At 38.0% G+C, this 71,079-nt stretch overlaps 6 protein-coding genes across 9 annotated transcripts; 4 read left to right on the top strand and 2 right to left on the bottom strand.

Moving 5' to 3' along the window:
• The first annotated feature begins 19,964 nt into the window (after positions 1-19,964).
• Positions 19,965-23,538, top strand: LOC117987439 (deoxynucleoside kinase-like). Its single transcript, XM_034974455.2, has 5 exons — positions 19,965-20,112; positions 21,292-21,461; positions 21,811-21,947; positions 22,083-22,177; positions 22,449-23,538. The coding sequence occupies exons 1-5, from the start codon at positions 19,969-19,971 to the stop codon at positions 22,593-22,595; spliced, it is 693 nt and encodes a 230-aa protein (XP_034830346.1). The 5' UTR covers positions 19,965-19,968; the 3' UTR covers positions 22,596-23,538.
• A 1,129-nt stretch (positions 23,539-24,667) lies between these two features.
• Positions 24,668-28,432, bottom strand: LOC117987471 (NADH-ubiquinone oxidoreductase subunit 8-like). The gene is made up of 5 exons (XM_034974487.2): positions 28,275-28,432; positions 27,764-27,984; positions 26,904-27,044; positions 26,038-26,136; positions 24,668-25,261 (listed from the first exon to the last, which is right to left on the bottom strand). The coding sequence occupies exons 1-5, from the start codon at positions 28,309-28,311 to the stop codon at positions 25,100-25,102; spliced, it is 660 nt and encodes a 219-aa protein (XP_034830378.1). The 5' UTR covers positions 28,312-28,432; the 3' UTR covers positions 24,668-25,099.
• Positions 28,433-28,893: 461 nt separating this feature from the next.
• LOC117987470 (pyridoxal-dependent decarboxylase domain-containing protein 1) lies at positions 28,894-49,306 on the top strand. The gene is made up of 15 exons (XM_034974486.2): positions 28,894-29,042; positions 29,120-29,493; positions 32,792-32,898; positions 33,290-33,421; positions 33,738-33,952; positions 34,736-34,807; positions 35,767-35,826; positions 36,344-36,535; positions 36,887-36,931; positions 37,249-37,377; positions 38,062-38,281; positions 38,765-38,915; positions 40,751-40,872; positions 42,313-42,484; positions 43,314-49,306. The coding sequence occupies exons 1-15, from the start codon at positions 28,971-28,973 to the stop codon at positions 43,390-43,392; spliced, it is 2,142 nt and encodes a 713-aa protein (XP_034830377.1). The 5' UTR covers positions 28,894-28,970; the 3' UTR covers positions 43,393-49,306.
• An 824-nt stretch (positions 49,307-50,130) lies between these two features.
• LOC117987779 (zinc finger protein Paris-like) lies at positions 50,131-57,472 on the top strand. 3 transcript variants are annotated; one of them, XM_034974835.2, is made up of 8 exons: positions 50,131-50,330; positions 50,860-50,998; positions 51,511-51,637; positions 52,454-52,572; positions 55,106-55,215; positions 55,713-55,944; positions 56,401-56,483; positions 57,322-57,472. In XM_034974835.2, the coding sequence occupies exons 1-8, from the start codon at positions 50,215-50,217 to the stop codon at positions 57,440-57,442; spliced, it is 1,047 nt and encodes a 348-aa protein (XP_034830726.2). In that variant the 5' UTR covers positions 50,131-50,214; the 3' UTR covers positions 57,443-57,472. The 3 variants fall into 3 exon arrangements, with proteins under 3 accessions (XP_034830726.2, XP_069358690.1, XP_069358689.1); XM_069502588.1 differs by having other exon boundaries at positions 50,132-50,330; positions 52,448-52,572; XM_069502589.1 differs by lacking the exon at positions 56,401-56,483 and having other exon boundaries at positions 52,448-52,572.
• A 514-nt stretch (positions 57,473-57,986) lies between these two features.
• Positions 57,987-58,641, bottom strand: RpS24 (ribosomal protein S24). The gene is made up of 2 exons (XM_034974836.2): positions 58,483-58,641; positions 57,987-58,373 (listed from the first exon to the last, which is right to left on the bottom strand). The coding sequence occupies exons 1-2, from the start codon at positions 58,530-58,532 to the stop codon at positions 58,025-58,027; spliced, it is 399 nt and encodes a 132-aa protein (XP_034830727.1). The 5' UTR covers positions 58,533-58,641; the 3' UTR covers positions 57,987-58,024.
• Positions 58,642-62,066: 3,425 nt separating this feature from the next.
• On the top strand, positions 62,067-70,626 carry LOC117987777 (monocarboxylate transporter 14-like). 2 transcript variants are annotated; one of them, XM_069502540.1, is made up of 7 exons: positions 62,089-62,203; positions 63,275-63,353; positions 64,476-66,047; positions 66,139-66,621; positions 67,250-67,471; positions 68,186-68,471; positions 68,882-70,626. In XM_069502540.1, the coding sequence occupies exons 3-7, from the start codon at positions 64,773-64,775 to the stop codon at positions 69,037-69,039; spliced, it is 2,424 nt and encodes an 807-aa protein (XP_069358641.1). In that variant the 5' UTR covers positions 62,089-62,203; positions 63,275-63,353; positions 64,476-64,772; the 3' UTR covers positions 69,040-70,626. The 2 variants fall into 2 exon arrangements, with proteins under 2 accessions (XP_034830722.1, XP_069358641.1); XM_034974831.2 differs by lacking the exon at positions 63,275-63,353 and having other exon boundaries at positions 62,067-62,203.
• Positions 70,627-71,079: the final 453 nt, after the last annotated feature.

The raw sequence follows: 71,079 nt of genomic DNA, 5'->3' as shown, positions 1-71,079 counted from the left end.
GTGGATAGTGATTCTATTTTAACCTCCTTTTAGTAAATTTTGTAAAGAAGATTTATAGAAGAACGTAAGTATAGTCTTATCTAAAGAATAGGTAAGCCCAGCTACGCAAGCTATTGTGCCAACATGAAATAGGCATAGTAATCCAACAACCGACCAACAAAAAGTGTAATTTATTATCTACTAGATGATGCCCGCGACTTCGTCCGCGTGGATTAAGGTTTTAAAAATCCTGTGGGATTTCTTTGTCTGGAAAGTCTTTGATTTTCCGGGATAAAAAGTCCTATGTCCTTCCCCGGGATGCAAGCTATCGCTGTATCAAATTTCGTCAAAATCGGTTGAACGGATGGGCCGTGAAAGGCTAGCAGACAGACAGATAGACATACTTTCGCATTTATAATATTAGTATGGATTTTGAATATTTTTTTTTGAATTTAGAATAAGAATTTTTGAATTTGAATATTGAGTCTGCAGTATTTAGTACTCATACTAGTGTATCATAAAGTAGCCGTATAGTGAATCGCACTCGTCGTTTCAATAATCCCGCGCGAGTCAATCAGCCGAATGGCTCACGGGCAATTTGGCGATGATCGCTTTATTCCGAGCGCTCGTTATTGCGCTTTGACTGCAAAGTGAGTGACGACACAAAGCGCGCACTCCATTACCCGTATCAATATTGAATATTTTTCTAAAGAAAAATATACTGTGTGTTAATGTAAAAGTGAAGCGGAAAACGCCATTTAAAGCATTAGCTGTTAGTAAATCAAATAAATTGGTTGTTCTATTCTAATCCTAATATTAATATTATAAATGTGAAAGTGTGGATGTTTGGATGTTTGTTACTCAATCACGCAAAAACGACTGGATGGATTTGGCTGAAATTCGGAATAGATAGATTATACGCTGGATTAACACATAGGCTACTTTTTATCCCAGAAAATCAAAGAGTTCCCGCGGGATTTTGAGAAACGTAAATCCACGCGGACGAAGTCGCAGGCATCAGCTAGTTAATAATAAACTGTTAAAAGGCTTTCGTATCGTGTCGTCATGGCCAGAGAAATGTCATTCTACTAAGTACTAGAGACGCAACGCAAAATAATGTGCATCGACCTTTAGAATGAGATTTCAGCTTTGTAGAGCGTTGTGTACTTCATACCTATATGGCGTTTTGTCGGTCTCAACGACAGAGACAATGCTCTACAAAACCGCTATCTTTTTTTAAAGGTTTTCACTATTTTCTGCCGCTTACTGTATTTAGATCTTGTCTGTCTGCCTACTAGTTTTTCACGGCTCATCCAGCTAACCAATTTTGACGAAATTTGGTACAGAGATAGCTTGCATCTCGGGAAAGAATATAGGTTACTATTGGTCCCACGGGATTTTTAAAAACCCTCAGTATACCCGATTTGACGAAATACAGCTTGCTTCCCGGAGATGGACATAGGATGCTCTTTATCCTGAAAAATCAAAGTTCTCACTTCCTAAATCCACTAAATCCACGTCCACTAAATCCACGCGGACGAAGAACTTTTATTAGATAGAAAAGATCGTTTAACAAGAATCGGATCCCAACAGTTAAAAGATCCGTGGTATAACACAATTTGGTCCGGTTTCACTGAGGGGTATTTACCGATATGACGGCCTCTATGTTAACAGGCTCTCAAATTTGATTACCCGGCTTTAGAGTTTCACTTTTAATCGCATAATGTCAGTGGATATATCGGATTTTATGGGGATTTACAATATGTGCCCATATTGTAAGTCCCTATTCATAAAAACCGGCCTAGTGCGAGGCGGGCCACGCGCACTGAGGGTTCCGTACTACAATCGTATTTTATCGACATTTTGCACGATAAAACAAAAACTACTTACTAGATCTCGTTCAAACCAATTTTCGGTGGAAGTTTGCATGATAATGTACATCATATATTTTTTTAAGTTTTATCATTCTCTTATTTTAGAAGTTACATGGGGGGGGGGGCACACATTTTACCACTTTGGAAGTGGCTCTCGCTCAAACTATTCAGTTTAGAAAAAACCCAGATATTAGATACCCCAAACCAAGATGGGTTTGATTTAAAAAAAATTTAGTTTCAGTTCTAACTATGGGGCACCCCCATTTATTGTTTTTTTCTATTTTTGTGTGAAAATCTTAATGCGGTTCAAAGTTTCGGAAAAAGTGGCTGTGACATACGGACGGACAGACAGACAGACAGACATGACGAATTTATAAGGGTTCCGTTTTTTGCCGTTTGGCTACGGAACCCTAACAACAAAGATACACAACAACAATACCAATTTGTGAAATAAGTTTGCGTTTACGGAACTTCTGTTTGCGATATGAAAGTTTTCTTCTGTAACTTACGAAACGTGATAAAACAACAGAGACCTCGTCTGAAAACTGTTACGTATGTTTTGATTTAGAAAACGATTGGCCGACTGGGGAGAATTCGTTCTGAAATGGAAAAAGATAAGATCCCTATTTTATTATACGAAAATATATTGTAATAATATTATGTATTAGCTATTCATGTTTTCATAACTTTAAAAGAACATTTTACCACATTTAATAGCGTCATCTGGTGACAGAAGGACTGGCTCATTTATTTTATTTTTTATTCAGATACAAGTTAGCCCTTGACTGCAATCTCACCTGGTGGTAAGTGATGATGCAGGCTAAGATGAAAGCGGGCTAACCTGGAAAGGGTATGGCAGTTTATTATTTTTATTAAACCCACACCCCTTTGGTTTCTATGCGGCATCGTACCGGAACGCTTTAGCGTTAAACGCGCAATTCAAACTACTGGACGGATCGGGCTGAAATTTGGCATGCAGATAGCTATTATGACGTAAGCATCCGCTTAGAAAGGATTTTTGAAATTTGTGTAGTCCACGCGGACGAAGTTGCGAGCATAAGCTAGTTGTTTTAAAAAACTTTATGTGTAGTTTTCTTTAAAAATATTATAATCAATTCGGTAGTAATAATTATTACTATCATAAAAGTAGGTACGGGCTTGGATATCATTTTAAAATCCCGTTTAAATGCATGAAAATTACCACGATTCAATATCAGACTTCACTTACGAGTATAACGCATAGACTATCGCTATCAAAATAAATTAAAATCACTGGATATTAATCAATAATATAACATTTGCAATGCAAATTCGAGTTCCATGTTTTCCAATAATTCAAAATAAGGTATGAAAACATTCTTATGGTGTCTCTTTTGTTTCATTTCATTTATTTCATTTATTATTCATGCATTCCAATATTGAATCAATTATATATATATTACTAGCTGATACCCGCGGCTTCGCCCGCGTGGATTTAGGTTTTTAAAGATCCCGTATATCGCCTATGTCACTCAGGAATAATGTAGCTTTCTACTGGTGAAAGAATTTTTAAAATCGGTTCAGTAGTTCCAAAGATTACCCCCTACAAACAAACTAAACGACATTACCTCTTTATATAATACAAGCTGATCCCCGCGGCTTCGCCCGCGTAGATTTAGGTTTTTAAAGATCCCGTATAGCCTATGTCACTCAGGAATAATGTAGCTTTCTACTGGTGAAAGAATTTTTAAAATCGGTTCAGTAGTTCTAAAGATTACCCCCTACAAACAAACTTAACGACATTACCTCTTTATATAATAACAACGGGCCGTGCAGCAGAAATCGTAATATTTTAATTTCGCCATAACTTCAAAACCAAACGTCCAATTTTAATCATTCAAAGACCAAATATTATCTCCATAAACTGTTCTTAGTGATGAAATCATTTATTTTGATAAGGATTAATAGCATGAGTAAAATAAACGCGTTTAAATGTAGTCCAAAAAAATTCAAGATTTTTAAATAAAAAAATGGTTGCTGTGCCTCACTCGACATAGATGGGTATAGTGTGTCGCGGACTTTTTTGTAGATATTTATAAGATCTACAATTAATTAGAACATTTTATGGTTCTATCTTTTATAGTTTAGGCAGCGTACGCAAAATAAGTAACTTTTCTGGTTGATTTTTTACACCTTGTGTCCGAAAAACCCAAATATCTTACGGAACCCTATTTTTTTCCAAAATAAAATATAGCCTATGTTACTCGTGGATAATGTAGCTTTCGAATGGTGAAAGAATTTTTAAAATCGGTCCAGTAGTTTTTGAGCCTATTCAGTACAAACAAACAAACAAACAAACAAACAAACAAACAAACAAACAAACAAACAAACAAACAAACAAACAAAGTTTTCCTCTTTATAATATTATATATTATATATATTATATATTATATATTATATATTATATATATAGTGTAGAAGTATAGAGTATAGATTACAATATTGAAGCCTCGTTGGGGCACAGCAATTTTAGTAGGGAGACGGCGTTATAGACAGTCATTAATCTTGTAATAGGCTTCTTCGATTAGGATTTTTTTTTATGTATTGATACGCACGCTACGCTATACTATTCTCAATTTTTTTATGTGGTTTGGAATTTTATTATAAATTTTCGAACACATGGAGTTGGGACCCGTACTGTGCATTTTTAGTTTAGAGCTTGGCGATCATAGTGGCACCATGATAGCAACTAGCAACCTAAACTTTAAACACTGCAGCCTTCGATGAAGAGTAAGAGTATGTGAGTCGACGGTCGAAGACTGCAGCTCTAAATATCTAAGGACCGGGTACTTTAGTAAACATATTTTTTGGTCTCGTGGGAGACTATAGCCGTGGTTACTTACCAACCTTCCGCTGAGCGATTAAGCGTTCCGGTACGATACCCTGTTGAAACCGATAAGGGGTATGGGTTTAATAAAACTGCCATACCCCTTCTAAGTTAGCCCGTTCCCCTCTAAAAAACTTTGATCAATATTAGTTCAATAGAATCCAAGATACAGCTTGTTCAACTCATATGTTTCAACCTTAAAAGTCTTAAAACCCTAGAGTAAAATTTAAAAACTCACAATTTACTCATGTGCTCACAGTAGTGATGTAACGAATGTCATATTTTGTGCGAATGCGAATATCTGCTGCCAACATTCACGAATGCGAATACGAATGCGAATATTCAGTTCGTGTTTAAATTTGGCGCCATTTGTCTATGGCTGACCTCGGCGGCAGTCCCGATACTAAATGATAAAGAGAAGGCTGATAATGTGATTACGAGGTTAAGATACTTTTTATAACTTACATTAAAAAACATAAGAAATTAATGGATTTTGTTTTATTAACCAACTACCTATTACACCAAAAAAAATTTTTATATTGCCCCTTTTATAGGAATGCGAATATTCGTTACATCACTAGCGCACAGTAAGAAATTTCACCATCAACTCTGCTACCATTATCATATACATAATATATTCTTGTATCTTTTATCCGCAAGTATTTTACACTATGAAACCTCTAGCCATCTGCTCGATAATAAAAATGTAGATCCAGGTTCTTTACGAAGCACATCCAAAATTAACTGTTATACTTATAGAAATAGAGTTTCAATTTCAATAACATTTTCAAAGCATTGCATGTACTCTATATATTACCTATTGCTATATAAATAGAGTTCAAAATGCATTGCTGTTTTAAGGCACTGTTTTGAAAAGGTATCCGATGGTATAGATCGTATGTTGCCGAGCTCTAAAGTATAATTTGATTATCTCGACTTTGGCTTTATATTTAATCCTATCATATGATTTTGTGCAGGTGATACCACGATATCATATTATCTTCTTCTTTTTCTATATACATGAAAGGAAAAGCTGACTGACTGACTGATCTATCAACGCACAACTTACTGGACGGATCGGACTAAAATTTGGCATGTAAGTACGTTAAATGTCAGTCAGTCAGTTTATATGTAATAATAATAATAATAAATATGCTTTATTGTTTTCATTATTGCTAGTAACTAGTATGTACAATGTTATATCTAATATACTATCTAAACTAAAAACTAATAATAAACAAAAGGTCGCAAACTCAGCATAGCCGAGCACTGCTCATAATGCTCGGCGCTGGTTTTCAGTTTGCGCCATAATTTATATTGATTAATAAAAAACGCACCGCGGCCGTTGCGTTATCTCTTCATTGATCAATAAAACTTTGTATAAACTAAACCAAAACAGTGACATAAAAGAACTAACTAAACCAAAACAGTGACATATAATAGAACAAAATCTAAAAAATAGCAGTAAAAATAAATCTAAATATAAAAATAAAATATATATAAAATATAAAATGTACCTTCCCAGCATGTAGGTGGTACAGCTTCCCAGGTGTATACATGAACCGTCATAAACTAGAACGATAACTTAGCTAGGTAAAACATTATCCACTACATGCAAGTATACTCTCCTGAATAGTCGAGTGCTGAAGACACGCGCCATTATCCACAAAATGGACCACCGAGCGCAGGCTCCGTACCTGTGCTTAGAACAAAAGCACTCCGATTCAAATTAGATTACATGAAACCGTATTGTTACGTTAAACGTTAGCGCTAGAATTCCTGACCAGTTCACATTATTCTAGTCTTTTTTTGGAGAAATTATCTGATTGACAAAGGACTGACATAATCAAAATACAGCTCAAACTTGAGCTTTTTCATGTTATTTATAACGTAGACCTACAAACAGTGGCGTGCACAGTGTTTGAAGCCAGGGTAAGCATTAGTTAGGCAGGAACCATTTACTGGCAGGTCATAATGAAAAATATGCATTGAGCCATTACAACTGGGGTAAGCAGTGCATTTATGCCTTTATGACCTGCACGCCACTGCCTACAAATGAAGCATTTTCAGTAATACCATAACTCACGAGGGAAACCCAGGCGGATCAGCTAGTTCGTGATAACTAACTAGTTGTATTTAGCTAGGACGTGTTCAATCGGATGGTGAAAATTCTTGCTAGTATGTAGACTTACAAATGAAATATTTTCGGTAATACCAGTGAAACCCTGGCAGATCAACTAAATACGCCCGTGTGCGTCCGGATAGAATTTGCAAATATTCTTGCTTCGTGGGATCTCCTTAAAGAGAGTTTTCAAACTAAATCTCAAGTATCTAAAAGGCTTAAAAGCTGTACGTGGAATGTCACTCAGTCAGATTATCTTTTATACGTATACCTGAACTGTCATAAACTAGAATGATGAACTTAGCTAGGGTAAATATTATCCACTACATGCGAGTATACTCTCCTGAATAGTCGAGTGCTGAAGACACGCGCCATTATCCACAAAATGGACGACCGAGCGCAGGCTCCGTACCTGTGCTTAGAACAAAAGCACTCCGACTCAAATTAGATTACTTTAAACCGTATTGTTACCTACGTTAAACATATTAGTTAGCGGCACAAATCCAATATAAAATTATGTGGCTGGTTCACATTATTCTAGTCTATTTTAGGGTTCCGTACCTCAAAAGGAAAAAAACGGCCAAGTGCGAGTCAGGCTCGCGCAACGGGGTTCCGTACTACAGTCGTATTTGTACGACATTTTGCACGATAATTCAAAAACTATGATGCATAAAAATAAATAAAAATCTGTTTTAGAATGCGCAGGTGAAGCCCTATCATAATATGATACCCCACTTGATATAGTTATCTTACTTCGAAAATTGAAAATACTACTTTTTAGTTCATGACCACAATTTTTTTTTTTTTTTTTTGTGTGATGTAACCACAAATTCACGGTTTTCAGATTTTTCCCTGAAGATTCAGAATGTCTGCTATAAGACCTACCTTTGTAATTAGTAAAGAGGCTTAGTATTAGGGTCCCGTTGGCACCCTTCGGATACGGAACTCTAAAAGGAGGACGAGATTCTCAAATTCAGCGCTTATTTTTCTATGGTCTAGATTTCGAACACAGGACACACACAAAGGTATAAACCCGACAAAGGCTCTAAACAATTTATCCGTCGTTAACCAAAAAAACGACATAGGTAGGTAATTTGTTTTTCTACAAAATTGTTTTCTGAAAGGCCGGTCCTTTAATTCCAATTTTCCACTTAATTCTGTACCACGCGCTGCGACGGCCGTATTTTTCGTTTGGAAACCGATTTATGTCGGCGTCGCTGGCCGTTTATTTGTTCGGAAATTGGTACGTGTGATTAAGTCGTAAAAAACCGGTAGATACCAATCTTTCGGTTATTTGTCCCTTAAATTTTCCATTTCGATTATATTTTTTTCTCTCTACAGGGTGCTTATTTTGGAGCGGTCAGTGACTGCATTATAAAGAAATAAAGTTTGTGCGTTTGGATCCGATTCTGAAAATTCTTTCACTGATAACTAGCTAAGTACATTGTTTCCAAGTGCTATAGGCTATGAATTATATCACACAGCTGAAGTCGCAGTAAAAAGCTAGTGTATATTTACACTAATATTAAGTATAAAGAGGAAATATTTGTCTTTTGTTTGTAATCGATAAACTCTGAAACTACTGAACCTATTTAATAATTCTTTGGCTTATTTTACCCTCTTAGGGGTCGAATTTTCAAAACTCCTTTCTAAGTGGATGGAATATATAAGTTTGAGCTATGCGTTGATAGGTCAGTCAGTCAGTTTTCCTTTTATAGATATAGACTAGGTTTCTTTACAAAATGTATTTCATTTACCGTACCTACTCTATCGATACTATATAGGTATATACTCGTACTTAATCACTTACAATTTTTTGTTAAAAACACCCTGTATTTAACACCCTCTTTTTATTGTTACCTACAGTTTCGATGTTGCTGTATATTGTTTGTTATTTTAGTGAATTGCCAGGATATAAAGTTTATAGTACCTATTGAATTGGATTTAATAAACAAATAAAAAATATTTATTTTGCCCAGCATATTTTTTTTACATTGAACGAATGATTGAATTTGAACTTAAGTAGCTGTGATAGCCTAGTGGTTAGGAGTTAGGACGTCCGCCTTTTAATCGGAGGTCGGGGGTTCGATCCCGGGCACGCACCTCTAACTTTCGGAGTTATGTGCGTTTTAAGTAATTAAATATCACTTGCTTTAACGTTGAAGGAAAACGTCATGAAGAAACCTGCATGCCTGAGAGTTCTCCATAATGTCCTCAAATGTGAGTGAAGTCTACTTACTAATCCGCACATGGCCAAAACACCTTCTCTCTGAGAGGAGACCCGTGCTCTGTAGTGAGCCGGCGATGGGTTGATCATGATGATGATTATAATTTGAAGTCGATTTTGAAAGATTTTCTTCAGATTTTATAAGCCTCAATAGCTCAACCGGTAAAGGAGTGGACTGAAAAACCGAAAGGTCGAACGCGGTTCAAACCCCGCCCGTTGCACTATTGTCGTACCTACTCCTAGCACAAGCTTGACGCTTAGTTGGAGAGGAAAGGGGAATATTCCTGGCTAATATTCTTTTTTTTTTAAAAAAAAAAGGTACCCATCGATGTTATTTAAAAAAAAAGTGTCAATCACGTACAGAAATCCCTGTAGTTAAGTATAGTCTGACGAAAATACATTAAAACTGATCCGTAGTTGTCCGCATATTAATGACGTGGCCATAACAACTATAGTCCGCGACTAGTTGAGATGGCAATCGGGGTATCAGGCGGGGGGACGCCCCACACACCCACACGTCACCCGCGCTCGCACGCACCTCGGTTAGCGCGGGGACTGTGCGGATGTGCGGGGCCTTACCTCCCCGATTGCCATTTCGACCTGTCGCGTACTATACCTACCCTCGTTATTTGCAATGCGAATCCATAATAAATCATCCCCACAGGTTCAATTAATTTTAAGAACGATAGTGAAGTGCTTGCGGATGTCATTAAAAGTGAATGATATCCGATTCGAAAGTCATAATATTATTTTGAATGTGGAACTTCATGACATTTCGCTGATTATGTTAATCATCAGTCCTTCGTATTAATCAATGCTGTTATACTTATCATCATCATCAATATCTTAGCTAAATAAGAATGGTTTAGGCCATAGTCCACGCTGGTCAATAATCTCTCTTCGGGGATTGTTGGCTATGGCTAATGACCTGACAGGGCCGAAGGGGGGAAGAAGAAGGGACCCGCACAACAGACGGAAACGTTTAAGTGCGGAAACCAGCCCAGAGTGAACAAGAAGAAGAAGAGGGGAAGTATTTCCGCGTGTCCCTCTGACTAACAGAGGGCACAGGCCGAGGCGAAGGATGGGACGCGGGTGACGTGCGCGAAATCGCGTTATCGCCCGTTAGGTCCCCGGGGGGGCATCGTTGGTACGCCTCGGACGTGTCGTGGGGGACCTCGTGACTGGGTCCTCGGTGGAGGATCTGCCTCGGCGGACGTCGTTGGCTGGGTCGCGGTTGATTGCTTCGGTGTTCCCGCGACCCAGTCCGCTGAGCTCCAGGAGCTCCGCTGGGTTTTAGTGGGTGTTCCGGTTGCCTCTCGGCCGGCGAGTCCCACATACCTCCATGGCCTCGGTAAAATGACAGCTACAATGTGACGATCGCACAACCAATCATAACAATTTTTTTTTTTTTTTTTTTCCGTTCGGGGAGGAGGAAAATCCTCATGGATGCCTCCGGCATGCCCGACTCCACAATGGCCTACGGACTAAAAACCTCCTCCCCCCTCCACTCTATCTTTCAGGTAAAACCTTTGCATTGCATCTGAAAGATGGCTGTCTTTAGAGTTTCGTCAACCAATCATAACAATTGCGATGGTAACAATGATTGACGCCATGTATTCCGGAATTAGCTTACAGGTTTCCTCAAGATGATTTCCTTCACCGTCAAAGCAAGTGCTATTATTGTCTCTGTCGTATTGCCCATTGTTGAGGGCCGTGTCCTTTTATTAATCACAAATGCATACTGGTTAGTTTCAAAACTCTTTACAGTAGGCTTTCTTGAAGTATTGGTAAAATTATTTTTTGTTCAGCCCAAAAGATACAGTTAGGAATTGAATCACAAAAACATAGATACTAGGCAGGGCGTAGAGAGCTCAAATCCAATATAATATTCAATATTTGGCAGTTCCGCGATGTCGAATCAACGGTCGGATGAGTAGACGCAGCACATGGCACATTTTGCTACGTTATGTACCTATAAACTGCAATAATATTATACAGTGTATTTTTTTAAACTGGGACAGTATGGGGAAATCCAAAACCATAGGAGATACAGGAAACTGTCTGAGGAACCTAACAAAACAAATAAAACACAAAATTACAAGTACAGGTAGGCTTAGATCTAAGTATTAGAATATTTACTTCTACATATTCTTATAAGCTAATTCTACATAATTCTACAGGATATATTTCGGAGAGTGTGCCCAAGAACTTTTCGACCTGGTTCCTCCTTCACCCTTCTACTACCGTACCGCAAGGCATCACTAATGTCTGCACCCGTACGTAGTCGAATTTCCACGGATACGTACGAAGCGATTGGCCTCCTCATTTCTAATTCGAACCGCTAGGATTTGGAACGCCCTTCCAGCATCAGTTTTCCCTTCCAAATTATTATATGGGCATCTTCAAGTCAAGAGTGAATCTTCGCAAGGCAAGCGCGCTCCATCATAGGCTGCATCACACTTGCCACCAGGTCTGATTGCAGCCAAGCGCTAGTCTATAAATTAAAAAAAAAGTTGCTATAATACTGAAATACTTACTTAAAGGAATGTGTTGTATTCAGTGGCGTGCAACTCATAGAGGCATAAAAGCGCTGCTTACCCAAGAAATAGTTAACTCGGTTGAAATTGCTCAATGCTCATTATTCTTTGACTTGCTTACCTAACTACTGCTTACCCTGGCTTAAAACCCTATGCACGCCACTGGTTGTATGTGTTAAATGTAAGTACAAAGAGAAGTTTGTTAGTGACATTAATTGTATTGTAACCACGTTCCTAAGTAACGACCCTGTCCCGAAGTTAAAGAGTGGGAGTTTTAAGTTCAATTTATTTCATCTACCTCTTTTCTCGCGTTGTTCGTCGTAATTTGACGGGAGAAAATTTAATTATGGCATGCTTCTGACACGGTAATTGTGACTTTGTGTAGAATCTTTTGTGCGCGCGCGATACGCCGCCGTTCGGAAATAAGGCATGGAAAATGGAATGTATAAGGGAAAGTTCGGGAATTCAATCATAACTCAAGGTGGAAACATATTCATGGCACCGGACGCGAATGGAAAAACGCGTCCCACGCCTTGTAACAGACTTCCACTGCTTGAGACAAAGGTCTCTTCTAGAGACTTCGACACGCTACGGTCTTGCGTTGAACCAATCTGGTGGTTCACTGCGAGTCGTTTGATGTCATCGGTCCTCCTAGTGGGGGGTCTGCAAACTGGAAAAATCACTTTGTTTGACCAGCAGTAACGACAGCAACGCGACAGCAATAGCAATGCGACAGTTCATTTGCTGTCTCTTCTCTTCTTCTTATTTTGCTTTGTGGCTATTGCTGTCTCTCTCTAGCCGGACGTGTGACAGCAATGATCGCGAGATTTACGCCTGTCGCAAGCCTGTCGCGAGATACGTAATCACCCCGCTGGACAACCTATAGTACGACGATTACGTCGTACGAAATGAGAAAAGTGCCTCTTGCTGCTTGACGGGCGCATCAAGCAAAACATTTAATCTACGTGCTTGACGTCAATCGGTTTGACCGTGTCGGAACCTCTTAACGGTGAAAGAACACATACCTAGTGAAGAAACCTGCATACTTGAGAGTTTTTTTTTAAAGAATATTAGCCATGTTAAATGACTAATATTCCCCTTTCCTCTCCAACTAAGCGTCAGGCTTGTGCTAGGAGTAGGTACGACAATAGTGCAATTGGCGGGGTTTGAACCGTCGACCTTTCGGTTTTCAGTCCACTCCTTTACCGGTTGAGCTATTGAGGTTCTAAATTGAATAATATACTTGAATGAAAATTAACTTGAGAGTTCTCCATAATGTTCCCAAGGGTGTGGGAATTTTGTCGAAATATATTCTGGTAATCCTAAACACCATATCCAGTCGCGTCGGATGGTGAGTTTGCTTTCGCCTTTATAATTTTCCACGAACTTGTTATTACGTTCCCATTTTAACTAATACTATTACCATATTCGATCTAATACATTTTCGATAATGAACCAGCTACGGTGCGCTATTCCTATCAGAAGAGTACAAAAATCTAACAGGTACTTTACTAATTTGAAAAAAATTAAGAATAGGACTGAAAATACAAAGAAAACACAACAGCGCCGTCGAGTGACGAGACCTGACGAGACAATAAAACACAAACAAACAAATCCCACCATTGTTTGTGACAAAATGTCAAAAGCCATCCAGCGCGGCGTAGCGTTTCGCTAGCACTGATCTCTACTAAAACAAGTACGCTGGATCTGCGCCTGCTGACCAGTAGGGCGATTGTCTAAAACCTGCATCGATCATTATTACAGTCTCAATTGTTCTGACTGGCTGAATTTGTGCGATTCTTGCTGCAACAATGCATTGTAGCCAATAGATTGACATAAAGTGTCAATTTTAATTCCGTACGCTCGGCGGCGCGCTTCGAACCGGCGCATACTGTCCTCTTGTATGGCACACCTATTCCAGCGTACTTGCAATATCCATTTCAGTGTTGGCTAGGCAGCCTCCGAGCGCTATTTTGGCTCGCGTTGAGAAAACTGGACAAATGAATTGTGTTTTTGTGACGGAAGTGGCCTAGAGCGGGCGAGGTGTAGGCCTATTGTGCCATTAAAGCCCTATTTAGGTACAATAGACTAGTGGACCCGCCCCAGCTTCCCTCGGGTAGAAATTCTGAAGAAAATGAGTTATAAGTTATTGTGATAACCTAAGTAATAAAACTTTTATTTTAAAAAAGCAGACAGCTGTTTGAAAACTGATGCTGGAAGGGTGTTCCAAATCTTAGCGATTCGGAATAGAAATGAGGAGGCAAATCGCTTCGTACGTATTCGTGGATTTTGACTACGTACGGATGCAGACCTTGGCGATGCCTTGCGGTACGATAGAAGAGTGAAGGAGGAATCAGATTGAAGTTTTTCGGCACACTCTCCGAATTATATCCTGCACTGTAATTATATACTGATCGAACTTTGCGCCTCTGTTATGGTTCTAGTCCGTTGATTTTAACAATTTGTATTATGGACTACTGCGTACTGACCGCTCATGATCGTGAACTGTGAAGTAGGTACTTTTTTATCGCTGGGAAATGCGTTATCGCGTGTACGCATCCCCCCCCCCATCCCTGGCAGCGAGCCAGCTACCTAACCAGCCAGCCAACTGGCAGGAAGGTATGTGGGACTCGCCGGCCGAGAGGTGACCGGAAAACCCAGCAGCGCCCCTATACGCGTCGCCTGGCGACTGGGTTACGGAAACATCGAAGCAATCAACCGCGACCCAGCCAGCGACGTCCGCCGATATATGGACCCTCCACCGGGGGATGCACCGGCCCGAATACTGCCCCTCCCCTCGGACGTATCCAAAAGGGCCCAGCAGCACCCTGGCACACTGGGAGGTTACCTGGCTGGCACCCTGTGAAGTAGGTACATACTTCTTGTGATTACTCTATCCTTTAGATTTAATACCTATCCATTTGTGCGAATACAAATTACAGCGAATGAATTTAGGGAAATGGGAAATTCAACCCAGCCAACCAGGAACAACATTTGACAGGTAGTTAAGTGGATTTTGGAACATCTCTCGAGGTATATAATATTATGTATAACCTATGTGAACAATATAGGTAGGTACATTGCGCATAATATTGTCATACGAAAAGCCGTGAGGTAGCTTGAAACATCCGACGTAGGTATATTCCATCAATTCCATTATCATGAACCATAGTGGAAAATGGAAATATCTGCTCTAGCTGAGTAAAATATATTCACACCCATTTTCTTAAAATTTTTGAATTTGAATTTACCTTTGTACCTACCCATTTTAAATGGATGAATTTTGGAAAATGGGAAATGCTAACCCCAAAACGAAAAAAATATTTAGCAGATAGTTTCGTGGATTTTGCGTAATCACTCTGATTCGAAAAATGTGTGCAAAACTCAAAACTCAAAACATACTCTCTCTCCCACACACAAACACACACCCACACACACACAGACACACATACACTCACACATACACACACACATACATATGTTGTGAATCACCTACTAGGTATTTTTACTAGTTAATTGACTTTTATATTTTCATATTATTATATTATTGTAAAGCTTGTTTAAATTATCAAACGTACTGTTATAAATTTATATTTAATATCTATTTAAGTAATCTGTAAAAATTGTAATCCTATTTGGCCTTATTTTCAGTCTGTTACTATGTAAAATTATATTGTATATATCGCTGTTGATTGCAAAAAACAAATAAAATAAAATAAAATAAAAACTGCAAATACGCGGCCGAAAGTAATGTACGTCGGCCTTTAGACTGACATTTCGGATTTGTAGAGCGTTGTCTCTGTCACTCATACCTATATGCGTTTTGTCGGTCTCAACGAACGAGACAGTGCTCTACAAATCTGCTATCTCCTTCTAAAGGTCGATGTACATTACTTTCTGCCGCGTACCGTACTTAACTATTATTAATACGTCATGTAAAACCAAAAATGCGGGCCTCAGATTTTGGGAGTTTTGTGAAAAATAAAACAACGCAACTGAAATCGTGAGCAACGGGTAGGATATAAAACAAAACAAAAAAATGGGACACACAAAACCGTATATAAAGTGGCGCTTAAAATATAAATAGGCTCCTACAGTGCTCCAGCCTCCAACAATCGCGGCTCGCGTCGAAATGAAAGAAACACAATCATCTCCCGCCATTGTCTCTGCAATTGATGTCAACAGCCATCCACAGCGGCTGAGCCATTGTGTGACTACTATTCTGGGACTGGGGGAAACTGGACAGGGGGAATTGCTTTTACGACTTTTTTGAGGGTTCCGTGGGTAGGTTAACTACTAATACAGTAGCCGGCAAAAAATATAGTATCGACTATTACAGCGTTGTCTTTGTCACTCATGCCTATGTGACGATTTGTCGGTCTCAACGACAGAGACAACGCTCTACAAAACCGCGATATCTTTCCAAAGGTCGATGTACAGTATTTCCCGCCAGGGTACTGTACCTAATAGTTAGGTAGGTACTACCCACTTAGTTACTCTACAAAAATTAGGACTCGTACGCCTATGTGAAAATTGAAAAATGAAATTCACTGCACACACGTAGGTACGTGCGTTGGTTGAGCGTAGGGGCCTGTCTAGTAGATATCTATACATAGACTGACAGCACAGTCAGCGAAGCAAAGAAGAAAGTGACCTAAGAAATAATGAAAGAAACACAATCATCTCCCGCCATTGTCTCTGCAATTGATGTCAACAGCCATCCACAGCGGCTGAGCCATTGTGTGACTACTATTCTGGGACTGGGGGAAACTGGACAGGGGGAATTGCTTTTGCGACTTTTTTGAGGGTTCCTTGGGTAGGTTAACTACAAAACAGTAGCCGGCAAAAAATATTGTATCGACTATTAGAAAGCGGTTTCGGCTTTGTAAAAAGATAACGCGTCTTTGTCACTCATACCTATGTGACGTTTTGTCGGTCTCAACGACAGAGACAACGCTCTACGAAACCGCATCTCTTTCTAAAGATCGGTGTATAATATTTTCTGCCAGGGTACTGTACCTACCTAATTAATCTACAAAAATTAGGACTCGTTAGTGAAAATTGAAAAATGTAATTCACTGGACCCACGTAGGTTGGCTGGGGGTAGGGACCTACCTACCTAGTAGATCCATACTTAATATTATAAATGCGAAAGTGTGTCTGTCTGTCTGCTAGCTTTTCAAGGCTGAACCGTTCTACCGATTTTAAAGAAATTTGAGAGATAGCTTGCATGATGCATCCCGCGGGGAAGGACATAGGCTACTTTTTATCCGGGAAAATTGAAGAGTTCTCACAGGATTTTCAGAAACCTAAATCCATGCGGACGAAGTCGCGGGTATCATCTAGTGGCTTATAAAAAGACCGACAGCACTGTAAGCGTCGCAGAAACGAAAATGAAATAAGAAATGAAAGAAACGCAATCATCTTTCGCTATTGTCACTACAATTGGTGTCAACAGCCATCCACGGCTGCTACTATTCTGGGACCAAGAAAAACTGGACAGGGGGAATTTCTTTCTTACGACTTTTTTGAGGGTTCCGTGGGCAGAAAACCTGTGCTAAATAAATAACTCTATTTTAGTTAGTTAATATTAAAATATAAGTACCTATAGTAGAGTGAATAGGCACCTTCTGGCAAACGCGTCCCATCTTAGGCCACATCATCACTTCCCATCAGGTGTGATCGTGGTCAAGCGTGCGCTTAGTAATGAATTTTTTAAAAAAAGTGTATGATATAGGATAGGACTTCCGGCAAATTCCGGCGAATTCCGAAGTCAACAATTTCGTGTAAAAAATTGTAGTTTTGTAACTAAATTTAAAAAAAATAGACGTCCGGCTCTTATGAAAAACTTGTCTTTATCCACCTAGCTTCCATATTTTTGCACTCGTTTTTAGAGTTCCGCATATCTAGAGAAAAAAAGAACCCTTGTAGGCTCATTTCTTTGCCTGTAAGTTCGCCTGTCTGCCTGTATGTCGTGTCTGTCAAGACAATGGGAATCAGAACCTAAGAGGTACAGTACGCGGCAGAAAGTAATGTACATCGACCTTTAGAAGGAGATAGTAGATTTGTAGAGTGTTGTCTCTGTGGTTGAGACCGATAAAACGTCATATAGGTATGAGTGACAGAGACAACGCTCTACAAATCCGAAATCTATATATATAAAAGGAAAAGGTGACTGACTGACTGATCTATCAATGCACAGCTCAAAGTACTGGACGGATCACGCTGAAATTCGGCATGCAGATAGCTATTATAACGTAGGCGTCCGCTAAGAAAGGATTCTTCAAAATGCAACCCCTAAAGGGGTAAAATAGGGGTTTGAAGTTTGTATGAAAGTCTGTCAGTTTTGAAGTGTCTATAAAGAAGTTTTGTAGTTAATATTTTTGCAATTAGCAGTATGACGTATTTTATTAGGCTCATGTTAAAATCTTATAGTTAAAGATCAAACCTAAGGGTGTAAAATAGGGGTTTAAAATTTGTGTAGTCCACGCGGACGAAGTCGCGGGCATAAGCTAGTGTCATTATGAAGGCCGATGTTTATTACTTTCCGCCTTCTGCCGAGTACTAACATAGAATCATGTAATTTAGCAGGTACCAAACTTGAGATGATGATGATGATGATGTTTAGCATTTTCTCACCTGAACTCTAACGTATGAAGGTCTAAAACCACTCGAATGTGAAATGTCCCTGGCCGTGCTACTCCTGCCTCGTGCTACTACTTAAAACTAGTTGTATAAAAGCTGTATAAGAGTCACTTGAGAATTTTAAGACAGATGTTATTTTTAATTAGTAAATAACAGAATTTCTTTCATTCGCGATTTCGTCTTGAATAAAATATAAATAGGTACGTCTTTTTGTGAGCGCCAAGGTTGCTTACTAATTGACCTTATATTTTTAATCTCCAAGGTTCCCAGGGAAAAAAGTGTAGGTAGGTACTAAGTTACTTGGTAGGTATATTATTATTATTATCCATTTAAGTCAAAATGTGATAATTCTGGTAAGTAATAAATAAATATTCATTCAATATCTATGTATCCACCAAGGTGTCATTAGGTACCTACTTAATGAACTTGTTCACGTTTTACCTCATATCTTTAACGGTATGCCTACTCAAAGCCTAGTCATATAATGACGTCAGCCGAAATAAAAATTAATACCATCAGCGTGAAACTTCTGTCTAGTGCCGACGTCACTAAAATGGTGGCCACGGGCATTTTAGTTTTTGGGCAATTTGTGGGACTTATTAACTTATTCGCAGTTTATAAAAAAATTGTAAGTAGGTTGGCACTAATCTGAGTCTTATTGAGTGGTAACCCTAGCGTCGGGCCACAGGATGTTTTCTGTTGTGAAATTCAAACAATGCGTTTCATTATTCCATTATTTTAATGAATAAAATACTTAACGAGCCGAGGATTATGCTGCCCTGCTGCGAAAATTTAATAATGTTTAGCTAATGAATAAGTTAATAGGCTTTAGGATGATAACTCCAATAGCCTAAATAAGTAATAAGTATTATTGAAGAATTGATTATTATTTATGTGTTTACGAGACGGAAATATTATTATCTAAGTACCTAGGTAGCCGAAAAGGCGACGGCGACCGCCCAATGTTAAAAATCCGAAATTCTATGAGAAGTGAGAACTCTTCGATTATCCGGGATAAAAGTACTTTATGGACACTGAGCTAGCTCACATTCTGGAGACGGTTCCAGAATGTGAGCTAGCTCAGTGGTTAATTCCAAAAAAGCATTTTTATTATATTTTAATTCATCAAGTTTTTTTTTTATTCGATCAGCGGTTCTGTATAGTTGGAGCAGCAAAAGGTAAACTATAAACCTCGCGCCAATACTGGAGTTTTATAATATCTTTGCAATAATAGGTACCTATCTGACACCACCCAACCAAACAACAAAAAGAATGTTCATGGTTTTTTTCGTATTTTATTAGGGACGTATTCGTACACATCTTTTCTAAAAACCGGTAAATTACAAAAACTGATCATGTAAAACTAGATAATATAATTTAAATTTGAAACCTAAACAACAAAAAGAATGCTATTAAGAAGTCCCGCCGTTTTACATTTTAATAGTACACATTTGTCTAAAAACCGGTAGATTACAAAAACTAGATATGCGCGCTAAGTATTATATTTTTGTTTTGTGGTAACCCTCAACTGAATGTCATTTTGACAACTGACAAGTGACATTTTCAATTTTTGTGGGACTGTGGCATGGTTGCCGTGTTTGGCGCCAATTTGTTTTATGATATAATTTCATATTTTATTACAATATTTTTGTGTCTCTAATCAAAATCATAGAAGTGCAGCCAACAGTGCCAAGCCAATTCATTATAGTTTATTTAAGATGTCGAATATGAAAAACTTTGCAAATGCAGCACGCGTGGTAAACAAGAGGCCTTTCAGAGTGTCAATCGAGGGAAACATAGGTTCAGGCAAATCGACATGCATTAAATATTTCGATAAATATCCTAATGTCGAAAAGCACGCTGTAAGTGAGGATTGCTTACTACCAAACTAACATAATGTGCTTAATGAAATCCCATGAAACCCCGGTGCATATCTAATATTGCCCCGCACTAATGCACACAGGGCCCTCTTTCCCAATGGGCACTCTGGGCACGTGCCCAGGGCCCACGATTGATAGGGGCCCACTAGTCCCTGCCACTTGCATTTACCAATTATATTTTATTGTAAATATACCAAATATTTCAAAAGAAAGTAGTAGGTAGGTACTCTGTCAAGATCAAATAAGGGCCCCATTATCCTAATGTGCCCAGGGCCTCCAATAGGTTAAAGATGGCCCTGAATGCACATAAAATAGTACTTATACCATGAGCAGGGCTATACTTCTAAAATTTCATTCAAGAAATTGCTGCTGTAGGTACCTGGCAGTGAAGATAGGCAGGGAAAGATAGTAGTGATCACAGTGGATTCTTCTGCAGTCTGCATCATACATTGTGTGTATTGGTATGCTTTGCATAGTGATATACCATATAAATTTAACTCATCACAGGCTCACTCCTGAGCATTAGGGCATTGTGTCAGACTAGCCTAAACTTTAAGCTATGGTCTGCCAAAAGTCCTAGTGCGCATTGGCAGACTTCACACGCTAGAGGTTCTTGCCTGAGATTGAACCCCTCACCTCCCAAATAGAAGGCCAACATCTTAACCACTAGGCTATCACCACCCTTAGATTTATCTGGTTCTACTGAATTGGGTTTATTGACTCCAATTTTTTTATTACTTTATTATAAACTAGGATAAAAATAATGACGTAAACTGAAAAAACTAATTAAATTCGATCAAATAACAAAAAAGTTACAAGCATTTAAATATTTCTGATTAGACAGAGATAGCGATATAGCATTTTGACGTCACACCTTACTAATGCCATAATAGCTTCGTGTGGTTTCATACAAATTTTCGTTTTGCGAGAAAGGGATTGAAGGACCCTCCCACTCCAAAATTAAAATCCCTGTAACTTTGTAAATCTTTGTTGCCTTTTAATATTTTTTTCAGCGTACGTCATTATTTTTATCCTAATTTATAATAAAGTAATAATAGTTATAAAATTCATAAGTAGGAAAATACCCAATTATAGCAAAACCAGCTTGTTGTTACTTGCATAATATTATACTGATTGTATCTAACAGTGTAGTTGTTTCAGGAGCCAATAGCAGAATGGCGCAACGTGAGTGGTCACAACCTGTTAGGGCTACTCTACAGTGACATGAACGAGTGGAGCTTTGCCTTCCAGCACTATGTGCACCTCAGCCGCCTCAAGATACAGACCAGCCCGCCTTGCAGCCCTAACATCACCGTCAAGATGTTTGAGAGGTATATTTCCCTTCAGGTGGCATTATAAAATTCCACCCTGTGTATATCTGTATAGTCTATTATACTTATTTTGTATATATAGTGTATTAATTATATTATATTATATGGTTTAGTTTATTTAGCTATTAGTATTTAGGTTTATATACATCACCTCTCACTGTCCATTTGTTTGTTTTCTCCCTATCGTTCAGGTTGTCTGGAAGAGATTTCCATTTAAGTATTTTGCCAAAAAACCACCTTTTTGTACCTACTTTTTAAGATTTCTTTTTGTAACCTGTCATAACCTGCCATTTTTTTAAAGATATTTGTAGGTATCAATAATCCTATTGTTTTCATTTTAATATTCCAGGTCAGTACAAAACAGCAGGCACTGTTTTGTGGAGAACGCCAAAAAGCAGGACTTCCTCAAGGACCCAGAGTACCAAGTTCTGCTACAGTGGTTTGACTACACTGAGAAATACTTGGACATCAGCTTAGACCTTATAGGTAAGCATAATAATATAAATAAAAGTCAAAGTCATAAGTCAAAATTGTTAAAGAGGCTGTGAAAAGCTGACAGACAGAATCGCATTTATATTGTTTGGTATACGTTGATATGGATTTTTTTAAATAAAATTTCAGTGTATTTGAGGACAACTCCCAAGACAGTGTGGGAGAGAATGATGAAGCGCGGGAGAGCTGAGGAGTCGGAGGTGCCTTTGGAGTATTTAGAGCAAGTAAGTACATTCAATACGTACTTTTATATCAGCGTTTTTAGGCGCCGGCAAATCAACCCATGTCAATAAAAAACCGGCCAAGTGCGACGGTCGGTAAAATAAAAAATGCGGTAAAATTCGACGGTCCAAGCCCCGCCCGTTGCGCTATTGACGTACCTACTCCTAGCACAAGCTTGACGCTTAGTTGGAGAGGAAAGGGGAATATTAGTCATTTAACATTATTTAAAAAAGAAAAAAAAATCTTTTTTGATGATTTTTTTAACTATTACAGGTTCATGAATCATATGAGAACTGGCTGAGTTCCCCCGACATCGGCTGCGAGGTGCTCACGATTGACGCCGACCGGAGCCTCCACTGTGTCACAGAGGACCTGGAGAGGTACAGCTATAAAATACTTGGCGGCAATCATACTAATTGACAGAAAACATACCTTATATCTTATGGTATCATCTTCTAGGTAAACGCGTCCCATATTAGGCCACATAATCACTTTCCATCAAGTGTGAGTGTCGTTTGCCTATAATGAATATAAAAACCTACCTACAGTATTTCGAAATGCAAAGATTCTAATATTATAAGGCTGCAATTAACTATGCAATATGTTTTGTGTATGATTTAGTACAAAATATTTAAAAAAGAAAAAATGGATTATTATTGTCAATATACATACATTTTATTATTACATAATACAATGTGGTTAATTCTGTTGTATACAATCCACTAAACTAAATTAAAATGACAAGTCTAATTATGTATTGCTATTACTTTCATCATACTTCCTGCGGAAAAGGATAGCACTACACTGTATCCAAGGAAAGAAGTTAGTATAGAGCTTTCTGTTACATAATCCCATACAAATGACAGAGACTAAAATATCAGTGGGCGTTAACCATTTTGAGACACCGACCAATCACAAACGAAACTATGTTTTCAAATTGAATTCCGAATGTTTTTGAAAACATTTTCGTTGTATGGGATTATGTAACAGAAAGCCCTATACTAACTTCTTTCCTTAGACAGAGTAGTGCTATCCTTTTCCGCAGGGAGTATGATGTTGGTTAGTCAATCACAAACAAGTTTTCAAAAAATATTCGAAAATGTTTTCAAAAAACATTCAGAATTCAATTCGAAAACAAAGTTTTGTTTGAAATTAGTTGGTGTTTCAAAATGGTTAACGCCCACTGAGATTCATGTCTCTATCACTCTATCATTTGTATGGGATTACGTAACAGAGACAGCTCTATACTAATTTCTTTCTGTGGATAGGGTATAGATATTTTAGACATGTTAATTGACAAGTACAACAGAATTAGCCCACAATTGACCCTTTAATTCTGTAACTGTAATTAAATTATAAAATACTAGCTGATCCCCGCGGCTTCGCCCGCGTAGATTTAGGTTTTTAAAGATCCCGTATAGCCTATGTCACTCAGGAATAATGTAGCTTTCTACTGGTGAAAGAATTTTTAAAATCGGTTCAGTAGTTCTAAAGATTACCCCCTACAAACAAACTTAACGACATTACCTCTTTATATAATACAACGGGCCGTGCAGCAGAAATCGTAATATTTTAATTTCGCCATAACTTCAAAACCAAACGTCCAATTTTAATCATTCAAAGACCAAATATTATCTCCATAAACTGTTCTTAGTGATGAAATCATTTATTTTGATAAGGATTAATAGCATGAGTAAAATAAACGCGTTTAAATGTAGTCCAAAAAAAATTCAAGATTTTTAAATAAAAAAATGGTTGCTGTGCCTCACTCGACATAGATGGGTATAGTGTGTCGCGGACTTTTTTGTAGATATTTATAAGATCTACAATTAATTAGAACATTTTATGGTTCTATCTTTTATAGTTTAGGCAGCGTACGCAAAATAAGTAACTTTTCTGGTTGATTTTTTACACCTTGTGTCCGAAAAACCCAAATATCTTACGGAACCCTATTTTTTTCCAAAATAAAATATAGCCTATGTTACTCGTGGATAATGTAGCTTTCGAATGGTGAAAGAATTTTTAAAATCGGTCCAGTAGTTTTTGAGCCTATTCAGTACAAACAAACAAACAAACAAACAAACAAACAAACAAACAAACAAACAAACAAACAAAGTTTTCCTCTTTATAATATTAGTGTAGAAAATAAAGATTGTGTTATTATTAGACTGATAAATTATGTAGGTAAATATATTATTAGCTATAGATATTAAGTAAATTATTGTAATTCGATGATTATTAATATTATTATATAATGAAGTATATTGCACAAATTTCGCTCGAAGCCTAATTTCTTTTTAATTATTTGCTATAATAAAATTAGGTTATGTAGTAAAAATAAATGTATAGGACAATTGATTTATAAGAGTTATTTTAATAATTATACTATTATAGATTTTGACTAAATAATGAACAAATAAGGAACAAAAATAAATTCTCTTGGATATGGAGTTTTATTTTAGTCCTGATTTTCAAATAAAACTATGGCTAAATTGAGATGATATTATTTTTATTTATTTATTTATCACATAAATTAATAATCCTAATTTAATTCCAATTTTGCAATCATCCTGGTCATTACTATGAGCGTCTTTTGGAATGACCCTAAGCAAGATAAGACTAAGCACTTTTTTCAGTGCATATTTAATTCGTACCTATAAAGAAACGAATCGAAAATGGCAGCGGTTATTTTACCCTCTCACTCGCACACTATACCTGTGTAGTGTGCGAGTGAGAGGGAATGATTACTGCCACGTAACGATTCGTTTATTGGCACATCTTCGATATTTTTATCATAGTATCATCTTCATATTTTACTCTTTCCATTTAAAATGTAGTACTATAGCACCTTTAATTCACTTTACATACAGAATGATTGCAAAACTGGCCCTAATTATTTATTTACAAGCACTAATGCGTTATATTCAGCGGTACAAGTGGTCTGCGCGGATGTTGGACGCGATCTCGCTCTCCCACTTGTCGCCGTTGGACAGAAGCTTCTCTTTGTTGTAGAGGAGTTCTTCGTGAGTTTCTGTCGAGAACTCGAAGTTGGGGCCTTCCACGATCGCGTCTACTGGACAAGCTTCCTGTAAAATATTATGTTTTCTTTAGGCATGATTTGAGACTAACAAGAATCCAGATCTTTTTAGTATTCAGTGCCCCAAAAAAACCGGCCACGTGCGTGTCAGACTCGCGCCCTGAGGGTTCCGTACTGCAATCGTATTTTATCGACATTTTGCACGATAATTCAAAAACTATGATGCATATGATAATTATCTTACTTCAAAAATTGAAAATACTAATTATTAGTTCATGACCACAATTTTTTTTTGTGATCTAACCCTAAATTCACGGTTTTCAGATCTCCCCCTTATGGCTGCTATAAGACCTACTACCTATCTCCCAAATTTCATGATTCTAAGTCAATGGGAATTACCCTGTAGGTTTCTTGACAGACAGACAGACAACAAATTGATCCTATAAGGGTTCCGTTTTTCCTTTCGAGGTACGGAACCCTAAAAAAAGGAATCATTGTAGGATCACTTTGTCGTCTGTCTGTCAAGAAACCTACAGGGTACTTCCCGTTGACTTAGAATCCTGAAATTTGGCAGGTAGGTCTGTTCTGTCTGTTGTCTCTGTCAATTCAAGGGAATCAAAACCGATAGGATACTTCCCGTTGACCTAGAATCATGTTGGCAGGTATAGCAATGTCTTAGCAAAGATAGCATAGTGGAGACCGACAAAACGTCATATAGTTATGAGTGACAGAGACAACGCTCTACAAATCCGAAATGTCATTCTAAAGGCCGATGTACATTACTTTCGGCTGCGTACTGTATTTATAAGAGGGAACGCATATTACCTGGCAGAACCCGCAGTAGATGCATTTGGTCATGTCAATATCGTACCGCGTGGTTCGCCGGGAGCCATCTTTGCGCTCTTCAGCTTCGATTGTGATTGCCTGGAATCAATATTTTTGATAGAGGTTTGAAAATTTTCAACATAGAGGTATAAGTCTCGTAAATTGCTAATGCGCGCGGCCGCCATTTTAGTAACGTCAGCACTAGCCTGAAGTTTCGAGCTGATGGTATATTTTACTTAAATATACATCAAATGACGTCATTTCGATGTTAATGAGACATGGTTCCAGCGCATTAGCAATTTGCGGGACTTATAATACGTAGCTGCAGCGTTCCAGAGTGGACAAAGAGGAACGAAGACTACTATCTAATTTTATTCCTTACTATCTTATCTAAGTTACATTATTACTAATGGTAAATCAAATACTATCTTAATATTATACTTATTAACTAAATTTCTAGGTTTTATACCGGTGTCCCCTCTACCATGTAGTTGGCAACAGAGGTCACATACGGAAGCGAATGGAAACCTTGGTGCTATAGTGCATTCAATATTAACTGGCGTGTTTCCACTTGAGACCGTCATTAGTAATAACAATAGGATTACATTCGACATGCCATGTAATTAACATGATTTAAACAATAGGGGTAGTAAACCAAACACTCATAGAGCCCATTCATTTTTAAAGGAGCCAGTTCAACCTCATATATTTTGTTGCAAATCAACCAGTGTTGATACTTTTGAACTCACCCGCCACGACTTAATTCTACGATTATTGCTAATGACAGTCTCAAGTGGAAACAGGCCAGTTAATATTGAATGCACTATACTTGATAATAATTATTATAATATTTTCAGGTGTGTTACCTGTGCGGGACAGATAGCCTCACAGAGTTTGCAAGCAATACACCTCTCCTCCCCAGAGGGGTAGCGACGCAGGGCGTGTTCTCCTCTGAACCTGGGTGATAGGGGCCCCTTCTCAAACGGGTAGTTGATTGTTGCTGGCTCCTGTAATGGAAAATTTTTATTCTTTACTTATTTATTCAGATACAAGTTAGCCCTTGACTACAATCTCACCTGGTGGTAAGTGATGATGCAGTCTAAGATGGAAGCCGGCTAACTTGGAAGGGGTATTGGTTTCCACACAGCATCATACCGGAACGCTAAATTGCTTGGTGGCACAGCTTTGCCGGTAGGGTGGTAACTAGCCACCGCCAAAGCTTTCCACCAGACCAGACCAGAAATTTAGAAATTACATAATTCCAAACCCCTGCCGGGAATCAAACCCAAGACCTCCCACTAATAAGACAACAGCGCTTACCACTGCACCAAGGAGCTTGGTATTTAGTAGAATAATATATTGGTGTGATCAGTAATAGCCTAGTCACTAGGCCCTAGTGGTTAGGGCGATGGCCATCTATGCAGGAGGTTGTCAGTTCGATCCCAGGTATCTAAAACTATCAACAAGTAATATGATTCAAGCAATTATATATCACTTGCTCTATCAGTGAAGGAAAACATTGTTTGGAAATCTCCATGCCTGAGAGTTCTCTATAAAGGCTCATATACATATTTCTTCACTCCACAACTACTCAACCAATTTCAATAAAATATGGGACATCGCTTATTACACACTCAAATTAGTAATACTTTTATCCTAGCAAAACAAAGTGGTCAAACAAAACAAAATCTAGTATCCACAATCCACATAATATTTTGTAAATTACCTTGAAAATATGGGCTAGAGTCACAGCAAATCCTCTCGCCAATTCAGTCCAGAACAGCGTTTGCGCAGCCCTATTTGTCATTTCTTTCATACTCATGTTTGGATCCTCCGCATTTACATATTTATATCCAGGTGACGTTGGAGGATACACTTTCGATAGTTTGCCTTCTTGACCAGCGCTGGAGTAACGGACTAGCATGCCAGTTGAACCATATGGTCTAACTGAAAAAAAGATATTGCAACTTTTACCAATTTTATGGTTTTAGATTAAATATTTTTCGAATCAATTGAATATTCACAAAACTTTTTATTTACGGTTGCCCATATCAAGGGAACTACGTAACTTCAAAATTTCAGCTAATACGCTTAAATACAATGATTTGTTTGGTTTCTATTTATAATGTTTTGTTTTTCTGTGAGGTTATATTTAGTTGCGTAACTTCGCATTTTAAATGCTATAAATACTAGTAACTGCAAAAAAAATTATCCACAACTGTAACAGTCGATTTTACCTCGAGCCGACACAGAAAATATTTTGGCTAAAGACATTTTAATCGCTTTATAATACAATTTTTGTGAAAATTCGCAAATCAATATTCGCAACTCAATTTTAAAAACTGACCACAGACCAATAACCCCGACTGTCAAATTCAATAATTCACCTAAATAAAATCGAATAAGCCCGTGATACACATGCCAGTGAAGTGCTGGTAAGCTGGCATGCCAGGTAGAATGCTGCACATGCTTGTTAGTTGTATCTGGTATGTACCAGTGGTATGCCAGTTTCTGGCTGCGTCTACGTACCTGTACCATACCTACTAGTGACGTACGAAGATCACAAAATGAATATCAATTTATGAAGAAATTAATAGTGTTAGTTATATACAATACAACTAGTGATTATATTAGTGAAGAAACTTTTTATAGCTAGGAATAGAAAAATACGCCAATAAATAGGTACTAAACATATGTGTTAGGTCTTTAGTTCACTTTAGTTAGAGTGATTGTGCACTGGGTTCGATTTATGATGGGAGTCCAATACTTTCATCATAAATAAGCTAATTACTCTGTGTACATCAACTTATTCAACTTCCGCTCGAACGTCAAACTCTAAAACCATAGACTGTCAAAACATTGGAGTGACGTTTACAAATTTTTATCGTGTTTTTATCGGTGTCGTAAATTTACGAAAAAAATCGCCACGCAGCATGGGAGATCCACCGACTCCGGATATGGACTCCAAGATACCCAGTCCTGAAGAGGAGGTCTCATCTTCCTCGGTAAAAATGAGTTCCGTTGTCTATATACGTCCTATACATAAGTGCGATTTTGTTACAAAGTTATTGGTTTTTCGTAGGACCGGCGACCTTTCGGAGGCTTGGAGTTCCAAGTTTCTGAAGTAGTTGGGAGACTGGAAGCAGTAGTGAATGCCCAAGATGTTGTAGAAGAGGAGAAAAAGCCAGAGGCGCGTAAAATAAGTACTGGTTTCTTTGAGCCAGACGAAATGCCAATGGACGAGATTTTGAAGGTTTTAGAAGACCTGGTGATGAAAACTGACCCTAGTTGTGAGAGCATAGAGCCACCCTTGCTGCCAACAGATGCTGTAACCCGAGCGGCGATTCTTTCCCATAGTATTTCTGCTTTGTTCGCAAGATTAGAGCGGGGCCACGCATCCAGACTTGGAGCTCATATAGCTAGTGAAACTACGCGGTGGATGTCGCACATGTTCAGGTAATATCAGTATAGACTGAAAATGTTATTAATCAGTACTTATATTTACACATACTTCAAAGTAAGTTTATCTTATACACGCATTCCTTTGTATTTTTCCTGCAAATAACTAATCAGCAATGTTTTTATACCTAGTTTTTCATAAATTTGAATCACATCACACTAATATTATAAAGGCGAATGTGTGTATGGATGTGTGTATGTTTGTTACTCACACAAAACTACTAGATGAATTTGGCTGAAATTTGGAAACTTTTTATCACAGAAAATCAATGAGTTCGCACAGGACTTCAAAAAAACCTATATCCAAGCTAACAAAATCACGGGCATCAGCTAGTATCTAATATTAAAAGCAACTTATTGTTTTTAGTTACATTCATTGTGTGGAAAAAATCATCATATAAAAACATTAGAAAAGTTACTGGAATATGAGTGATTTGCATGTTAATTATGAGTTGGTAATGATTCTAGCTAACCTTGACCTACTAACTTGTTAATAAAGAGTACAATGCATGCTTGCAATATGAATAGCAAATATATGTATGACGTTATAGACTACAAATATAAACATTTATAAACAACTTAAAGCTGTATTAAAAGATTGACTTTAGACTAGTCATAAACAGAAATAATTGCAAAACATCAAACTCCAATCTTAAATATATAAAAGGAAAAGGTGACTGACTGACTGACTGACTGACTGACTGATCTATCAATGCACAGCTCAAACTACTGGATGGATTGAGCTGAAATTTGGCATGCAGATAGCTATTATGACATAGGCATCCACTAAGAAAGGATTTTTGAAAATTCAACCCCTAAGGGGGTGAAATAGGGGTTGGAAACTTGTGTAGTCCCATACGGACGAATTTGCAGGCATAAGCTAGTTAGAAATAAAATGGTTTTTACTCAAACTTTTGGTACTTAATTCCTTCACATCATCAAATGAATCTACCACCATTTTACCATAATATTATGCAGTGAATAATTTAGTAATTTAGTAAGTAATTTTTTGTCTCATAAGTATTTTGCTAGCATTAGATACAGCTCATAATTGAGATAGATTTATCATTTATTTACCTACATAACTAGATAGGTATGTATATTCTAGGGTTCCGTACCTCAATAGGAAAAATGGAACCCTTATAGGATTACTTTGTTGTCTGTCTGTCTGTCAAGAAACCTAGAGAGTACTTCCCGTTAACCTAGAATCATGAAATTTGGAAGGTAGGTAGGTCTTATAACAGACATAAGGGGAAAATCTGAAAACTGTGAATTTGTGGTTACATCACGAAAAAAAATTAAAATGTGTATGTGAATAAATATTAGTATTTTTTTTCAAAGTAAGATAACTATATCAAGTGAAGTATCATATGAAAGGGCTTTATCTGTACATTCTAAATCAGATTTTATATTTTTTTATCCATGATAGTTTTTGAATTATCGAATTCGAAAATGTCGAAAAAATACGACTGTAGGACGAAACCCTCTGTGCGCGAGTCTGACTCGCACTTGGCCGGTTTTTAATAAACGAATGAATGAAATAGCCTCTACATCAAAGAATATAACTAGATAAACATAAAATACAAAGCAATATTACAATTGGCACCTTATCACTACAAAACAATCTCTACCAGACAACTAGGTATGTTGCATACTACAACCAGACAAAAGAGTAGTGTACATATTATAATTATACACAGGGCGGCGAGAATATCGCCGCGATTCTGTCGCCCGAGGAGATGGCGCTTACGAAAAGTCACATATGACTAGTATGAGTCACATATAACTACATAGACGCAGGTTGTTATCAAATTACAAGAGGGTACAAGCCTTTTACATGCAACAAGCAATCTTATCCAGTTAATTGAAACCCAAGGTGATTGATAAGGAATGGTACCCACAGATTTTAATCATGGCTGTGTAAAAGTGTATAGTTCACGACATGTCGTGATGGCAATCGGGGTGGGGACGCCCCGCACAGCCCCCGGCGCTAACCCGGTGCGGGATAGCGCTTTTGACGTGCGGGTGTGCTGGGCGTCCTTCCGCCACATACCCTGATTGCTATCTCGACCTTTCGCGTTTTATACTTATCAAACTTACCCACCATTTGCTATGTTTTTGAATTACAGTATTGCCAAGTGCATATTATCAAAATGTGCATAAGGTAGCGTACTAATACCCACCAAGCCTAACTAAGTCCCAGTTAACCCATATTACTGGGCTATGTTTTTTCAAAATTTGAAGCAGTGTACAGTACACGGCTGAAAGTAATGTACATCGACCTTTAGCAGGTGATAGCAGATTTGTAGAGCGTTGTCCCTGTCGTTGAGACCGACAAAACGTCATAAAGGTATGAGTGACAGAGACAACGCTCTACAAACCGAAATGTCATTCTAAAGGCCGATGTACATTACTTTTGGCCGCGTACTGTACCTACCTGTTATCACACTTGTAATAAATTATCTCTGACGGAAGTCACGTGATCTGTTGCGTCGATATCTTGAGTCAATTGTATAAATACGGGTGGCTGATGAATTTTAAGCCAGTCTGCGTTCAGACACAGACCCATTCGACTACTACATGCTTTTTTGTTTAGGTCGCCATTTTAATTGATTGGTTGTAATAGTAATTTTGTGCCCGGATCAGGTTAATGTTGTAGTTAGGTTAGAATAAAGAGTAAATCTCTCGGTAAGCCTGTACGCGTGTTATCAATGTCTGCGCGCAAATTTAACAAGAGAGGACATTCAAATAACTAATCCAAAAATAGCTTATAATGCCCTGCCTTTCTGTCTGACTTTTAAACTCACTTCTGCTACCCTTTTATACCTGAAAGCAAAGTATTCCAGTATACTATTTTAACGTATTATTATGCTGCCTTACCACTGATAAGCAATGAACTTAATGTATTTCAAACTCACATAAATGTTCCTTGTTTTTTAATGTGAGAATTAATCTGGTTTGGTCTTATTTACCTATTGTTTAATACTAATGTAATTTGCATAATTGTGTACGTTATATTCATTTTAGTTGTAATTAAATAGTACATTTCAAAAATAATAAAAATGTTCATTTACTAGCTGATGCCCGCGAATTTGTCCACGTGGATTTAGGTTTTTAAAAATCCCGTAGGAACTCTTTATTTTGCAAGACAAAAAGTAGCCTACGTCACTCTCTAGGTTTTTAACTAAAATGTCATGTCATGCAAAAAAAATTACGTCGATCCGTTGGTCCGTTGCGACGAGATTGTCTAAGTTAAACATGTCTAAGTAATAGCTTACTCTTATGTTTTTTGAAGGTTGGCAGAATATAGTGCATACTACCACCAAGAACAGTTAGAAGGCCTAGTGCGCGTCACGAGGATGTTACTTCATCACCGATACCCAAGATATTTGGAGGATGGAGGTAATTTTATTTCGCTTTACGCCCTTTTTGTCATTAACAAGATTTACAATGTACCAAAAGTTTTGTCCTACGCAAAAATTTTGTTAAAAGTTTCTTGCAATTTATTTCTAGGGCTATGGTGGGCGAGTCCATTATAAACAACCATTAACCATAATCAGCTTTTTTCAACTTCTTAGTCAAAATGAAAAGTCGAAATTCATCCAAAACATCGTTCATTTTCTGTCAAAAGCTTTTTATTCCACTACAAAAAGTGCTCTTAATAATCTGATTTGTTAGAAATGATAACTTATTGCATTTTTTGTATTTGTAAAATAATTTATCAAAGAAGTAGGTATAGATTTTTGAATCGACATTCCTCAGATAAAATTGTTTTTTTTTTTATTATTTTCAGCGTTAGCGTTCGCCAACCGTCTCCCCTCCATATACAGCTGTGTGGCGAGCCCACTAGGCGTCGTACAGCATCTGTGTAGACAGCTGGGCCTGCCTCTTGCTTGTGTTAGACCCGTACCCGTTGATGCTTCAGGTGAGAATATTCATATTTTAGGCCGTCTTGCAACATTGCTAAATAATATTATGTATAAGTCCCGCAAATTGCTAATGCGCGATCCCGCCATTTTAGTAATGTCAGCACTAGACTGAAGATTCGAGCTGATGGTATATTTTTATTTCGGCTGACGTCAAAATGACGTCTTTTTGATGTTAATGAGACAGAGTTCCAGCACAATAGCAATTTGCGGGACTTACATATTTTTTATTCTAAATATGAAACTTATATACATTGCGTTGTTTAAAATCCCACTTCTGATGTTCAGTGATCAGTCATATATTTTTTACTGTAGGTAAAAGCATGGACCTAGAAGCACTAGATCGTCTGTGTGAAGAAGACATAGCAGCTAGTCGCACCCCCCTACTAGTGCTGGGGGAAGTGGGGGGGCCGCCTCTAGGGTGGGGCACACCCCTCGCATCCCTTGCAGCGTTGTGTAACAAACGAAATGTGCATCTACATGTCCGGGGACATGCGTTGGCCCTGCCCGCTGTTATGCCTAGAGAACAGGTTAGTAAATATTGAGTAATAGACTAGTGACATAGAATAACATAGACTCGTGCTGTCTCGCTCATAATTCGCACGTACAACCCGTCGGAAATATCTGCGAACCTGGCTTAATGGCGTTGTGCAACGTGCTTGCGTTGGCAACGGTACTGGTAGAACGTAGTGTTTATATACTCTAGGTGAGCTGCGGGGAAGCGCATTATTTTGACAATAACCTTATACTTGTAGTTTTAGTGATTTAGTATTTTTCAAACCCTCAATGTATAGCTGCAAAACTCGGGGTCCCGGGGGGGGGGGGGGGGGGGGACCTCGCGGCCAGCAGCAATCTGCAACGTTCGGTGGCTGACTGACGCTAGTTAGCTAGTTTTATTTGCAATACATTGCGTACTTTAAAAAAATACAGGGTTTTTAATTTAATCTTTGCGTTTATGTGTGGTATCTTATCAGTAACTAGCTTATGCTCGCGACTTCGTCCGCGTGGACTACACAAATTTCTAACCCCTATTTCACCCCCTTAGGGGTTGAATTTTCAAAAATCCTTTCTTAGCGGATGCCTACGTCATAATAGCTATCTGCATGCAAAATTTCACCTCGATCTGTCCAGTGGGTTGAGCTGTGTGTTGATAGATCAGTCAGTCAGTCACCTTTTCCTTTTATGTATTTAAAATCACCAGTACTATCACATGTCTTTCTTTTTGCTAGCATTCTTATTACACAGGCTGTAATTAGAATGCTAGCAAAAAGAATATAGTTATATGTATACTTAATCATAACTTTATATTTCAGACATATAGCATAGCAGACTCTCTCACGTTAACACCTGGTCCGTGGTTTGGTGTACCGGGCTTACCCACTGTTGTATCCTTTTCAAAATGTATACAAAAGTTTAGGTTAATCAGTAGATTAAAAAAAAAACCGGCCAAGTGCGAGTCAGGCTCGCGCAATGAGGGTTCCGTACTACAGTCGTATTTTTTCGACATTTTGCACGATAATTCAAAAACTATGATGCATAAAAATAAATAAAAATCTGTTTTAGAATGTACAGGTGAAGCCCTTTCATATGATACCCCACTTGATATAGTCACTCACTTCGAAAGTTGAAAATACTAATTATTAGTTCATGACCACAATTTAATTTTTTTTGTGTGATCTAACCCTAAATTCACGGTTTTCAGATTTTTTCCTAAATGTCAGCTATAGGATCTCGATCTACCTACCTGCCAAATTTCATGATTCTAGGTCAACGGGAAGTACCCTGTAGGTTTCTTGACAGACAGACAACAAAGTGATCCTATAAGGGTTCCGTTTTTCCTTTTGAGGTACGGAACCCTAAAAAGAATATAACTTTTAAGTTCTCACGCGACATTTTAACTTTTTGTGTCATCTGTCGTACGATTTTAGTCCTTACTAGATGATGCTCGCGAATTCGTCCGCGTGGATTAAGGTTTTTAAAAAATCCCATGGGAACTCTTTAAGTTTCCGCGATAAAAAGTAGCCCATGTCCTTCCCCGGGATGTATGCTAACTCTGTACCAAATTTCATCAAAATCGGTTGAACTGTTGGGTCGTGAAAAGCTAGCAGACAGACAGAGAGGCAGATAGGTAGACACACTTTTGCATTTATAATATTAGTATGGATTATAAAGGCGAATCATACAAGTTTGACACGACAGTTGACACTTGATACATAGAGCTAAAATGGCGCGTGAGTTCTCAGTTTGTACGGACTTTATGTTGACTTGAGAACCTCATGTTTTTCGTTGGTTCGTAAAATCAAAATAAAATGGTTATGTAGTTATTTCTTTAGCATAATTTCAGACATTTTATAGGATACCAGAATCTATTACGGCTAATGACCATTCCAAAGCAGTAAATCCGGTAAGCATTCTGTGGGTTCCGTACCCAAAGGTTACCAACGGGGCACTATTACCAAGCCTTCGCTGTCCGTTCGTTCGTCTCATCTCGTGGCGTGACGGCCTCCGCTGTCTGTCAACGGGCTGTATCTCGTGAATCGTAATAGGTAGAGGGTTAAAATTATTACAGAATGTGTATTTCTATTGCCGCTATAACAAATAATAAAAATTTCAAAATGGCTGCCATGAAAATAAAAAATAAATAAAGAGGGTTATTTCTTGTATGATGGTTCCGTCGTGTGCAAATGCAAATTCGCCCAAGTTGACTCGCAGAGCTCGCTATGCTTGCTTACCTACTACAATATGATATCCGTGACTTCGACCGTATGAATTTTTCTTTTTAAGACTCTAATTTTCCGGGACTTACTACGTTTCCTAGATGCTATTTCTGCACCGAATTTCTTCAAAATCTGTTTTAAATGGATGAGCCAGCCACTAAAAGGTAACAGAGGTTTATAATGCTTGTATGGATTTTCCCGTAGGCCGGTAGCCGAGAAGGCGCTTTAGCTGCGCTAGCCGGTTTGACTGCCGGCTCGGCTAGGCTAGCCGCGTTGCCGCTGTGGACGTGCGCACGCGCCGCCGGGGCGAAGAGACTAGCTCGACGGATCGACGCGGCCTTCCGGTCCGCTAGAGCCGCGCGAGCGTTGATAGCTAATGCTGACTTGCGGCTATTGGTGAGTGCGCTATGATAATAGTTAAAACATGCTTAAACTGTATTTCAGGCAAAGAGTTTCGTTATCGTTTGTCTTAAAATTAAATGCATATGCAGCTCGAAGAAACTTCACTAGCGTGATTTGACTCCGTAAAGCGCCATCTAGTTTTGTATGCACAAATTTTTGCGTTGTAAGCTACGAATTTTTGTATCTTACTCGTAGGTCAACAGCGTCAATATTTCAAGTCTAGTTTTCAGTATATTTTCTTGGTATTCAGGAATTACTTAAAGACAATAATAATTACTACTGTTTGTTTCTTCTGTATGCTAAAATAAGTTAAGTCTCTTAATTATATCTGTTGTTATCTTTCAGAGTGAGCGGCCAGGAGGTGACGAACCACCAAACGTGGATTTAGTAGTAAGTGCAACTGTTATTTATGTGGATGTAACCACAAATTCACGGTTTTCGTATTTCTTCCTTTAGGGTCGTCATACAAATACGTGCATTTGATTTTTTTTTTCACGGATCCGTCAAATCACGGATGAGTGCACAAACGCCCAAAGACCCTTGTGCTATAAGTCTTACCTACCTGACCATGATTCTAGGTTAACGGAAAGTACCCTATAGGTTTTGATTTCCTTGGTTTGACAGACACAACGAAGTGATTCTATAAGGGTTCCTTTTGAGGTACGGAACCGTAAAAAAAGAGTAGTAAAAGTTGTTGTTTCTTGCAGGACGCGATATCACAAGCGTCCGCGTGCGTAGCGTTCCAGTTCGCACCAACAGATGTGGAAAAACCACTACCGTACTATGACAAACTGAATTCTTGGCTCGGGCAGGTTTTACAGAGGGAAGCTGATATGGTGAGCATTTTAGAGTAAATAACTTTGTACATGTAAGATGTTTGTAGGGGACTGCTGAAGCTAGCGTTTTGCTATGTTGGTCTTTCTGTAAAACCTAGCGCGGACAGTCAGTTGCTCCCTGCCGGTCGCCGATACTGGTCCTATATGTATGTATTTACCTTTGGAAAGAAGTCAATTAAACGGTAATTTATTGGTGAACTTTTGTGTCATTAAACCAGATAGACTGAGCAGAACACGGCGCTATTTATTGGTAAGATGGCTTTCTTATAGTACACCTATAAACGGGTAACGAAATATCGAAAGACAGGTAAAATGTCCAAAAATTGTCTAAGTTAAGGAATAATTCAATGTATGTAACCATTTAAATAAATTAATCAAGGTTTTCATAAAATACGCATTTTTTTTTTAAATAAAAATATCGAGTAGCTTTAGTTTTAAGTTTGCGTAATAATTATCACCACTATATCTTAGAAATCCAACATCTGACCATCAAAAAGAGTTATTAATTACCTACCTATTTTGAATAAATCATTTGACTTTTGAGCAAACGAGTAGGCGGGTCACCTGATGTTAAGTGATTACCGCCGCCCAACTTGATTAAAAATAAATTTAAAAAAAAGCATAGGGTGCAGGGTGTGGCTTTTAACTATTAACAGGGTGTAACTTAACATTTTTTTCCCCCAGATTAGTATAGAAGTATGTGAGACAGAGCCACATGGCGTAGTACTCCGGTACTGTCCATTAGAAGGTTCTCTTCTAGAAGAGGACCGTGTAGAAGCGTGGGCGAGTGTTCTAGAAGCACAGTTACACGTGTTACACGCGACCGTGGCGCTGAGGGAGCCCTTCCAGCAGAGGGTGAAGGAACACGCGTGCTTGAGACTGGTACACGTGCCTGGATGGGCAGGTAAGGAATACCTACTATAGTCGACGCATTTTAAACTGAGTCGTCGAGTTATCTGTCTGTTTCGCTCGCACTTACAGGTCGTCGGGCAAGTGCGAGCGAAACAGACAGATAACTCGACGACTCAGTTTAAAATGCGTCGACTATAGACACGTTGGCAGACTTCACACACCTTTGAGAACATTATGGAGAACTCGCGGACATGCAGATATCCTCAAGATGTTTTCTTACACTTTGATATTTCATTTTTTGTGTCATTCACGTGTTACCAGATAGATCCTTGTTTACATATAAACACTTTATGCACAAGAGCAAAAAAAGCAGTTTTAGTCCGCTTACAGCCAGCGTAAAGAAGAACTTTACGAGCATGAGAAGTGAAAAAAATATTTGTTGTAATATAAATAATATAATATAAAAATATAAACTTCTCAGTAGTCTTGCTTGTATAATCAGTGACCACAAGTAAATAACTAGCACTGTTCTTAGGTTTGGGCGGTGTTCGATACATACCCCCCGGCTGGGAAGACGCGCCGCCGGAAGAACTCAACAACCTAAACAAGCAGCTGGTAGAAACTCTGCGGGCGACGGACGGCGCGTTCTCGTGTGGGGACGGCGAAGACGGGATGGCCTGTGTAAGGTTAGTTAGTCATATAACACTGTTAGGTCTAGGCGGTGTTCGATACATACTCCCCGGCTGGGAAGACGGGATGGCCTGTGTAAGGTTAGTTAGTCATATAACACTGTTAGGTCTAGGCGGTGTTCGATACATACTCCCCGGCTGGGAAGACGGGATGGCCTGTGTAAGGTTAGTTAGTCATATAACACTGTTAGGTCTAGGCGGTGTTCGATACATACTCCCCGGCTGGGAAGACGGGATGGCCTGTGTAAGGTTAGTTAGTCATATAACACTGTTAGGTCTAGGCGGTGTTCGATACATACCCCCCGGCTGGGAAGACGGGATGGCCTGTGTAAGGTTAGTTAGTCATATAACACTGTTAGGTCTAGGCGGTGTTCGATACATACTCCCCGGCTGGGAAGACGGGATGGCCTGTGTAAGGTTAGTTAGTCATATAACACTGTTAGGTCTAGGCGGTGTTCGATACATACTCCCCGGCTGGGAAGACGGGATGGCCTGTGTAAGGTTAGTTAGTCATATAACACTGTTAGGTCTAGGCGGTGTTCGATACATACTCCCCGGCTGGGAAGACGGGATGGCCTGTGTAAGGTTAGTTAGTCATATAACACTGTTAGGTCTAGGCGGTGTTCGATACATACTCCCCGGCTGGGAAGACGGGATGGCCTGTGTAAGGTTAGTTAGTCATATAACACTGTTAGGTCTAGGCGGTGTTCGATACATACCCCCCGGCTGGGAAGACGCGCCGCCGGAAGAACTCAGTTAGTTAAGAGTCAAATAAAACTGGTCAAGTGCGAGTCGGAATCGCACACGAACGATTCCGTAACATCGTTCAAGAAATGACACTTTTTAATTATTAATGTCCCGTATCCGAAGTGTGCCAACGTGACCCTATTAAATAGAGTGGAACCACATGATGCGTTGGTGCGATGTTAGTTAAGTGATTACCGCAGCCCATGAACATTTGCAGCACCAGAGGAACCGCCGATGCGTTGCCCTTGCCGGTCTTTCAGGAATTTGTTGGTCCGCCCCATAGAGCAGAAACAAAGAGGAGTTGGCCTAAGCAACTGTGCACTGTGATTTTCAACTAGGTCCTGACGTCATCACTGTGGGCGGGGCCTTAGTTAGTATGCTGTCTGCGTTCGTCAGGTTCACATATATTGAGACTCGTATTATCGGTGTGTTTTCGCGTTTTTAAGAACAAAAGGATGAAGTGTTGTGTTTTATCGTGTCAAAGTTATTCAGACAGACGTTCTGATGCTATGAATGGTATCACATTTCATTTGTAAGTAATTTTATACGTAATTATTAAAATAGTTCTAGAAAATGACATCTAGTGTGAGATAGCTGAACTATGTAGTGACATCAATATATCGATGTTAGGTCGCTAAGCGAGTAGTTTTGCTACTAACCCGCAGATGGAAAATTGAGAAGTGGGCGGCGTTCCACAACCCCTCACCCCGCAAAATGTCACTCGATATTTCATAGGGAAATCTTAATACAACATCTCCTCTTTGTTTCTGCTCTATGGTCCGCCCCTTGAATAACCCCATGTTGTAATCTAGTGGGAACACCGCCGACGGGAGTTGATTCCACAGTTTGCATGTGCGTGGAAAGAAGGATCTGGCGCAACGAACGGTCGGAGTGCACCAGACACAGAGGTGGTGAGGGTGAAATTGCTTATGGTGGCGCGCGGTGCGGTTGTAGAAAAGGAAGAGTGGAGTGAGGTCAAAAAGCTCTTGAGAGGATTCCCCATTACTCTCTTGACCACTTCACTCTTAAAGTGGGAACACCGCCGATGGGAGTTGATTCCACAGTTTGCACTTTATCTATTGCAGATTTGGCATGGTAACCGCAGACACGGATGTAGACGAATTGTTGGATCTCGTGATATCGGCGGGGAAAGATGTTGAGGAGAATTCAAAAGCACTTGTCGACATGACTGAGGTTGTAAAAAAAGGTTGGATCTTTGTATTATTTTTGAATCTTATAGCCTAAAAAACTTGCTCTGGGTGCGCCATTAGTATACAGGGTCCAAGATAATATATTAAACAAGTACAGATCGCTCACTCTCTATTTAAAATTGTAACTAGTTCAAGACTATTACTAGATGGCGTCACTTGGTTCGTATGAAATATATTTTTTATGGATTTGACGAAATATCATATTTTACTTGTCTGGTTCATCAAATTTATTTATATTTAGTAACAAAATACAAAATTTTCACAACATCACCATCGGAAAAAGCTAATTCTTAATTTTAATTATTGACTCATTGAACTTTACGATATGAGCCTCAATAGCTCATCCGGTAAAGGAGTGGACTGAAAACCGAAAGGTCGACGGTTCAAACCCCGCCCGTTGCACTATTGTCGTACCTACTTCTAGCACAAGCCTCACGCTTAGTTGGAGAGGAAAGGGGAATATTAGTCATTTAACATGGCTAATGTTCTTTTTTTTAAAAAAAAAAAAAAAAAAATATCCATAGCATTTTGCTTTGGATAGCTGAAGTAGTATTACAAAATTCCAGTAGATGGCGTAACAAAATGACTTGTTACTTGAAAATAAAATTATTATTTTGCCTTTGGATTGGTGACGGTTGAATTTGACGGTGTATTACAATTTTCTGAGTGCTTTTATTTCTTTTCCCTATTTCGTTTGTGAATTGTTTCTGCTATATGGACTCCGAGATTCTGCTAACCCGATTACTTGTGCTTGCTCCTGGATTTTTGATGATGCCAAACTGCTGACCTACGCTTGATACCGGACCCTCTGATGATTGCCTGTGATTTTGGATTTCGTTTATTATTTGAGTAAAATTTGAGTTGGCTCTAAATAAAATTGAGTTTCATCAGCTGTTCGATAGATGGCACTAAATAAATTCGCATCTCACATTTTAGCTTGCACAATAATGCCATCACACTATAAGGAGTTGACCTACAAGGTACCGGCGACTTAAAGGAGTTTTACGCAAGCTTTAAAGGAATGTATGACGTTAGCGATCTTACTTGTATATATTATCTTTGACAGGGTGTAAGAAAAACGCTAGCAAAAACTTAGCATCATACTAAACACAATCCAATACCAATAACCAATTGCCTCATTTTGTAGTTTTAGTGATTTAGTATTTTTCAAACCCGCAATGTATAGCGTGCAAAACTCGGGTCAATGCCCCGCTTACGACACGGCATTGACTCTGAGTGACCTCTGGCGTCAGTTAGATGTTTTATTTGGTTTGTGTATCGTAAACTTTTACAAAATATGTAACAGGATTTTTTATTAATTTTTTGCGGTTTTTAGGGTATCTATTACATGTCTTCGTTTTTGTCAGCGTCTGTCATTCTAAAGGTCGATGTACATTATTTTCTGCCGTGTGCTGTATCTATATTTTATTAAACAGGTATAACGGCAGCGCAAGAGGAGCTAGCGCGCGAGGCGTGGCAGGAGGGGCTGTTGCGGCGAGTCCCAGTGGTGGGCCGCGTGGTGTCGTGGTGGGCTCCACCCGCGCCGCCCGCGGGCCGGCGACTGCTGCTGGCCAATGGCATGCTGCAGACCACTGAGGACATCTACCGGTGAGTTTGTGTTTAACCGGACGAAGCAGCGGAGAACAAACGAACAGAGAACAAGTCACCTAGGGCCATAAGCCAAGATTTGCAGGCCCTAGTCGGTCAAATTCCGGCTTAAAGTCACCAAGGCACAAAGTTGTCCTGCGCCCCACCCGGGTAAGGAGCCATGCCTCGAGGTCCGCTTGGCCGTTCCGACCAAACAGAGAAGACCCGCACGTCCACGTCTGTGTTTCAGAGCCTGTGTCGTGCACTTCATAGAGGCAGATAATAAAATCTATATATATAAAAGGAAAAGGTGACTGACTGACTGACTGACTGACTGACTGACTGACTGACTGATCTATCAACGCACAGCTCAAACTACTGGACGGATCGGGCTGAAATTCGGCATGCTGATAGCTATTATGACGTAGGCATCCGCTAAGAAAGGATTTTTGAAAATTCAACTCCTAAGGGGGTGAAATAGGGGTTTGAAATTTTGTAGTCCACGCGGACGAAGTTGCGAGCATAAGCTAGTAAATAATAAAAATAAAAAAGCATTATGGGATTATTATAAATAAAACTTAAAATACTAGACATCAAAATAAAATAAAATAATAACATAGAGGCAGATAAGCACTGCTTAACTTGAGATTTTAACACTAAAAATAAATTCAGTTATAATGCCAATAGCATTCTGTTAACCTCTGAGGATGTCTAGTGGTGAGTTAGATTTGAAAATCTATTGTGTGAATTTTTTACTTTGTCCGTATCTCAAATTTTATCTTAATAGCTGTAAGTTTTGTATAAATTTCTACATACTTGCATATAGTTTTAACAGACATTTTTTTCACAGATGCGTACAAAAGAAAGAGAAGGAAGAACCGGCGCGCGCGCATTCACCCACGCGGCAAACGCAGCCTGAGGACCAATAGCATTACACCCGTGAGTCGCCCCTCACACACATACACACGAATCTATTGTATAAACGATAAGCGACTTTATTGCAAAATATATAAGGTCTAGGTTACTCTAGTAAGTCGCGTCACAAACGCATACATTTTATAAACGATAATCAAACTTTTTTCAAAGGAATAAGGTGTATAATAGCGAACAATAGCATTACAGCCGTGAGTTGCGTCACACGCATGCACACGTATCTATTGTGTAAACGATAAGCGACCTTATTGAAAAGTTTTAAGGTCCAGAATAGCATATAATAGCCGTAACGTCACACACGCATACATAAAAATGCATTGTATAAACGATAATCAAACGTATGTCAAAGGAATAAGGTGTATAATAGCTAACAATAGCGTAACAGCAGTGAGTTGCGTCACACACATACACACGAATCTATTGTATAAACGATAAGCGACCTTATTGTAAAATGTTTAAGGTCTAGGTTACTCTAGTAAGTCGTGGCTTGCGCGTGGCAAATCTAGTGCTATCCTTTTCCGCAAGCAACATTATGAAAGGGACAGCAATAGATTTAGACGTGTCATTTTAGTTTAGTTTGGAGATTCTGTACAACGGCGCGTGATTACGTATCTTGCGACAGGCGTAATTCTCGCGCTCATTGCTGTCAAACGTCACACGTAACAGCAGCTAGAGAGAGACATCAATAGCCACGAAGCAAAATAAGAAGAAGAGAGACAGCAAATGAACTGTCGCATTGCTACTGCTGTCGCGTTGCTGTCGCTACTGCAACATTTTACGTAATCCCCCCGCGGAATTAGCCACAATGGCATTACACAAATAAGTCGCGTCACATACGCATACATAGAAATACGGTGTACAAATGATAAGCAATCTTATGGTTTTAGTAATAAGGCTTAGAATAGTAAAACGTAAGATGCATAATGAACGTCAGTAGTTCACGAGTTGAGTCTCCTCAACACACAGACCCGAATCGCATAAACGATACGCAACCTTATGTTAAAGCAATATGGTCTAGAATAGAAAAAACCGGCCAATTGCGAGTCAGGCTCGCGCGAAGAGAGTTCCGTAATACAGTCTTATTCCCCAAATGTCAGCTATAAGGTCTACCTACCTGCCAAATTTCATGATTCTAGGTCAACGGGAAGTACCCTGTAGGTTTCTTGACAGACAGACAGACAACAAAGTGATCCTATAAGGGTTCCGTATTTCCTTTTGAGGTACGGAACCCTATAAAACCAAGAAAAGTAAACAATGCCAATAATTACCACAACACTAGGAACTCAAATACCCTACACATCATAATAATGTATAAACAATAAACAATCTTATTGTAAGAATTTTAAGGTCTAGAATGTATTAAAATTTATGTACATACATAATATACGTACATGTTTAATGTTTATGATATAAACATTGAGGCATTGGTTTATAGGCATAAGAAATCACTTACTATGTAAACGATTAAAAATCGATCTTATTGTAATGTGATAAGTTCTGAAATAATATTATTACGTTTTGGTTATTGAAAAACATCCCTTTTTGGAAGTCGTTTCAAAAAAAACGTGGAATATGGGGTAATTAGGGTGTGTGAAATAACCGTAGTTTACTGATTTACGTAATTTGTATTATAAAATTATAATAATATAATGACGTATTCCTATACTATAATAATTGATTACTGTATTAGCAATAATAATAAATAAACTGTAAATGTATTAACTACTTATAAAAGAGCTTTGATTTTATTTTATTGTTCAGAGAACCCAGACCCGTAAAGGCAGTTTAAAAAGCTATCCCTAAAAACCTAATCTAAACCCTAAACCTGTTTTTAAGTAGGTACTTTATTTGCGTACTATTTGGTTAGATATACCTATTATATCAATTTTAAAAAACACTCGATAAATCTCATTTTTTTATTAGGTACAAATAGGACAAAACGTTTTCATACTTCAAAAAAATACTTCTTAAAATCCATACTTACTTCATACTAATAATTATTATAAATGCGAAAGTGTGTCTGTCTATCTGCTAGCTTTTCACGGCCCATCCGTTTAACCGATTTTGATGGGTACAGAGAAAAGCTAGCAGACAAACAAACAGACACACTTTCGCATTTATAACAGTAAGGTAGTAGGTATGGATTACACAAGTTATACAATACAGAAAAATATATTGATGTAAGAATAACGCTCACTCATCACATTTTTTTTAAAATAAAATTAATAGATTCACAATCATTTACGTGATCACTAGAGTGTATACTCTGATTTTTAATTCGGTGGAATTCTGACGTTGTCATTTTGATACATAAGGGGAGTTATTTGTATGGGAAACAGTGTGACCACCACCTGAAGTTCGATTTTACCCCAAATTAATTATATAATTATTTTTAATTTGGTGGAATTCTGAAAGATGTCATTTGAGACATTGGGTGGGTTGTTTGTATGCAAAACGGGGTTACCACCGGTTTTACCAAAAGCCGTACCTAATATTTTAGGAATTTTTTAATACTTAAGCGGAAATCCGTTGTTATAAGCATCCTACCTTGGTCTGGCTTTTTTTATTTTCTCCCTAATTAACTATTTCGACATTGATATTTAGGTGCCACTTGAAATTGAAATGTGGTTGTATTAATCAATGATTTAATACAAACTTCTCGTTATTCTTTAGAATCCATAGCCTATTTTATTTGAATTTTTTACCCTAATTTGTGCGAACTGTTTTATCCCTGGTAACATTAAGAAACGTCAGAATTCCACGGAATTAAAAATCAGACTATAGTAATTATTGTAGCTTTTTATATTACGTCTTAGAATAGATTACAATAGTAAATAGATAGTTATAATGTAGATTTTGAAAGTCCACTAGGATTGAAAACAAAAAAATATATAGGTACTTATTAACTATTCTTTAGAGAGTACTGCCTTAGTAATTATTAGAAACTAGCTTATGCTCGCGACGTCGTCCGCGTGGACTACACAAATTTTAACCCCCTATTTCACCCCCTTAGGGCTTGAATTTTCAAAAATCCTTTCCTAGCGGACGCCTACGTCATAATAGCTATCTGCATGCCAAATTTCAGCCCGATCCGTCCAGGAGTCTGAGCTGTGCGTGCGTAGAGCAGCCAGTCAGTCAGCCAGTCACCTTTTCCTTTTATATATTTAGATTATTAAGGAATTCCCGTCTATTGTTAATTGTTATCGATTTTCAATTTTCTTAATCGATTTTTAGTTCATTCAGAGATTGGTGTACCCAATAATCTTAAAATTAATTAACTGCAATTTCAATTTCTGTGACCAGTTACTAAGTTAAGTGTAATGTATAAATAAATTAAATAATTACTATTTAATTTAAATTTTCTTGCGTATATCTCGCTATGTTAATTTCGAATACACTATTATGACATGAAGGTGCAAACACATTAGCTTGTTGTAGTGTGTTGTGATGCGACTGACGGCGGCGATTAGAGTCAAACGCAAACTCAAATTATTTATTCAGAATAGGTAAAATTTTACGCTTACTGATGGTCAAAATTTTAATTTGTAAAATGATAATATAGTGGTGATGATTAATACGTACTTAAAACTAAAGCTACGAGGCTTCCAAACGCGCCCAGGTCTGAGAAGAGCCTATACAACAAACTCAGTCGTCACATAACACATTTTATAATATGAAGGCGCGCTCAGATTGATCAATCATCGATTCAGATTGCGTTGGCAACCAACGACCACTGATTTACCACTGCAACTCTTATTTTCTTACAACTTGATATCGAGTGTCATACTAATTTTGAATTCATAAAACTTGATTTTTGTTTGATATATATCCCTTTACAAATAGTAATTTAGTTCAGTAGTTACAACACACCACGACACACTAGTGAGATTGCAGCTTAAATCACAAGAAGTAAATTGCATCCAATCTAATTTTTTATTTATTGAAATTCAATTCATCTATCATTTTGTAAAAAAATCAGTATTTTTTATTTATAATTGAATCTTAGTATCGATTCAGGATTGTGTGATTGCTAATCGCTATTAATTTTATATTCGTTTAAACAAAATATACTATTTTGTTTAAACGAACTAAATTCTTTCACGAATTGAGTCTCCACGAGAAAGTAAAAAGTGCCGCGAGGCGCATTTTGGAAGCTTTCCTTCGTCATGTAAAATGAAAATGTGAAGTTTTGTTTAATCAAATATGAATATGTTTACGCTGTATTGGCTGTAGCTTGTATGGGCTAGAATTTTTATATTTTCTCGAAAAATCTTGTATTTATCGAAAAATTCAACTTGAAAATGTAGTCGATAGCGATACTACAATGTGATTACTATTACTATATATTTTAATAATTAAGTTTTGAGTTCAAATTATATTCCAAATATAGGCATATAAGTTTATGAGTCTTTATTCAAAAAAGTTATAGAAAGTTCATACTAAATCAAGCTATCCACGCAGAGAGCGCACCTAATGATCGAAGTTGTGTCAATATAGAGATTCATTGCTTTAACATCCATAGCTCAGTGCGCAAAAACTATTGTACATTGTATGTGCATTGTGCATGGAGCATTAGTAACAACTCATAAAATATAAACTTTGTATAATTTTTAGGGTTCCGTACCTTAGGAAGGAAAAAAAGGAACCCTTATAGGATCACTTTGATGTCTGTCTGTCCATTGTGTCTGTCAAGAAAACGGGTACTTCCCGTTGACCTAGTATCATGAAATTTGGCACAACAACATGAAACAAAATTAAAATGTGTTCATGAACAAATAAAGTATTTTCAATTTTCAAAGTCAGATAACTATACCAAATGGGATATCATATAAAAGGGCTTTACCTGTACATTCTAAAACAGATTTGTATTTATTTTTATGCATAATAGTTTTTGATTTATCGTGCAAAATGTCGAAAACATACGACTGTAGTACGGAACCCTCGGTGCGGCCGGTTTTTTTTTTGTAAATAAAAAAATATTTGTGGTGCGTTTGTATAATCTAAAGAATATTATAAAGATTATAGCGCCAAACTTGTGCGTTCCGAAAAGAACTGCGGGCCAAATGCGAAAGTTGTAACTTTAGAGCGGACGTTGAGTTTGGTGCAGATTAATTTTAGAAGTTATAAATTAAAAATAGTTATTGGGTAATTTTTGAAATAGCGTACTGATACTTATTAATTATTAATTTAATTTACCCATCAGTGTTGTATCATTTCAAATTTGTCAAAAAAATTCCCTACTCCTAGACTTATTTGATGTACGCAGGTGAAAAAAAACTAGTGTTGTAGCGTGTCGTGATGCGACAAAAAGCTATCAGAGTCAACATTTTATTAATTTTTTAATAATTTTAAAATGTTCTGACTGATGTTTTATATGGGTCCCCTGAATATAATAATATTATTTATTTATTTTATTTTATTTATATAAAGACGTGCACAATAGTCTATAGTACCGCTCTGGTCGATCATCACGCCAGAATGTATTTCAACACATCACAACACAGCAGTTTGTTTGCACCTTTATGCCAACGTTCATTTTCACTCCCTATCTGTAATCTGTAGATAATTTACCTAAGCAACGTAGTTTGACCATACAATATTTAACAATAATTGTATGGTATTTTTGATAGTACTAAGTAACTTATCTACAAATTGAAAATGAACGTAAGGGGACCTGCCTATGTTATGCGACAGATCGACATGGCAATCGGGGTGAGGCCCCGGTGCGGGATAGCGCGGGTGACGTGCGGGGTGTTCCCCCGCCTCATACCCCGATTGCCAACTCTACCTGTCGCGTACTATACCTATTGTTTAATATCTCATACTTCCTGGCGATAGAATTACTAAGGATACGATACACAGCCTGATTAAAGCAATTAATATATTTATTGTGATTTGTAATTTAAGTTAGCTACTGAAAAGAAAAATAAACTTATAAAATGTTATGAAAAAGTTGTCTTTTGTTTTTACTAGATTAACATCCTATTATGTATAAGAACTAAATAATATGAATATTTAGACAAGCATGCTTGTAGGTACTTCAGTTTGTGTTCTTAGACTCGCACACGAAGGTTCCGTACCATCACCCTAATATAATAGGGTAGGAAAGGCATTCCGAACCAGTGGTAGATGCATCCGACTATTCGAAAGTACTTGTAAAAGTTTATTCGAATAAAAAAGATTTTTATTTATTTATTTAAAATAGGTACCAATTACCATCCTACAAGATTATACAGTATACTTTTTAATTTAGGTAAGTACATGCTGGCAGGCGGCAATAGAAATACACTGAAAATTTCAACTCTACCTACTACGGGTCATGAGATGCATACAGCCCGCTGACAGACAGACGGCGGGGGCTTAGTGATAGGATCCCGTTGGCACCTTTCGTCTACAGAATCATCTTTTGTAAATGTACAGTACGCAGTAGAAAATAATGTACATCGGCCATTAGAATGATATTTCGGCTTTGTAGAGCGTTGTCTCTGTCACTCATACCTCTACATGACGTTTTGTCGGTCTCAACGACAGAGAATGCTACACATTACTTTCTGCCGCGTACTGTACCACTCATCATCCATGCACTCTTTTCTTTGTTGTCTTAGATTTTTTGTTATCAGCTGCTTGATTGCGGGAACTTTACGTTGCATGCTCCATCCATCCTTCTGTGAAGGCTCTAAGGGCTAGAACCCAGAGCCGTTTTAAAAAACCATTCTCCTGTCATCCTATTAATCTGTGTCTATGGTCTGTGTTTTGTTTGTTGTGTTTTGAGTTTTCTGTTTTCTTATTTTCCATTTTATTTTCACCATGGAAAAGCAATGACAACAATATTACTGGCTAAAAAACTTTTATCACTGAAAGCCAACAAAATTGGGCTTGAGAAGATACAGTTTCTGAAAAAACGTAATAAGCGCGAAATGGCTGAAACCAAGAAGTAAGTCTTTAAGGTCTTAAAACTATTTTTTTAGTCTCTAAAAATCTTATTTGGGTATGGATTTAGTTCAGTAACCTTGAAAATTGAAATTCTGTGTTGATTCTACTTTCTACTTAAAATACTGGGAAAGTGGAAACTTTTACTAGTACTTCGGGAACAAGTCGAATCTGTAATCTGTATAGTATAAGATGCAGCATGCGACATGAACTGCCCCCTCCCACTGCTAAACATGCAGGAAAAACCAGCCACTAGGTAAGCAATACGCACCACCACCATGTGCGTCGAGTGTGTTTTGGGATTTGTGTGGTGCTGTGTGGTGGTGGTGCGTTTTGCTTGCCTGGTGGCTGGTTTTTCCTATATGTTTAGCAGTGGGAGGGCGGGCGGTGCATGTCGCATGCTGCACCATACAGATTCAAATTTTTTTCAGGGGATTATAGCAAATTAAGCTTTTGGTTCATTGTATATAATGGATTTCCACGAAGTGACGCCTGCATCGGTACAATAGTCAATACCTACCTATTTGTTTTAGGTCATTACAAAAACTAATTACTAAGTACAGAGTGCGTAACAGTTGCCGGCTCTGCCTGAGGCCCGCAGAAACTAATCTTTTTATTAATAAAGCAGGTATCAACTTTGCAGAGGATGTCAAGAATATTTTAAGTATTGAGGTTTGTGAATAATCAGTATATTTTAGTTGAGTCAGTAATTTGATAACTATGAAAAGGGTTACTCTAGGCCCTAGGGTATATGCTTCAACCCTACTTATAAGTAGGGTTGAAGCATATTTATTAACTACATGTAGGACAGCTTGTGTCACTTATGATTATGTCAAGACTCTATCACGAGTTTCGGAAAGCAGAATCTACTAAGAAAAGCCAGCCGTTTACTGAAAAAGAGTAGTAATAGCATAGTGGTCGCCTAATAGCCGGACACCCGCGATTGCCAAGCTTAGGCAGTTGCTTAGCATAAAACTCGGCCCACGCCCGTTCGGTACTTTCATTCGGCAAATTGTCTTGATTACGTGACTTTTGAGTCCAACAATCACAAGCAAGCGTTCTCCCCTGTCCCCTGCCAACATTTTACGATTTTGTTTTCATGCAAAACCTTGTAATAAGCGTACTCTTGAGGTTGAATTCTCTGCAGTAATCATTTACCAAACCACCATTCCACCATCTACCAGGTAAAGAAAAATGACGGAAAACCACAGTACATTTGTCCCGAATGTGCAACTACACTTCGTAAAGCTGTTGAGTTGAAGCAAGTCGCTGAGGTTGCTCAATGGCGACTACAACAAGAGGCTGAACTAGGTAAACTCAAATAAAATGTTTTCATTTATCTATACAGCGTTTTTAATTTTTTATTCATTACTAGATGATGTTATTTTTGTCCCCGTCTTTTAGGTCCCCGTTGATTTAGGTTTTTAAAAATCCTGTAGGAACACTTGAACTTGATTTTCCGGGATCAAAAGTAACCTATGTCCTTCCCCGAGATGCAAGGATTGGCCATCTATGTACCAAATTTCATCAAAATCTGTATTAACTTATAATTGGCGACTACATTTAGTAACTAATATTTTCAGAATTAAGTTTTTTTTTAAATGTATTAGTGTAAGTAGCCGTTAGTTAATTTAATAAATAAAATAAAATCGGTTAAGCCGTGAAAAGCTAGTAGCAGACAGACAGATAGAGAGACAGACAGACACACTTTCGCATAACATTAGTATGGATAGGCAAACGTTTGACCACAATCACACCTGATGGAAAGTGATGATGTGGCCTAAGATACGTGTTTACCTTCTCGTATTATTCACGACAGGTTGAAATAGCAATCAGGAAGGTAGCGCCCCAAACACCCGCACAGGTCCTGCGCTAACCCAGTGCGGGCGAGCGCAGGTGTGCGGGGCGTCCCCCCGCCTCATACCACGATTGGCATCCTCTCGATTCACTCTTGTTTTACCGGAACGCTAAATCGCTTGGCAGGAAGACCTCCCACCAGACCAGAGACAATTTAGAAAATTCTGAAATTGCCCCTGCCGGGAATCGAACCCACGACCCCAGCACTCACCACTGCGCCAGGGAGGTTAGCATATTTTAATAAAAATAATTTTGAACATTTAGTTTCAGAGACTGAAATCGCTTTTGATGACGTAGATGATGGTACCAATAATGATAATGAAGAAATAATCATTTATCATGTAAATGCACCTAAATGCGAACAATGTCAAAAGGTTCCAAATGCCAGTGTAAGTAATCCATACTTCCATACTAATTCTATATATAAAAATGAATCGCTGAATGTATTGCTAAGCGCAAATCTTGAGAACATCAAGGATGGTTCTTACTTCTTACGGAGAGAGAGATTTAAAAAATTGCCTGAAAAACTCTATAAACAACACTTTTCTATATTCCCATACAAAAGATTCGTAATAATACTTAAAAAAAAGTTAATTTGAACTTTAATACCATACCATAAAGTTTGTGTTAGTGAAGGGGCTCCGGGAAGGCAAAACAATTGAGTGACGTTAGTAGTATCGTATAAATATTAATGTAGCTTTAGTTTTAAGTTTGCGTAATAGTTATCACCACTATATCTTACAAATCTAACAACTGACATTCAAAAAATATTTATAGTATGGTAACATTACTAAAAAACAAATTGTCTATGGTAAACCGTAAAATGTAAATTGTCTGTGGTAAAATGTCACTTGAAATGTAAACGTCTCTTTGCTGTGCATCACCGACCAGAAATAAAGTGCATCTATAGACTATAATACCCTTGAATGAATGATTAAAAAAAACTTATTAATAAATCTTAAAATCCACAAATTTCTATAAGATTAAAAATTTGTTGTGTGTTACACACAATACTTAACTTACAAAATATGCCTCCTATAAGGCGGCGAAGAAATTTAGGCAGAAGAACCCGAAATGCAATGAATCAAATGAATATTATCGATCTAATCGTTCTGCCCAGGAACGTGAAGATCGCAATGAACGTGAAAGAATTCGGTTAAGACAGACCCGTGAAGTGAATAACGTAATAGAAGCAACCGTATCGAAAGAAACGTATAAAGGAGAAGACGTTTTGATAGTCTGCATCCCAATGATTCCGACTGACGTACCCATTGGGCATTGACTTATAATGGACGTACCCCAGACGTACCTATCGAGTTAAACTACAGTTTCTAGTACAGCTTGCTTTCGCTATGACTATAAACAAATCCCAGGGGCAGTCATTAATGTGGTCATTAAGACGAAATACGGTCGAAGAGACTTGAACATTAGGTATTTGAGAAAACTATCGCCGTCGCGTCGCTCTGCGAGCTCGCCCCTTCAAATTCGTGCAATAAGGACAACTGCCGACTCAATAGCCCGATGTAAAAAGTTATATTTCGAGGTTTGGTTCTCGACCATTTCCTCCTCCAATATTGGACCAATTTAAAAGATATTTCGTAAACTGAATATAATGGATATAATTATACTGTCACTATGTTGTTCTTTTTTAACTGACTTCAAAAAAGGAGGAGGTTCTAGGTTAAGGGGTCGGTGCCAATGAGGTGCCATTGTAGTCTCATAAAAATATGAAGAGACTGGGTGGGTGTTTAGGGGGTTAGACGATTCGCGCAGCTAAAGCTAATTGGCACCGGCACCGAAAAGCATTATTATGGAACTATATTAACTCTTGTATACATAATAGGTATATTCGGTAATAAATTAAATTATTTTGTTAATTTTTAGTGTTTGTGTATTGAAGTCGGTTTTTTTTTGTAAATTTTTTTTGTTAATAGTTGTCAAATTCGTACACTAGGTAGCTGTTAACAGCGGGTCTAAATAGGCAATTTTGAACATTTTGTAAGAGTTATAGTGCTTATAAAGATAATGTTTTATCAAAAAAGAAAACATAATAACATAGAAGAGGTTGATATTTATTTTACTGTAAAAAAATCATTGCTTTAAGTTCTTTGTGGAAAAAAGACCAACCGAGTTTCCTCTTAAGTGTTTGTGGTAATAATCTAGAAAACTCATGTTTCTCGTATGGTTAATTGTATGTTTCTTGTTCCCGTGTTGGAAAACCTCTGGCTCTGTTAGTGATCAAACAAAAAATATCGTGTATACCATAAAGTACTACCTACAATATAAATAAAACTTGAATTTAGAATAAAATAAATAAATAAAATGAAATATAAAAAGTAGCCTGTATCATAATAAGAAATCAGAATTTTGTAATTTTCATTGTGATTTTTAGTGACTATTAAAAGAAATTAAGTTTTTTACAGTTTTTATTTTTTGACATAATGTAATTGTTGACTTATCAACTTTTTTTTTTTTTTATCTTACTAGCTGACCTGGTTCCCTGAATAGCAGAATCATCATCTTCAATCAATAGACGTCCGCTGCTGGACATAGGTCTCTTGTAGGGACTTCCACACGCCACGGTCTTGCGCCGCCTGGATCCAGCGGCTCCCTGCGACTCGTCTGATGTCATCCGTCCACCTCGTGGGGGGTCTTCCAACACTGCGTCTTCCGGTGCGAGGTCGCCATTCCAGCACCTTGGGACCCCAACGTCTATCGGTAATCTAATAGCAGAATAAGTAATAATAAAAAATCAACTGTTAGGCAGTAGAAGTTCGCTGGGTCAGCTTTATAATATTAAAAATGTGAAAGTGTGGATGTTTGTTACTCAATCACGCGTCCGCTAGCAGACAGATAGGTAGACACACAGACAAGCACACTTTCACATTTAAATATGAATAATACATAGGTATTCTTTTGCAGAATGACTGTGAACGTTGCCAAGAAGATGCAAAGAAACCAAGGCAGGGGACTTATGTGTGTGAAACCTGTGGCCTGGAGCTCAAAACTATGACGAGGCTCAAAACGCACATGTAATACCTAACTGATCTGTAGTACCCTTGTTTATACCATAGTTCATACTTCAGCCTCCCATCAGTACAGTGCGTACAAGGCTATCTTGGCGCGTGGCGAAAATCGGAACTAACGTTGCGGTCAAGTGTTCCCTTTGTTCTTGTTTGAATATTCTTTTCTCTTGTTCTCTAACAGTGCCCCTCTGTCAATGTCATTCAAGTGCCAAGAGAGCCTTGCACTGCACTGTATAGGTACTTTGAAGAAGACTAGATGATACCTGTGCCCCCGCAGATTCAATTTTTTCAAAAAAATCCTGTGTTCAACTGTTTTAAAATTCAATTCGAAAACAGTTTCGTTTGTGATTGGTTGGTGACTGAAAATGGTTAACGTCCGCTGAGATTCTTGTCTCTGTCATTTGTATGAGATTACGTAACAGAAAGAGCTCTCTACTAACTTTTTCAGTGGATAAAGTACTTATAGTAACAACTATAAAATCACGAAATAACAATTATTTCAGGAAAACCCATACAGATGAATTCGATTTCTCCTGTGGATACTGTCCCTACCGCGCACGAAGCAGTACTTCTCTGCGAATACACGAGCGTTCGCACACCGGCGACCGGCCTTACCGGTGTGTGCAGTGCCATAGCACCTTCAGTAGCGCTTCTAACCTTGCTTCCCACAGGCGCTCGCACCTACCGCCCGCGTACAAATGTGATATTTGCCAAAGAGGATTCAAGTTTAGACAGGTAAATATGAGGGTAGAAGTTAGAATGAGGGTAATATGAGGTTAGATGCCTAGTATGAGGGTATAGGTCTAGTCCTTACTACCGAACCGTCTACCCTTGTAGATGCCTGAGAGAAGACTTTCTAGTCTAGTATGAGGGTAAAGGTATAGTATGAGGTTAGAGGTCCAGTATGACGGTAAAAGTCTAGCATGAGGGTATAAGTCTAGTATGAGGGTAGAAGTTTAGTATGAGGATAAAGGTAGAGTATGAGGGTAAATGTCTGAGTGTATGACTAGTATGATAGTAGTAGTAACAAACTAGTATTAGGGAAGAGATGGTGTCTTAGTGGGGATGTTAGAGAGATTCAATCTACATACAAAAAACATATTTCATTCAAAAGCTCATCTATATACAAAAATTCTAGCTTTGTCAGTCAGTTTTCCCTTTTTATACATTAACAATAATAATTCCTTTCAGGCTGTACACAACCATATAGCAACACAGCATCGAAGTGCAAAGCCTTTCTACTGTGGTGATTGCGGAAACTCTTTTGCTACCCGGTTAGTGACTAGTAGTCATCATTCCTATTATCTATAGTATAAAAATGAATCACCGCAAATCTCGAGAACAGCTGAACCGATTTCGCTCCTTTGAAACGGAACCCTTATAGGATCACTTTGTTGTCTGTCTGTCAAGAAACCTACAGGGTACTTCCCGTTGACCTAGAATCATGAAATTTGGCAGGTAGGTAGATGTTATAGCTGACATTTGGGGAAAAATGTGAAAACCGTGAATTTAGGGTTAGATCACACAAAAAAATTAAATTGTGGTCATGAACTAATAATTAGTATTTTCAACTTTCGAAGTGAGTGACATTATCAAGTGGGGTATCATATGAAAGGTCTTCACCTGTACATTCTAAAACAGGTTTTTATTTATTTTTATGCATCATAGTTTTTGAATTATCGTGCAAAATGTCGAAAAAATACGACTGTAGTACGGAACCCTCATTGCGCGAGCCTGACTCGCACTTGGCCTTTTTTTTAATAATATTCATTGAAGTACGAGGATGGTTCTTACGAAGAGAAAAATTTAAAAAATTTGAATCGACTGTTAAGCGGAACGAAGTTCGCCAGGGCAGCTAGTAATGAATAACAATTATATGCGACAGGTTGAGATGGTAATCGGGGAGGGAACGCCCCACACACCCACACAGCCACTTGCTAACTAGGTGCAGGCGAGCACAGGAGACATGCAGGTGTGCGGGGCATCCCCCTTCCTCATACCACGAAATCTATTTTAACCGCAATCTATATAATCATAAGCCTTCCTTTTGACTTTGCCATCAATGCTTAGTCAATTAAAAATAATAATACCTGTACTTACTTATTGTTACAGAAAGATGCTCCGACGTCACGAACGCAAAGCTCATAATCGGCCTAAAATGAGGCAAGGTCCCACTCCTAGCTACATCAAGTCGCAGCAACACATTGATGAAGAATCCGATAATGAATCATAGATATAAAAAATAAATATAGTTATATATTTGTTTTATAATTGATTTGTTTCATTACAGTAGCAATTTAACCATACTATAATTTATACTTTAATATTATAAAGAAGAACTACTGAACTGATTTTGAAAATTCTTTCACCAATAGAAAGCTACATTATTCCTGTGTGACAGGTTATATTTTATTTTCAAAAATATTGAGATCCCTACAAAAATTGTAAAAAGCTTCCTGTGCAAAGCTGGGGCGGGTCACTAGTATTGTTTATACTAGGTCTTTTAAGGGTTCCATACTTCAAAAGGAAAATGGAACCCTTGTAGGATCACTTTGATGTCTGTAAAGAAACCTTCAGGGTACTTCCTGTTGACCTAGAATCGTAATTCAAAATGACTGTAAACCCCTTGGAAAAATTTACTGATCTTCAGAATGATTAGCCATGTTTAAAATATAAATTCATAAGCAATCAAGAAAATTGTATTGCTGCTATTTTAAAGTAGCTGTTAGCGGAGAGGTGTCCTATTATATGGGCAATGTAAATACAAACACAGTAAGTGGATTTTTAGATATTTATTTACTTACAAACTGTCACATCACTTCTTCGCGGCGGCACCGACCTTCGATTTCTTGGTACCACGCACCTTCTTCATTCTGTTCTTGCGTTCCTTACGCTGTTTGCGTGTAGGCCTCTTCTTTTCATACAAGCCGTGGCGGGCCAGTCTGTGTTTGGGTTCGAACTTCTTAGCTAAGTCCAGGGTGTCGTATATTAATGCGAATCCAGTGGATTTGCCGCCTCCAAAGTTGGTTTTAAAACCGAACACGAAAACTACATCAGGAGTCACCTTGTACATTTTCGCGAGCTTTTCACGGATCTCTGTTTTACTAACAGTGGGTTTGCCCGGGTGGAGGACATCGCAGACCATCTGCTTGCGCGCCAACAACCTGAAATATTCACAAACTTTACCACATAACCTGTCATAGCGGTGCCATGTTTCATTTGCACAATATCACAACACGTTTTTCGTCTGAAATGGATGTTTTGCACTTTTACCTGTTGGTCATGAATTTACGAGTGCGAATAGTCGCGGTGCCTTCACTCATTTTGAATTATTTTAGAGATTTTGGCGTGAAATACGCACGTGTCTCAAACAACTTCGCACGGAAAAAGAAGGTGCCAATGCTGCCACCCGTAAGTTTTCCAATTTCTACCAATAAAGAATTGTAGGTACCTCCAACTCCAATAATTTTTTTTTATCTGCTATTTAAGTTTTAAAAGTTGTACCTTCCAGTGTCAAGCCAATCTACGAAAAAATATAATACATATTTACATAAAAATACTTACCACTAGAAATTTTATCTGTGTAAATACTTACTAAAGTTGGATTTTGCTACCCAGAGTCTAGAAAATAAATTATTATTTACAATTTTCTTGTCATCAGTTACTAGGTATCACTTACAAGATATTATAATAATACAAATCGGTTTATGTCACTAATTTTTATAAGAATAATTTACTACTTTTACTACCATTTTTCAAGTTAGCAACAGTTTAATTTAAAAAAGACTGGAATCCAAGGTGAGCCTATAATTAAAAAAATATTACGTTTCATTTGACGCAAGGGTTAAATTCAGAAAATTATGTATTTCAAATAATAATAAGAATCTTTTCGGTCGATCTATAATTAATTAGAAACTTTATTTATAAAATTTGAAAAGATAAAATAAATCGTTGGAAATAAGCAAGAAAATTTATATCACAGCGCAAACTTGTTGGAAATAAGCTTTATTTTTTGTTAGAAACTTGCAACGGCTGCAATGTTGCCCTGCATGTATAACCGCACCACTGAACCATAGAGGTTTTGTATAACCTACTAATCTCTATGCCTACTATACTATCATCAAATATTAATCGACGATAGTCAAGTTCCTTAGGGAAATAACAAAATATTAGCATAAAAATATGCAAAGTCATAACGTTTTGCTATAATTAATCCACCGAGTTAATCTATGTAAATGCCATGACAAAAAGCATCATCAATCTTCTTAAACGATTAGATAGGTAGCTACTGACCTATATATTTTTAGTTGGTGTATTTTTTTTAGAAACCTTAAAAAAATATTACGTTATAAGTTTGTTATCAAAAGTACCTAGTTCACTAAAATAAGAAATATTAACTACTAGCTGACGCCCGCGATTTCTTCCGCTTGAATTTAGGTTTTTAACCGACTTCAAAAAAAGGAGGAGGTTCTCAATTCGTCGGAATCTTTTTTTTTTTTTTTTTATGTATGTTCCCCGATTACTCGAAGACGCCTGGACCGATTTTGAAAATTCTTTTTTTGTTTGAAAGGGTATACTTCAAAGTTGGTCCCATTTAAATTTGGTGAAGATCTGATGAACATCTTCGAAGATAGATACTGGAACTCCTCAACGGATAAGAGTAAATTGCTCGCGATCAGTGTAATAGCTTAGTAAACAGTAGATTTTTAACCAGTCATAGCATAATTCCATGGGACCACTAAAAATTGTGAAATAAAAAATTTTTACAAAAAAAATAAAAACCGACTTCGATACACAAACACTAAAAATTGAAAAATAATTTAATTAATTACCGAATATATTATGTATACAAGAGTTAATATAGTTCCATAATAATATTTTTTGGGGTCGGTGCCAATGAGGTGCCATTGTGGAGTCTCATAAAAATATGAAGTCTAGACGATTCGCGCAGCTAAAGCTAATTGGCACCGGCACCAAAAAATATTATTATGGAACTATATTAACTCTTGTATATATAATATATTCGGTAATTAATTAAATTATTTTTCAATTTTTAGTGTTTGTGTATCGAAGTCGGTTTTTATTTTTTTTGTAAAAATTTTTTGTAAAATCCCGTGGGAACTCTTTGATTTTCCGGAATAAAAAGTAGGTTAATCCAGGGTATAATCTATCTCCGTTCCAAAATATGTCAGCCAAATCCGTCCAGTAGTAATTAGTAAAGAGTAACAAACATACACACATAACACACAAACTTTCGTCTTTATAATAGGTATTATAATTATTATTACCTAATCAGTGTGATTAAAATAAAAATAAAATAATAAATATTTTTATTCAATTAAACTTGTACAACTATTTTTGAATCGTCAGCTGCATCTACCACTAGTTCTGAATGCTTTTCCTACCGTGAAGAACCAGTAAGAAACTCGGCGGTAGCTCTTTTCAAAGATTTGATTTCTACAAGCCTATGTATTGCTATTCAGTCAGTTATTAGATTATTACAGAAGTTTAGGTAACTAAGTATCTATTCGAAGTTCAAACGTAAAAAAAACCGACTTTAAAACCACTCAATCAATCAATCAATATTGCGTCCACTGCTGGACATAGGCCTTCCCAAGAGCACGCCACCACACACGATCCTCCGCCTTCCTAATCCACCCACTTCCCGCTATCTTCTTAAGGTCTTCAGTCCAGCGGGTTGGAGGTCGTCCCACACTTCGCTTGCTGATACGCGGTCTCCACTCCAGAACTCGTCTGCCCCATCGGCCATCGGTTCTGCGGCAGACGTGGCCTGCCCACTGCCACTTCAGCTGGCTAATTCGTTGGGCTATGTCGGTCACTCTGGTTCTTCTACGGATTTCCTCGTTACGGATTTTGTCCCTCAGAGAGATACCCAACATAGCCCGCTCCATAGCCCGCTGAGCGACTTTGAACTTGTGGACAAGGCCAACTGTCAGTGACACTGACAGTTAAAACCACTACGAAGTAAAAAATTAATTTTTGTTTGTACACGTTTTTTATTTTAACCTTTTTAGTGTAAGTAGTCATATTATACTATTGGCACCTAAAATATCAATTCACCAGAAAAACTTTTCAAATCCACACGGCTTAGGAGTTCAGTAGGTACCTTGCAGCATCAGGATTGAAGAGACTGTGAATTCAATAACAAATGTCTATGCTCGGCATTTACAGTAGGTATAATTTGACCAGAAACAGTTCCTGAATCTTTACGGTTTAGCAGTGCTGTACTATGCATCATCAGGTATGAGGAGTTCGGACTTGGACTGTAATCATGAAGCCGTTGCTTGATACCTGAAATATCAATTCAACATCAGAAATTCCCGAGTCCCCACGGCTTAGGAGTTCAGTACCTTGCAGCATCAGGATTGAGGAGGTAACTGACTCCCTTCAACGGTGTTCCCACTAAGTATACCTTAACATGGGGTTATTCAAGGGGTACATCAACAAATTTCTGAATAGCCGGCAACGCATTGACGGTTCCTCTGGTGCTGTAAATTTTTATGGGCGGCGGTAAATAATCACTTAACATCAGGTGACCCGCCTGTCCGTTGGCGCGCTATTTAAAAAAATACAGAGATGTTTACCCAGTTATTATTATGTAACTATACAAGTATACAACACAATGATAAATAGATATCTCCATTTATTAATAAGTTTGCCAAGTGCCTACATCCTACATACTAGCAACTCTCTGTAAACAATTTTCATAATATCGTCATTTACGTCACAAACGGGAATCCAGTGTAACATGAACTCCCACCCTGATCATATTACCTCTCGAAGGCCTCATTTATCATTACCTCGGAGGGACGAGGGGGGTCAAAGCCATGGTTAACCCCCTACCTCCCATATCGATCGAGAGTTGGCGCCAGCATTATACCGTGGGAATATCTCCGAGCTGGTTGTATTTCACAACACATCTGAATAACTTGACATACCTACCTGGTATTATACTACTTCGCATATTATACAAGTGAGTACTATAGTGAATATTTTTCAGTTATTATCAAAACAATCTACATCGTATTTATTTTAATTCATTACTTTTCATGGCGGTAAACGGTAAATCTTTGGTTTTGCGCCTAGGTAATAATTTATTTCACACATTGTAGTACAAGTAAACTACGTTAGGTAACTGACTATACTTAAATAATTATACATTTTACATACATATTATTACATAATACATGACATAATATTTTAATAAGAAATATTTTTTCAGTGATGACTTTCAGATAATTTTCATTCATTCAGTGTTACAGATTTTTCGGTAAAGTTTGAACAACATCATTTTTACGTAGGTTACTAAAACTGAAATCATATTGCGTCCGTCGCCGGGATGCAAGAAATTATCAATTGAAGTGGTTTTCCAGTAGGTATAGCTACCTATAGACTCCGAAATCTTTCAAGCAAACCCGGCTAGAAATCGAACCTCGTGCAATGTTGCTTTTCACTGTAAAGGCATAATGCATAAACGCATTTCATTGAGCTTCATAATAAGTATTATTGTGGCTGCCCATACTTACAAGAAAATTACCTTTAGTTATCTACACACTTTTATCGGAAAATCAATGGTCCTTAATTATGATTCTAATTTCTAGCATTAGTTGCTAGACCAGTAAGATCTAGGTACGTGTATCAAACTATCAACTTATTAATTACTTTCCCATTTTCTAAAATAATATTTTAAGCAGGTACACTTAATATAATATGCCGAGGTAGCCTAGTGGTTAAGACGTCCGCCTCCTATTCAAGAGGAGGGGTTCGATCCCGGGCACGCACCCTTAACTTTTCAGAGCTATGTGTGTTTTAAGCAATTTAATATTATCATGGGGAAACCTGGATGCCTGAGACCTGTCACATGAGAGTTCATATTAATGTTCTGAGTTCTCAAAGGTGTGTGACGTCTGCCAATGCGCATTTGGCTAGCGTGGCGGACTATAGCCTAAAGATTAGGACATAGCCCGCCACGCTGATCAAATGCGGATTGGAACGCAGTGGTTCTACTTTGTTTTACAAAACAAAGTACCTACATTTTACAAAGCAGAACCGCAGCGCTGGTATTCGAGCCACAGTCCTCTTCGTGGTCCTCTCAGATGCCGAGATATTTGTCAACTATCTAGGTAGATATTTCCAGTATTTCCACGTCCAAAATATTTGATAATGTACCTACTTACCTTAATAGTTAGTTCTGCCCCCCAATTGTGTAAGAATAACCATTTTCATGGCTATCGCAATCGTCAAGAAATTCTGCCCTTTGATTGGTTGATTCGCTGTTTACATTTTTTCACAGCCAATCAAAGGGCAGAATTCTTGACGATTGCGATAGCCATGAAATGGTTATTTTTACACATTTGGGGGGCTCGTTAATAATGATACCTATATTCATTCAATTTCAAAAAAAAAAAAATTCCAAATGCAGATATACCTAAATAATTATTACTTACCTCGGCAAAGCCGTGCCGCCAAGCGATCTAGCGTTCCGGTACAATGCCGTGTAGAAACCAAAGTAAAAAAACTGCCATACCCCTTCCAGGTTAGCCCGCATCCATCTTAGATTGCATCATCACTTACCACCAGGTGAGATTACAGTCAAGGTCTAACTTGTATCTGAATAAATAAATAAAAAATCTACGCGTTTTACGAAACACTTATAATGAGGACTCGTAGATAGGCGGGCATTGTCTTATTGTTATGAAAATAAAAATCGATGTTCACGAGCACTGATAATATCTGTAAATGCTTCTGAAGGTCAAGGCTGAAGGGCCTTTAGAAATATAATGCACGCAAGAAACCCTGTCAGATCGATTAATTCGAAGATTTTTTTAAACGTAACCTCGCGTAGACTTCGACTCTTTATTTTGTCCTAAGTCGTACGCAACTTACGTCATAGTATTTTTAGCTTTATGTAAACAATTAGCTACGTAGGAATATTTTTTTTAAGATCCCTTAAAAAAAAGAATATTAGCCATGTTAAATGACTAATATCCCCCTTTCCTCTCCAATTAAGAGTAAAGCTTGTGCTAGGAGTAGGTACAACAATAGTGCAACGGGCGGGTTTTGAACCGTCGACTTTTCGGTTTTCAGTCCACTCCTTTACCCGTTGAGCTATTGAGGCTCCTACATTCCTCTTTCCTTCTAGAACAATGTGATTAACCTTACCGTGGAGTCTTCATAATAGGGTCCCACGTTGGCACCATTCGGGTATGGAACCCTAAAATAAAAAAGGTTTTTTTTCTTTTCAGATGTTCACCAATGAGTTTCTCGAACAGAGCTTCTGACTGTTACTGAGCCCTCGTATAGTGCAGTATTACGACACTGTAGCGTGTTTGTGCGTATGGGTGACGTACTTACTGAATCGAGTCTCCTTATCACATTCTTAATGGTCCCGGATCAAAGCAAACCGATCACTCTCAAACTAAACAGCGTGGCAAGACAATCTAGTCGATACTCAGCCAGAGATCCAAGATTAAGACGATAAACCAAATAAAACTAGCAAATACCAGTATTATTCGTCATAATCTAGCATATGAGTTATAAAAATGGAGTCGCAGAAGGACAGTCCAAGTGTAATCCTAAGAAATAGAACGCCACGGGATAGAACGAAGACCCAAGAAGCAGTTCGAGAATCGTTGTTGACTGATTCCACATCAGGAATCGTTAAGGGCGATGATGACACAACCAGCATAGATTCGTTCTCAAGTCCAGAATTAGACGTCAGTCACAAAGAATCTTTTCTAAATTTCAAAACTGAAGAAGTACATAAAAGCGTCCAGTACGAGGAAGATTTTGATGGAATTAAACTTGAAAGTGCAAATAACAATATGAAAAATACGAATGGATGTCTGTCTGTAACAAATAATGCATTCGAAGCAATTGAAGTTGGAAAAGTTATTGAAGACCAAACACTTATAACAAACGATGATAAAAACATTACTATACCAGATGGAGGATGGGGTTGGGTAGTAGTGCTTTCTTCTTTCGTAATATCTATGATTGCAGATGGAATCAGTTTCTCATTTGGTTTGCTGTACATTGAATTTCTGGATGAATTCCACGCTAGTAAGTCTACTACTGCTTGGATAGGCAGTCTATTCATCGCTGTTCCACTTCTATCTGGCCCTGTGATGAGTGCTTTAGTTGACCGATATGGGTGCCGAAGTATGACCATTTTGGGAGGCATAATTTCAACTATAGGCTTCGTTCTGGCTTCAATCTCAACTACATTAGAAATGATGATGATAACATTTGGTGTGATTGCTGGATTAGGACTTGGACTTGTATATGTAACTGCGGTAGTTTCTATTGCTTATTGGTTTGAGAAGAAAAGGAATCTCGCTGTTGGTTTAGGGGCTTGTGGTACTGGCGTCGGAACGTTTGTTTATGCTCCAATGACACAGTATTTCATTGAAGAGTTTGGGTGGCGAGGAACAATACTTTTGCTATCTGGCACGTTGCTAAACTTGTGCGTATGTGGTTGTGTTATGCGAGACCCTGAATGGTGGATTTTGGAGCAAAAGAAACAAAGAAATTCCAAAGATGATGATAAAAATGATAAATATAATAAAGAAGATGCCAAATCTAAACAATCAAGCTCTGTATCTATTGCCAATGGATGTTATGATAATGAAACTCTCACACGTGGAAGGAGCATGAAAAGATTAATTACTAAGGGATTGTCACCGGAACAGGTGATAAAGGACGAAGTGACTAGTATTCGAAGGTGTGAAAATTTAGGTTTAATGAACAAACAGTGTAGTAAGCGACTCTCTGAATCGTTAGTAACTATACCGACTTACCTCACTTACGATGATAAGGTAATGTATTCATTCATCAATTTGTTTTTCAATAATACTTATTTTTAAAGATAGGAAGTATGTAGGTAATTATGATTTTAATTTTTTCCAGGTTTCAAAAAATATTCTGGATACACTAGTAAATAATTCGAGTCAAGACAATGATGCGGAAATTAGAGTTCCAACGTTTAAAATAAACTCTTTAGAAGAAAAAGATGCTGACAACAGCCCACCTGTAGTCAAATTTACAAATGATGCTCTACAAAGAACGCATTCTGAAAGATTCGATGACTCTAAGGAAAAGATGTTGGAGAACTGTCAATTGAAACATCAGAAGTTAGATGAGATTAGTAAATCTATAAATGAAACAAAAGAAAACAAACCATTAATAAAACAAGATAGTAAAGAGAGCAGAAAGGATTGGTTTAAGAAACAGCTGTCTGTAAACCACCATTACTTAAAAGATTTGAAAATGCCGTTGAATTCAATAAGTCATAGAAACGCGATGCTAAATATAAAAAGGTATAAATTAAAAGCTTCTTCGTGTCCAGACATTTTTAAGAATTCTATGATAACAGTGAATGAACAAGAAGAGGTAAGCTATTTATATCAAGATACCTACTTGAATAATAAAATAATGATTTCAAGTAAAACAACCTTAAAAGTTAAATATAGCTAAACAAATAGCCGTACATAATATGAATTCGATTATTCGACCCTTTACATATCTGTCTACGTAACAGCCGACGTACAAAATACTGAGATCCTATCCTTTATTTCCTTTTTATCAATTATACAAATTTTTTATTACTATACCAATGGGACTAATGGGTCCCAAATAATCAGGAATCAGGATGAAGCGTTCATTTAATTTTATTTAACAGATGTTTTCTTTATATCAACTAGAATAATGTCTATCTCTAGTCTATAAAACATACAGAAAAATTTATCACAAAAAAATAATAATTTTTATTTACAAAAAATATACGCCGTCCAAATGGTCATTTATGGGCATTGTGCCCAAAACACTGGCGCTATTACCTCGCTGAACGGCAAGGCTCAACCGTTGAGCGAAATAAGCACCAGCTCTTGGGTCTAGTATAATTACTAGAATAATTCCCCTAATTCTCATTTTATCGCGTTGCATTTAGAAGGTAAGGTATTTGGATATAACATTTTAATTTGGTTTTAGTAACACATTCTTGTTCCTCCATATTTCCCAGAACTGGTACGACGACTGCGTCAGCTGCCTCGCTGACATGTTCAACGTCTCCCTCTTCAAGAAGGCCACCTTCAACCTGCTCTGCTTTGGCACTATCATCATATTCGTGTGGTTCATCGTGCCATACTTCTATCTGGCTGAGCATATGATACAGGAGGGATATTCTGAGGACGATGGCGCCTTCATGTTGAGTTTGATTGGCATTACTAATACTATTGGAATGGTGAGTTACAGAATTCAGAATCGGCATTATGAAAGTGGTCTATAAAAGTTGCTTATATCTGCGCACAATCGCTGAAACTTGGGAGTTTCCATGTGGTTTTTCTCTATAATGTAATACACCGTCCTAAGAAAGGATTTTCGAAATTTCATCTGAGCAAAGCCAGGAAGAGTCACCCAGTATTTCAGACGTAAAATCATAGATGTGCCAAATTCTAGCTTCATATTATTGTCCCTTCTAAGTTCCCGTGTAATTTATTCTGAGTGTATTTATTCTGTATGTGTCTGATTTTATTAGTCACTAGCTTATGCTCGCGACTTCGTCCGCGTGGACTACAAAAATTTCAAACCCCTGTTTTACCCCCTTAGGAGTTCAATTTTCGAAAATCCTTTCTTAGCGGATGTCTACGTCATAATAGCTATCTGCATGCCAAATTTCAGCCCGATCCGTCCAGTAGTTTGAGCTGTGCGTTGATAGATCAGTCAGTCAGTCAGTCACCTTTTTCTTTTATATATTTAGATTTCTCAGTGACAAAAACAAAGTGTGTATAATTGCTGATACAGTTTACGTTTGAAAATGCATGCCCGAATATTCCCGAATCCAGCTGTTTTCGAAAACTTTTGATTTTTAGTGCAAGCACAAGTCTAGAGTTCTTTTTGTCCAATATTTTTGGGTCGAACTTTTACAGATTTTTTTTTTAATTTCTTTCATTTTCAGGTATCCCTCGGTTGGATAGGCGACTTCCCAAACATCTCTATCAGCAACCTCTATGCAGTATGCCTAATCCTCTGCGGAGCTTCTGTAGCAGCCATACCCCAAGCTGCATCAAGCTATTGGATTCTCGCCTCTGTTTGTGCAGCATTTGGGCTGCTTTTCGCTGCATCGTTCACATTCACGCCAAGCTTGTTGGTGACGCTGGTGTCTTTGGATGATTTTACGGCGGCATATGGATTGGTTTTGTTGGCGCAAGGAATTGGACATCTGATTGGGCCACCTTTGTCAGGTGAGATTTTTTACGCAGGTATAATAATATTAGAAAGTTTCCGTCAGTAGATAGGAGTATTTTATCATCATCGTCAACCGATAGACGTTCACTGCTGGACATAGGTTTCTTGTAGGGACTTTCACACGCCACGGTCTTGCGCTGCTTGAATCCAGCGGCTCCCTGCGATTCGTTTGATGTCGTCCGGATATAAATGACAAGATATGGTCAAGCGAACAAAATTTTTCACTGTTTCGGAACCAAATAAATCAGCGCCACCTCTTAGATAATAATGAACGACCCGTTTGAAATCCAGACGTCACTGAGGTTGCATTGGTGCTAAAGCACCACTGAGTCGGTGCCATTTTGTTTGTTCAATAGCCCAATGGTTGTATCTGAATTAAAAAAAATAAAAAAAATCTCCGTTCCAGGTCTCATTTTCGATGTGACAGCGTCCTGGGAGCTGTCATTCTACCTCGCTGGAGGCTGGATCGTGGTGGCCGGCGTGCTGATATCCTTCATCCACCCCGTCAAGAAGTACCAGCAGAAGCGGGCGGCTGAGGCGGAGACTGACTCCAGCATGGCTTAAAGAAGATTCTGTATTTTGATGCATATAGTTTATTTTATTTTTTAATAGAGATAGCAAACAAACGAGCAGGCGGGTCACCAGATGTTAAGTGATTACCGCCGCCCATGAACATATGCAGCACCACAGGAACTGCCGATGCGTTGCCGGCCTTTTAGGAACTTGTTGGTGCGCCCCATGTTGTAATCTAGTGGGGACACCGCCGATGGGAGTTGGTTCCACAGTTTGCATGTGCGTGAAAAGAAGGATCTGGCACAGCGGACGGTCGAAGTGCACCAGACACCCAGCTGGTGAGAGTGAAATTGCTTATGGTGGTGCGCGGTGCGGTTGTAGAAAAAGGAGGGTGGAATGAGGTCAAAAAGCTCTTCAGAGCACTCCCTATTATAAAGGTGATAGAACACGCATAGAGAGCTAACATCACTTTCTACTATCGTACCGCAAGGCATCGCCAAGGTCTGCACCCGTACGTAGTCGAAATTCCAAGGATATGTACAAAGCGATTTGCCTCCTCATTTCTAATCCGAACCGCTAAGATTTGGAATACCCTTCCAGCATTAGTTTTCCCCTCCAATTATAATAAATGGGGACCTTCAAGTCAAAACTGAACAGGCATCTTATAGGCAAGTACGTTCCATCTTAGGCTGCATCATCATTTGCCACCCAGGTCTGATTGCAGCCAAGCGCTAGTCTATAAATTAAAAAAAATGCAGGTAGCCAAGTCACACTATGGCCTAGGCTAGTGACACAACTTGCGGAAAATCTGACAATGATTCGAAGATGTGTCCCTAGCCTTACACAAACTAATGACGTCATGTTTTTCATACGGCATTGAAGTAATAATTACAATTAGGTACAATTTACATTTATTACAAGTTACATTTATTAAACAATTTTTATTAATACTGAAAACTACTGAAATACTTATAACTAGGTACCTACTGGATAACTAGGTACCTACTCTACTTATTTTTAATTTTACACTAACTGAAATTTTATGAAAAAATTTGTCAATTTTTCGGAAGCAATATAATTATTGGAACCACTTTAGGTACCTATATTTGCTTATAACGCGTAAAATTTAACGCCTCACGCGCCATTTTGACTTTATGTGTCAAATTTCATGTCAAAAGTACGATTTTATTCCATATTTCAAAGGTGAACCGTACTTTTGACATGCCAATTGACCCATAAAGTTAAAATAGCGCGTGAGGCGTCATTTTGTACGGACTACCTATAGAAATTTTAGATTTGGAAAGTAACTAGTTATGTTTAATGTTCTGCGAGATTCACGCGTGCCATTTAGTACTTAAATTGAACCACCTATTAGATATGTACCTATTAAGGTACCTATTTAGTATTGAATTATAATAAGTTATTATTTATTAGTAACTAAGTGAGTACCTATTTATTGTTAAATCACTCCTAAGAACCAATCACGAAACGGAAATTCAGAAGGGCGTTTGTTAAAAATTGTTTAAAATTTCTATCACTTCCATAGATTTCTTTAATTAAGCATAAGTACCTACTTACCTCACCATTACTTTCTTATACTTGTTTTATACCCATATAAAAATATTTTAATGTAGATAACGGGTACATACCACGGTTTTGATGTTTTTATTTGTTGATATTTCAACCCAATGCACGGGTCGTTGTCACAACGGGACTGCAGAGCTGCGTGAGATGACGTTCGAGCTGTCAAGGGCAGTAGCGAACTACCCTCTTTCTTGTTCTTTTCGCTGGAACTTCACGAGCTGTCCGGCAAGATACACTCACAACGTCACTATTAACTTTCGATGTCGTAGTTACGATGCTGTCAAATAAAACCATCAAATCAATCGTGGTATGGACCAGTCGCCCTACCGCGGTTGTTTGACAGCTACAATGTCACGATCGCAATCATCTCTGATTGGTTAATGCTCGCTCACTATTGGCCACAATGCTTTGTTGCAACAAGAATCGCACAAATTCAGCCAATCAGCACAATTGAGATTGTAATAATGATTGATGCAGGTTTTAGACAATCGCCCTACAGTTATCATA

Source organism: Maniola hyperantus, chromosome 13 (assembly GCF_902806685.2).
Source record: "Maniola hyperantus chromosome 13, iAphHyp1.2, whole genome shotgun sequence".
Taxonomy (NCBI): Eukaryota; Metazoa; Arthropoda; class Insecta; order Lepidoptera; family Nymphalidae; genus Maniola; species Maniola hyperantus.
This window is presented reverse-complemented; position numbering and strand designations above follow the sequence as displayed.

What these genes read in the sequence shown, in the direction of transcription:
- RpS24 (XM_034974836.2), bottom strand. Translation starts at nt 58,532, where the DNA reads ATGAGTGAAGGCACCGCGACTATTCGCACTCGTAAATTCATGACCAAC. An exon ending in CGTAAATTCATGACCAACAG is followed by an intron (nt 58,374 to 58,482) that starts GTAAAAGTGCAA and finishes TGAATATTTCAG; the next exon opens with GTTGTTGGCGCGCAAGCAGA.
- LOC117987471 (XM_034974487.2), bottom strand. Translation starts at nt 28,311, where the DNA reads ATGTCTTTAGCCAAAATATTTTCTGTGTCGGCTCGAG. An exon ending in CTCTAGCCCATATTTTCAAG is followed by an intron (nt 27,045 to 27,763) that starts GTAATTTACAAA and finishes TTTCCATTACAG; the next exon opens with GAGCCAGCAACAATCAACTA. An exon ending in AGGCTATCTGTCCCGCACAG is followed by an intron (nt 26,137 to 26,903) that starts GTAACACACCTG and finishes TATTGATTCCAG; the next exon opens with GCAATCACAATCGAAGCTGA.
- LOC117987470 (XM_034974486.2), top strand. Translation starts at nt 28,971, where the DNA reads ATGGGAGATCCACCGACTCCGGATATGGACTCCAAGATACCCAGTCCT. An exon ending in TGGATGTCGCACATGTTCAG is followed by an intron (nt 29,494 to 32,791) that starts GTAATATCAGTA and finishes TGTTTTTTGAAG; the next exon opens with GTTGGCAGAATATAGTGCAT. An exon ending in AAGATATTTGGAGGATGGAG is followed by an intron (nt 32,899 to 33,289) that starts GTAATTTTATTT and finishes TATTATTTTCAG; the next exon opens with CGTTAGCGTTCGCCAACCGT.
- LOC117987439 (XM_034974455.2), top strand. Translation starts at nt 19,969, where the DNA reads ATGTCGAATATGAAAAACTTTGCAAATGCAGCACGCGTGGTAAACAAG. An exon ending in CTAATGTCGAAAAGCACGCT is followed by an intron (nt 20,113 to 21,291) that starts GTAAGTGAGGAT and finishes TAGTTGTTTCAG; the next exon opens with GAGCCAATAGCAGAATGGCG. An exon ending in CATCAGCTTAGACCTTATAG is followed by an intron (nt 21,948 to 22,082) that starts GTAAGCATAATA and finishes ATAAAATTTCAG; the next exon opens with TGTATTTGAGGACAACTCCC.
- LOC117987779 (XM_069502588.1), top strand. Translation starts at nt 50,215, where the DNA reads ATGACAACAATATTACTGGCTAAAAAACTTTTATCACTGAAAGCCAAC. An exon ending in ACGAGGCTCAAAACGCACAT is followed by an intron (nt 55,216 to 55,712) that starts GTAATACCTAAC and finishes CAATTATTTCAG; the next exon opens with GAAAACCCATACAGATGAAT. An exon ending in GGAAACTCTTTTGCTACCCG is followed by an intron (nt 56,484 to 57,321) that starts GTTAGTGACTAG and finishes TTATTGTTACAG; the next exon opens with AAAGATGCTCCGACGTCACG.
- LOC117987777 (XM_034974831.2), top strand. Translation starts at nt 64,773, where the DNA reads ATGGAGTCGCAGAAGGACAGTCCAAGTGTAATCCTAAGAAATAGAACG. An exon ending in CAGTGAATGAACAAGAAGAG is followed by an intron (nt 66,622 to 67,249) that starts GTAAGCTATTTA and finishes CATATTTCCCAG; the next exon opens with AACTGGTACGACGACTGCGT. An exon ending in TTACTAATACTATTGGAATG is followed by an intron (nt 67,472 to 68,185) that starts GTGAGTTACAGA and finishes TTTCATTTTCAG; the next exon opens with GTATCCCTCGGTTGGATAGG.